Source organism: Tinamus guttatus, unplaced genomic scaffold (genome assembly GCF_059628265.1).
Source record: "Tinamus guttatus ecotype Peru unplaced genomic scaffold, ASM5962826v1 Tinamus_guttatus_pri_ptg000085l, whole genome shotgun sequence".
NCBI lineage: Eukaryota > Metazoa > Chordata > Aves > Tinamiformes > Tinamidae > Tinamus > Tinamus guttatus.
In genome coordinates this window covers 1-53099 of record NW_028288619.1, presented here as the reverse complement: position 1 = coordinate 53099, position 53099 = coordinate 1, and the positions used below count along the sequence as shown (strand labels likewise).

The window sequence follows — 53099 nt, the reverse complement described above, 5'->3', positions numbered from 1 at the left end:
CTTGGTTGACAGATAACCATTTTTGGTAAGCCGATAAGAGGGCTACCATATATTTGTTGTTAAATTGGAGAGAAAATTGTGTGTGAACCTACTAGCTGAAATGTTACCACTATAAAATGTAAGCACCTGTGAGTTAAACTTGGGATTCCCATTCCAAAAAGGTATTTTTGGAGCAATTAAGCAATGGCTTAAAGGAACTGCAGCTTCCTATCGTTTATACCACAGCTTAAGAAATTGTGTCCCTTGCACAACCATAAGCTTTGCAATGTTCCCTGATCCTTATAAGTGTTCCTAACAGCATCGGGGGCAGCAAGGGGAGTTTATCCAGGAATAAATGAAATATATTGCTGCCTTCTGGGAAGGACAGGTTGACTTGAAACGTTGATCAGTGGGATAGCAGTGTAATGTGCTTGCTGTCACGGGGTGAGTGAGCCCTGGAGTTCCTTGTTCAGCTTCTGATGGGAAGTACAAGGATGGGTGGGAGCTTCACTACCTTCTCATCGGTGGCTGGTTGCCACAGCGTCAGCAGGCTTAGAAAGAAGGTTTCTGACATTGTCACCTCCCTCATGCCATTCCCAGGATTTGGGATTACTTGAGCACCAAAACAACAGGAGAGCCTCTATCAAGCTTGAGGCTATGAAGTGATGACCACGGACATAGTTTCTGTAGCTTTTTTTCACGAATATTGCATTTGGTCTCAGGCAAAAAAGAAATGATGGTGCAACTGAAAGCACGTGCTGAAAACTGCAAGCCTTTTAGTTGCTTTGGCTGAGAAGCCGGTGAGCCACTAGCCAAGTTAGCATGCTCAGAGATTTCCAAGGCTGATGGAGGGTACTGAGAATAATTTTTGTCATGAAAACTATTCATTAACAAATATTAGAGAACAGCCAAGATGAAGAAATGATTGATAAATCTGGGATGTACAATGTGTGTTAAATAATAGCAGTGAAGAGAGCGAGTCAGACAATAAACGAGTGATAGATGAAGCACTAAAATTTAATCGTCATAAAATCATGACAGATTTTGAGGAAGATAGGAAGGGGTGAAAAGAAAGTGACAAGATTGGAAATGAAATGACTACAGGGTGAAAGGCATGGTTTAAAATTGCCCTAATATAAAAATGGAATAATAGGAAAAAGATTATTGTAGGGCTGGAGAAAAAGATAAAGATGTCTGTATCCTCCATTCAGCATTGGCAATTTGGGCAAATCAGCTTCAAAGTGCAGGGACAGAGTGATTCAAAGTCACAATGTGTCTGACGATTGGAGCCTAGTATCGGGCGTTTCTGTGGGACCCTGCCACTGCACATTTCTCCCTTTAGGCTCCCGGGCTTTCCAGCCTCGCTTCCCTTCCTCTCCGTGCACAGGGCAACCCTTGGCCTTCCTTGGCACATGTGGTGCCCGCAGGGGTGGACGTGTCTTGCCCAAGCGGCCGAGGACAGCAGGCACCAAGACCCGTCTTTCGCTTTCCTTCACGGCCTACAAGAGTTGACTGGCTTCGGTGGTGGCCTTTGCTCTTTGCTCTGCTACCTTTGCATGCTGGAGATCCCCATCGGGGTTGGGGAGCGCACGGGCTGGCAGGTGGGGAGGGAGTTCCCCCTGGGACAGGGAAACCCTGCGGCCACATCAGCCCTGTGCGAGGGCAAATGAGCCTTCCTGAGGGACGTGGCTAACGAGTCGGGTTTTAAGGATAAAAACTGATACCAGTTTTAAGGATATAAATTAATGCTGTGTATGCTTAAACTCGGTTGGTGATAGCTGAAATATGCTTTTTATTACAGGCAGTGAGGACATACTGATGGAGGGCATTTAACTTTGGATAAACATCATTTCTTTAGGTAAGCATTTGCCTGCAGTCATCTCACTGCATAGGGCATGTAAATGCAGTGCTTCAGAAAATCACATAGCTTAATTTGAAGCAGAAACTGTCATTTCAATTCGATACTTTTGGAAATGAAATTTAAGCAAGCATTCGGTCGCCCTGCCAAAGTTTTCATAGTCAAAACATCAAAACACCCCCCAACATCAAGCTTGGCTTGCAGCAAAGTGAGCTTGTGCATCCTCCTTTAGATGAGGGGGAGAGAGATGGAGCGCTCTACACATATTTTAGGTAATTTAGGGTATTTTCTAACAACTATAGTTCAATTTTAAAAATAGATTACAAGCTTGGTTCATAAAAATAACTGAAAGTTGCATGTCATACCTGCTTGTGTTCAGTAAGAAAATTAATCACATTAAAATGCCAGTGAGTACATCAGGTGCAGTCAGAGAGCTGACTCAAATTCTAAACAGCTATCAGTGGCACGCTGAAATAGGCGTGATGTTACTTGATATTTCTTAATTATTAAAAGGTACTTTACAATATTCTGACCGTAGGGAAAGGAGCAAAGGACACATGCAAAGAAAAAGCAGAAAAACTTGTGATTCTGGGTAAACTTTAAAGAATAAAACATTGAGTGTTATCAGAGTTACATTAGCACTATGCAAATACATAGGATGATTAGTACAGAAGTAGTTTTTCCCTCTGGCATGGCTGATGTTGAAATAATGTATACAGTTCTCATCTACCTTTACTGAAATAAATAAATAAATGGAAGGGGTTACCAAAAGGAAGAAACTTCTCTGAGATATAGTGCTCAAATCTATGCACATTATCCAAACACCAATAATTATAATTGAGTACTATAAGATTATGCCAGGCTCCCTAACCAAGAAATCAGGTGCCATAGCACTTTACAGTGCTTACATAGGGAAGCTGAACAAAGCCAAGCTGGAAATGAGAGCATTTTTGATAGTGAATGTATGAGAGCACTGATTCAAGCTAAAATGGAAGAAGGCTCCAAGTAGTCTCTGTGGCCAGTGTCCCTCAGAAAGCTGCTCCACTTGCACTGTATGGAGTTTCCTAATTGTTTTCTGTAACCTGAACTTAATACTAGTTGTGTCTAAAATGAAATTAGTTATGTCTAAAATTAGTCATGTCTAAAATACTACAGCTGTCTGAAAAAGACAGCTACAAGATGTGAATATAGCTCATTACTCGGCCACTTCTTACTGCTGTGCTATGTATATATGTGGATTTACATCTAATCTCTACTAACCTGAATGAAATCAAACCTGCACAGATGGATTCTCAAATTTCATTCTCCACTTGTGGATGTTTTGGTTTTGGATTTAATAATAAATGTTTAGTTTCATGTCTTAAGGTGCATAAAATATTTTTCAGCCATAATAGTATTTCTTTCAAAATCTGTCAGATAATGGAACTCAACATAGTTGGAGATGAAACTGAAATTGATTTCTGACAATCTTAAACTCTGAATTTTTAAGGCTATTTGGGTGTTTTTGAGCACTAGCAAGCTCATTACAACAGCCTTCTCCATAATTCTGCAATCCTGAGAATTTTTTTTGAGTGTGATGCAGAAAAATGGTACGTATGCTGAACTTTCAATTGTTACACTATTTTTATCAACATACAAGTGGAACCTCTATTCCTGTAAATGTAGTCTTAGCTCTCATACGTAGTGCCAAAAAGTCTCTCTGCCTTCCATTTAAACCACCTGAAGATCTGGGAGAGCAGCAATGCTCTTAGCTCTGACTCTAATGATGTTCCTTTTCAAGATTGCTTTCTTTCTGTCAATTCTAACTAAGCTACAGTGAGGAGGTTCGGGTTTCTTCTCTTTTTTTTTGCTTTTTGCTATTGCTTTTTATGTAATTACTAAATCCCAGGCTGCTGCCATCTACACATGAATCTAAAGTTCTGGCAAGGGTGAAGGACTGGTATAATTAATTTCTGAGTTATCTGTGCTCTAATTGTAAATGTAGTCTCTAGTGTGTGTCACTGAATCCAGGACTGAAGCGCCAGCTGCTGCAGATCAAGTTCAATCTACACTCTGGTCAGCTGCAAGGTGAGTGCAGGGCATGGCTGCTTCTCCTCCTGCAGCTCAATTTCTTTGCTCTTTTTCTTTCTTTTTTTTTTCCTTTAAATTCCCACTGCTGGCTCTGCAAGGAAGACGACACATTAAGGATGTGCGTGCATAGACAGAAAATGAAATGACAAGAGGAATGAATAAAGATACTGCAATGCCCTTATCTATGCTTGGAGTTGGTGCACCTGGAGCGTTCCTCTTCTCATTAGGAAAGAAAGCTGCTTTCCTTCCCTTACCACTTTGCCTGTGTTGCTATAGAATAATCAGTAATTCTGTTTTCACTCAATCTATTTATTTTCTAATACTTATAAGAACCTAGAGAAAAATGCTACACTTATTTTACTTGTTTTTGTCTGTGTTTTTTTTCCTCTGCTGTGTTTGGCATTTAAAATCATAAAATCTTTCTATAAAAGACCAAGTACAGGATATGTGTGGGAAGTGCGGTAGTGACTATTTGAAGCTTCCCTTTTTAGAGGGAATTTGGAATGCTAAATCATTTTTAAGGCTAAAACGTAAAAAAAAGCCAGAGTCATTCTGATTTTTCAGCAGCAGAGAAATCACGAGGAGCAAGGAGATTCCAGGGTTTTCACTGGGCTTATGAGCTTTTCTCCTCATGATGATGAATAAACTTAAAAGGGAAAAACTATTATTTTTCTTTCATTTCGAAGATGATATGATCCATAGCTCTCAGGACTGCTGCTGCGGAGAGACTGCCCTGCCTGCGGTCCCAACTCTGCCTTGACAGAAAGTAAGGAGGAGATGGAAAAATAGTTGATCCCAATGATGCCCTGCCTTGTGCGTGACATTCAAGCCTGAGAAAAGAAAAAAAAACATATAATATATATTAAAAATATTCAAGGAAGAAAGTGATGCAAAAAGTGCCAGAGCACTCCAGCAAGGATTGAAAATATGAAGTGAAGGAGGGCAGTTGTTGCACTTGGTGGTGGCTGTGAAGCTGATGAAGGGATTAAAGCACCTGGCGAGCAAGGAGAGGCTGAGGGAGCTGCAGGAACCCCCCGCGCAACCTCGGAACACCCATCCTTAAGGCGAGGGCGGCCGCTCCACGCTGGGCGCCCCTCAACGGCTCGCGGGCGGCCGTTACGCGCCGCCCTCCCCTCGAGGCGGCCGCGGGGGCACGCGGCGGCCGCCGCTCCCGCCCGCGGCGCCCATTGGCCCGGCCGCGTCACGTGGCCCCGCGGCGCCGCCCGGGCCGGGCTGCCCCCCTGTTGCCGCTGCTGATTCATTGGCTGGGACGGCGCAGCGGCAGGTGCGGCGGTTGGGGCGGTTGCGCGTCCGTTATTCCAACCGTTCCTGCCCCTCGCGCGCTGGGCGGCGCCGCGGCGGCCCCCGGATCCGCGGAGGCAACTGTTGCCTCCGCGGATCCGGGGTCCGCCGCGGCGCCGCTGGGAGTGATCAGAGCTGCGCCTTCCCTCTGTAATTTTTATTTTATTTAGTTTCAGGCTTTAGGTTTCGAGAGCCTGTCGATGCGCCTCGGGGAGCGTTTCCTCGGCGGGAAGGTACGTCGCCTTTCTGAAGCGGGAACCGGGCTGTTGCCTCTAATGTTGCTTAAATCCACGGGTCGCAAATCGAAGCAGAGCGATCAGCTCCGGGAAGTGGGTAGTTTTGCTAGGAAAGCATTAGAATTGATGTTGTCCCTACTCCCCCCAGTCCATTTTTTTTAAGCTCTAATTGGTGAATATTTGAATGACTGCTACATAAACTAAAATGTTTGTGAGAAATGTGAAAACTTTCTTTTTTATAGGAGGAAATCTCTTTTTATAATTTCAGAGGGAAAGAAGGGCTTTTCCCTCTGCGGCACCTTCCATTCACTTGCCTTTTCCCAGTCCTGCCAGCTTCTCTTTTCCCTCTGTGCTTTTCTGTGCTCTTGTCTTGACTTCCATACTTTTTATTTTTCTTTCTCCACTCTAACAATCTCTCTCCTCCCTGCTCAGGGTGCTGGTGTCTGTTGTAAACAGCTGACATTATAGAGAAGGTTCTTGCTTTGCCTCTCCATCTTTCTGCTGGAGAGGGCCAGCCTTGGTGGCCAGACTACAAACCTTTCTTCCAAACCACATCCATTCCCTTGCCTCTGTCTTTCCCATCCTCACCTACCTGGTTAGTGTTTAAATGTTGCTGATAATGGGAGGAACAGGACCGTAGTGGGAAAAGTACCTCAGCAAGACCCATCCTAGGTTGTTTGGTGCATTAAGGCACTCTGTTTTCCGGTTGTTTTTGTGCATATGCTGCGTTGTTTCAGCTTCCCGTTCCCTCTGTTCCTTTCTGTTACTCTCCCTTGAGCTCCTTGGAGATTGTATACAGGGAGATAGATGCAGATTTGCGTAACTGTTATGGAAATCAATAGCTGTTTCAGTTTCTTCTCTGAGGTGATCAGGTAATTGCCTCAAATGCTTCTTGTTTTTCATGTCTGTTTGTGATTTTCTATTCAGATTCCTAATCAGAGAGTAAAGAAGAAATTTTCACTACAGGAGTAAATGCTTGGAGAGGTGCCAGGGATGTTGTAACTCTGTTGACAGTCTGGCTCTGTTTTTGCCTAAAGTAGTTCTGGGTGTGCTGATCACCAGTGCAAAAAAAAAAAAAAAAAAAAAAAAGTGTACAAAATCAAGCTTTTGCCAGAAAATACCTATTTGCAAAAGCATCCTCCACTGTCAGAAATTTCATAAAATGATGTTGCACTTTGCCTGTTCTTTTGCCATTAGCCTATTAGTGGTAGAAAATGTTTTAAGAGGATAATCTTACAGCTTGGGCAACAATTTAAATCCAGTTTCTGGTCTTTGGGCCAACAGTATAAGCTATTATCAGCAAAATTTTATTACAACGAAATGAAGACTGTATTCTGCAGGCTCACCGCTGTGTGCTTTGGCATTTGCAGCAGTAACCAGCCTGAGTTGGGTGGGTCAGTAAGAGCATGGAGTGGGGGAATCTTTTCTTCTTTCCTATTCAGAACAGGATGTTGGACTGATAGACTTCCAGATTAGCAAGGATTCCAGAACATCTCTGTTACAATGCTGAGTTTTCTGGAAATAGATCTGATAAAAGAAACAATAAGTAAAAAGAAATGAAGGCCACTTTACCAAGCCACAATGCCAATTTGCAATTCTGAAAATTCAGGGAAATAATGTATCTGTTTTTGGGTTGCGCTCTCTGTGGGTATTTTTTATAATGTATCAACCAGATAACTATTTATTCTGAAAGGCTAACATTGGGCTGAAGGGAAGGCAAATGTTTCTATTGGAAAGTGTGCACTGGTGTTATATGGCGTAATCTCAGATGAACTGGGGTGGTGACAGTGCCAAACATGCACATTTGAGAGGAAGATGACTTTTTAGTGGGATGGACTCAGCTGTACCCAGAGTAGCTTTGCTGTGTCTGTCAGTGCACAGACCTCCAGAAGTAGTTGAATAGCAGTAAAATGCTGTGGTGGGTCTGAGAAATGATTGTTCAAATAATTTTCCCTCTTCAGAGGGAGCTACTCAGATGTAGTTTTATTTACTTTGTCTTCAGAAAAATACTTTTTTTCTGAAAAAGAAATTTAGTCTTGTTTTCTACTGTGACTATAACAACCTGTCATGCTTCAACAACTTGTGTCCAGCATCTCTGGACAATTTTGTAGAGACATGAATGTCAAAATGGAATGTTTTCTGAGCTCAGCTGAAACTCAACTTTGTAAAGTGGGGCCTAAGAATAGGTGATGTAATTTTCTCTTACTTGCAGGAGATAAATAGAATTATTGCTGATATTTCCTAATTATTTGTAGATAATACTGTCTTAGGGCAGTATGCCTGGCTGAGAATGTTAAGGCCTTTAGTACTGGAGCTATTTATGTCAATGTAAAGCTATCTGGGAGCATGTCCTCTGTGGGAATGGAACTTCACATGGGACCTTTTTCTTAACTGTCAGCGAAAGACTGAAACTTCTGAGAGTGTAAGGAATTCATTGCTCATGTGAAGTCACAAAGGATTTTTTCCGATGATATCATGTGTCCTCAGATTGTGGCTTTGCAGATATGTGTAGCTGTCTGCAGGAAGTGAACTCGTAGTACAGCATCATTTCATACCTGTTTCTGTATAACCACTGGAGAGTCCCAAGGAGCTAAAACCACTAAACAGGTGCTAGCATTTACATATATCATCGCTACCGCTTTGTTGGCAAACTGAATGGTTTTTGATTTATTTGTTGCAGTGTACTTTGGAGTTGGTGCATGAATGAAATACAAACAGCAGCTAGATAATTAGCCTGAAAATGTACATAATGCTATCTATACCTCCCTTTACATAGCAGCAAAGCAGCACAAATAAGCCATTTTCCTAAGAATTTATACACATAGTGTATGAACTGTTTGCTATTGGAGTCTAGTTTACCTCAGAGCTTGTAGGGATAATAACCTCAGAGCTGCAGGGATAATAAAGTGTATGCCATGTGATACATAACACAGTAGGATCAGGCTTATGTGCTTGTATCTTCATCATTTCTTGTCTTGAGTTGCTACAATAAGCAGTGACTAAAACAGCATTTTTACTGTTGTTATAAATGTGATGAATCCAACATCATTCTTGCTGTTTTAGTGCAATAGTACATGCAGAAGCTGCTGGTAGTAAGCTAAGTAAGTTAACATTGGTACTCTCTTCTCTCTCCAAGAAAAACCCAAGGTTTTGGGCACTCAAATGGATGTGCAGGATTGATTTGTTAAGTGTACCATCGATTTCCAATTACCTTGCTGTGTTTCCTGATAAATTTCTCTTGTTTTGTATTGCTTTTTCCTCTTTCATTGCAGGAGGGAAGATCGTGTGTTCCCTAATGTGCACCCTAATCCTGTACATCTAAGATCTTAAGGATTAGCAAGAAGTGAGGTCCACCTGGTTATTTCCTGCAGATCCCTTTCTTATCAATGTTTGGGAGCGGCAGAGCTTGGTTGGAGCCATAGCCGTATGGTATGGCTGTAGAAAGCCAAGAACTGCATTACTTTTCAGCTCCTGCAGGACAGACTGTGCTTGCTTTCCTCCTTGACTTTCCTTCTAACCTGCCTTCATAGTCCTTGGGAAGGACCCCCCAAAAAAATAGGAATGCAGTGGTGGTGATGACTGGTTCCCTACCCCACAGCCACACGGAATATAGTTGCTGTCATGGGTACTCAGAGGAGCAGCCTAATTTGTTAACTTTGCCTTGCAAGCAATTTGTGGGTTGTTTGCACTGCCTGCCAGTGGAGTTGGTGCATCAGACTGCACTGCTAAGTGTTTTTTTGTTTTTTTTTTTTTTTTTTTTTTAGGCCAGGACTTTTTATTTTTTGAAATGTTGCTCCTTAGTGTTTCTGCCTGACTTTGGGGACCTTCATGGTTTGCAGGGGGGCAGAGGTGCTTATTCTGTGAAGTCTGTTAAGTGTCAATAAGCACAATGGGCATATGTGGAAAACAAATGTACTTCATCATTTTAAAATTTAAAACGTTACTTGTGTCTGCAGTAGTACTGGTAGTTTCTGTTGTTCCAGAAACAAACAAAATATTGACCAGTCCACATGGATTTGTTCTTGCACATGCAGGTCAGGTCCAGAGGCGGCCATCAAGGCTACCTACAAGGCTAGTTCCAGATGGACACAACATCAGGTTTGCTTTGGTGGTCATGGTGGCAGTGTGAGCCATCAAGTTGTGCACCAGCTACAGTGTGTGCCCCGTTTTACTCTTAGAGTGAGCCAGTGTCAGCCAATTTGCAAGGTAAGTGGTAGTGAGCGTTTTACTGACATGTTGGTGATAGGCGGGTGATGCAAGTAGCCCAACTGCAGCAGTGTCTGATGCTCTTGTGCTGCGGCTCAGAGTTGTGGCTTTTGTGCCACAACCAGCAGTGACACTAGCTTGCTCAGGTGCCATTAACAGGCAAGCCATGACCTTCCAAACTTTCACACAGGTTATAAACAAGTTAGTCATGGACTTAGATGTGGGTCCTACACTCACATGAGGGCTGCTGCCTGTAACTGGCAGTAACAAACTAGCTTGGAAGGTGCCTTTGCTGTCACTGCTGGAGTTGCAGTCTTGTCTCCCCCGTGAGTGTCTGGGTACAACATCTGTCTGTCAACATCATTTAGTGTGCAGAGAGGCCAGGCTGGTCCTCCGAAAGAAGGTAATGGGCATCTGACTGTTTTAGTTAACAGGACACTAACCTGTCCGAATTATCTTGGTGTGCAGTGTTGGGTACAGCCCTTTTTTGAGGGGGGGTTGTTGTTGTTCTGTTTTTCTTTTTTTGGCTGATAACGTGAAGCTTGTCGTAAGCTCCCTTGCTCAGAGTGAGGAAAGGCTGTCTGCATCTATACACATCAAAGTCAGCAGAGGGACTTTCATGTTTGCCTTAATCCCCAGCCCTTGCAAAAAACACCCAACAAGGCCAATTACAGCAGCTCCCTGTGGTTCCTCAGAGCTGTGGATGAATCACTGTTGTCCAGTCACTGCCTGTGTCCCCTTGGGGAATTCCTGCCTGGCAGCTCCCAGGTGATACTTGAGAGTCCTTCCCTGACCTGCTGCAGTCTGGTGGGTGCCCAGGGCCAGGCTGCTGGGCAGCCAGTGTGCCAGCTCATCCCACTTTGCTCTTCCTGGAAAGATGCAAGGTCTCTGAATTCTCTGACTCCATTGCTTGTTATATTAAGATACTAACTTCTGCTCGTGTATGAGATAGAAGAAGGAACATTTTTTGGGCTTTTCATATTCTGTTTTTTTTTTTTTCCCCACCTGCAGATTCCTGTTCAGCTTTTCTTGTAGTACTAAAACAAAGTGAGGAAGTGACAATGAACCCTGGTGAAGCCATATAATAATATTTAAATAGAAGATTCATCTAGAAGTCCATTTAAAAAATAAAAGCGCCTCCAAAAGAGGAATGTGCTAATTAAATTGGATAAGAAACAAACTATCAAGACAACGTTGAGGAGAAGGAGAAATAGATTCTGGGAACCTCATACAGTCCCATGTGGTCTGTGAGGGCTCAGTCACAAAAGTGAAACAAAATCTTGTAATATATTGTTTTAACAAGTGGCAGAGCTCCTGAGCTGGGAGAAAACCAAGATGAGGAAAGCTTAATAAAAGATGATCTTTCCCCTTTCATGAAAAAAGGAAACAAAAAGTTTGAGTCACTGAAAAAGCCAAGGAGAAAAGTGCTTAACATTAGGCTTATCTTTTTCAATTGTTTTCCTTAGCAGATGGAAGTAGAAAATAGGAAACATTCTCAGTCATGAACTGGATTATCCATTATAGTCCCAAAGCTTATCTTGTCTTCTCCCCTTTTGTGCTAGTTAGTCTTAGGAATTTGAAAGTGCTTATGCTCCGCAGGTGAATTCATTTTCCTTGCTTTGTGCCTGATTCATGTTCTTTATGCATTGCCTTCCTAGTACTCGAACAATGTACTGTATTTGCATGGCCCTATTAAATCTAATTACCTCTAGCTAAAACTTCAGTCCTTCTTGTTTTGAGTGAAATAACCGTTTAGAGCCTTTCTGTTCAGGAAGCTTTATTTGTCTTTGACTTTGTGCACTGAGAAGTTTCTTGTCCCCAGAATAACTAATTGTGATAGTTTTATGAACTGCATGAAGTCTTCAACCTGCTGGATTTTAATCAAATGTGAATTTACTCAAAACTCGTTTTACTTTTAGAAAAACATTGCACAGTTTCTTAGGGAATGCTATTTTGTCAGGCGTTGCAAGCTAGGTGGTTTTGGCCAGTCGTTCACCATTAAGGAGGTGATGAAGGAAGGGAAGTGATTATCTTATCTGATAGGGTAACGATATTTTTTTAAAGGAATGGGTGAGAGAGCCTTTGTAAGAGCGAGTGAGTGGCTCTTCCTTGGAAAGTTGAAGAAGGGTTCAAGAAACGTGTAGATGGGGCTCTTGGGGATGTGGTTTAGCAGATGTGGTGATGGGTTGACAGTTGGGCTTGATGATCTTAAAGGTCTGTTCCAACCATAATGATTCTGTAATTTTAAGAGTGAATCCCATAAATAGGGAAGGAGTCTGTGCAAAATCAGAAGATGTGCTTATATTTACTATTCATACATTTTGTATCCTCAGGTATATATTCTGGTTCAAGATGTCTGCCCCGAGGTTTGTTTCTAACAGGACCTCCCAACAGGCCTTGTCTAACTCCGATTACACTTGGGAGTATGAGTACTATGAGTATGGACCAGTGTCGTTTGAAGGCCTCAAGGCTCATAAATGTAAGTTTAGTAGAGACAGTATTTTAGCTGAGCTTTCTCATTTTAAAGTTTAGTCTATTCATTTGTAACTGTGAATGTTCCATAGAAATCTCTGCTAATTTTGTGAATTCATAGCTATTATAATTTTTATTCTTTTTTTTAAGAGTATTGTAATTTGTTTTTTATTCTGTTTTTTTATTAACTGTTTTTTTCCTATGCATAGGAACACTTTTTTGTTTTCTTTTTGGGAGGGGGGAATAGGGCAGGACTTGGTAGAGATTTATACATATTAAAGAATCTTGGACTGTTACGAGCTGTTTCTAGCAGCAAATGCCACCCCTGCTGCCTCTGGTGACTACTTTGTACAATCCATGCTGCTCTGTCAAGAAGTTCTTGTAAAAGTTAAGAGCTATGATGAGATGGTGAGCAGGGTTACTGCCCTTTTTTCTTTTTTGTGATTTTTTTTTTCTCTTGATAGAAAATGTATCAAAAGTTTTAGAAGACTTTAAAACACAACCAGGAATTTCTTTTTCAGGAGAAACTTTTGTAAATAGGTCATGCTTCAGAGGAGAAGCCTGCTCAATTCAGTGTCCTATTGATACTGGATCTGTTAAACTACTGTACAAGTAAAAAATGCAGGAGAAGGACCAGAGATGAAAAATAAGATTCACACTGGGGAAGAGGAGCCAACCTAGTGCATTCAGTAGCCTGGAAAGGCCGAGTTCCTTTGGCCCTGTACAAGAGTCAGGAGGTAGTTGCAGGGAGGTTATGGAGGTTGAAAGAAAGTTGTAGTCCTTAACATTTTTAAAAGGCAAGACTAGAACAGGAATTACTTTTTGTGCAATGAGCTGTACTTTACCACTCCAAATTCTGATTACTGCCTGTATTTTTAGAAATGGTAGGCACTTGAAAAAAAGTGGCACAGCTGTTATGTTCCTAATCTATATTCCATTCTTGCACTTAATCAGAGACCAAACGGGATTACAAAGGTTACTGATTACAAAGTTGAGCTGTGCTGCTACGTACACTACTTTTTAGCTCCATGTGTCAAAGGGTGATGGGAGAAGACAAGGCCTAAATCACAGTTAACTGGATTGGAGAAAGTCTTGTGGCAAAGCAGCTCTTGGATTGCCTGTGGAGTGCCTGTTACACTGGGCACAGCAGCTCAGCATCACTGACTGCTTGTGCCCATCCTGGAGCAGAAAGGGTCTCTGGTGTTGCATTGTCTGTGCTCTCAGGATAGAGAGTAATATAATAAAGGTGTGAGGCAAGATGAATTTTGCAAGAAAAAGCTGGATGCCACGTTGGGATGAATGCTGATTTAATTAACTGTAACTATGTAGAGAATCCTAGTAGTTAAACACATACAAAAGAATTCAGAAGCTGAAAAACGGTTATGCAAATTGATCTCTGAGTAAAAATTTTGAGAAAACAATATGCAAAAATACACATTAAGGAAAAAAGGGGAGGACAAGGTGCCAGTGCCACAATGTTTCCTCTAATATACAACTTAAATAGAAAAGTTTGGATAATTTGCACTTAAAGGGGTGAGACCTGAATGAAACGCTGAGGAGACCTCTGGCTGCTGTTTTAGTCCTAAAGAAACGCTGAGGATGCTAGCGAGGCAGCTGGAAGTGCGTCAGCAGCTGCAATAAAGGCAAAGCAGACACAGCTTTAGGCCAAGTGAATGTAAGAGCCCTTTCTGAAGGGGAAATAAAACAGTCCAAATCGCAGCTCTGTGGTGGGTTTGTTATTCATGAGTTCTGCAAGAATATTTAATGCCAGCAGATGCTATTTCATGAGAATCAGGAGTTTATCAGACAGTCTTGATTCTTCCTCACTGGTGAGTTAACGAGTTTTGCTGAAAGATGTAACCTGATCGATACAATGTATGTGCATATTTTACATGCTTTAAAACACCTCACTTGATGAGTAGCACAGCTGTAAATCTTGAAGCATGGTAGGCTAATTGAGAGATAAAGTGGTAAATTGTTTAATGATTTTGCTTTTGTTTTGAGTATATTGCTTCCAAGGTAGAAAATAGCAGGTAATGCAAACTGTGTAATGATAAAAAAAGATCTCATGTGTATTAATAAAGCTAAATGCAGGATGCATCTTGAAACAGTGAGTACAGGCTATGCTTATAGACTAAAACATTGTGTTTTTGGAAGACAGTGACTCTGAAAAGAATTTAGAGTTCATAAGGCACAGAATTATACGCACAGCTAATTGCCCCTGTACGTTAACTTTGGTTAAATGGGAGAGTAATGAGTGTTGTTGTCAGGTGATTTTTTTTTTTTGTTTTTTCTCCTGTACCCATCATAGAGAGCTGTACTCAAATGCCTTCCCCCCTTTTCTTATAAAACGATGTTGAGAGGTGGGATAGAGAGAGAGAAAAAAAAAAACCTTGCAGTGAGGGACCTGAAACTTAACCTCTTTAGCTCACCGGAAAAGGGATTAAGGAGCGACTTGATTGTGATAAAGTGTTTTCACAGGGAGAAAATGTCAAGGTGCAGCAGGCACTTCGACTTCACAGAGAAAAAGCAAATGGTTTGATTTCCAGTTTTCAGCTGTGCCTTTAACATGGAAGATACTTCACAGTGGGAGTGTGATTAACCATTGGTGCTGAGGACCAGGCAGGAAAGCTGATTCCTTGTTTTAGTCCTACACAAAACTGAGTATCCAACATACTGGCTAAAGTCTTGCCACTGAGGGTCAGAGAGATGATCAAGTAGCTTTAAAGCTCATAGGGGTCTTTGAGGATCAGGAGTGGCTGTGTAATGAGAGGTTGGGAGTGTGAGGTAGACTGGATACCTGTCCTGACCCAGACTTCCTTCTTGCTTGTCTCATATATAACTTTTTGAAATTCTACAGTGCAATTTTTGAGTATTTGCATTAACAAAAAATAAATGACTAAATCAGCTATATAGCAACAAGGGGATATTCTACCATCTCAGTTGTGCCCAAGCAATATTTGGAGATAGGTCAGTTGAAACAAAGGTAGCTGCTCTCATTTTATTAATGAAGAGAATCCTCCCCTCCTTCAGCTAGTTTCTGGTTTATCCATGCATCTGTAAAATTAGGAATTCCTTCAATAGCAGCAGCTGCTTAAAACCAGTTGAGGATAAATCTGATTATTCTTACTCTTTGCCATCTCTGTGTTTTTCATGAATAAGAAACAGTCTTTATGAATTTGTAGTTATGCTTCACGTGGAAGAGAAATTCCTGCAAGTATGTGTGAAATATTGATCAGTTTGTTCACTCTTTTTTTTTCCCCAGATTCCATTGTGATTGGATTTTGGGTTGGTCTTGCAGTTTTTGTCATCTTCATGTTCTTTGTCCTGACCCTGCTGACAAAAACAGGAGCACCGCATCAAGAGTGAGTCTGAAAACTCTGCCTTAACAAATCCAGCCTGTAGAGTGGAGTGTGTATTCTTCATCAGCCCCCAAGCAAGTGGTGACAGTGTTGATACTGTGCACAGCGTAATATTTTCTTGTTCTCCACTGTTCTTATGAATGAGTGGCAAGTGTCTTTATTTCAAATAATCTGTGTTCCAAGATCTTCCAGGAGAGCAGTTTTGTCAAGGGTGTCTTAATGTGTTCCCCATTCCACAAACTGTCAGCAGTGCTGCAGAAAAAGCAAGGGCTGGCTAGTCTGTGCATGTCTTCATGCTAGAGGAAGGTGGTAGCTAGATCACCAAGCACAAATGGCTTTAGATTGCTCTTTCTTCAAATAAATGGGGTAATTCTGGGTTCATCTTTTGGTGGAATAGAACAGAGAAACATGGATGTTGGCAAAGTAGATACACAAATTCAGAAATTTAGGTAAGGAGGCTGCAGTCTCAAAAGTTTTGGCAGTTCTGGCATGTTTGTGTGTTCAAGACCAAAATGTAGATAGTGACAGTAGTGAGAAAGTCTTCCCTTAACCCTGTAGTTTCCCTAGTGCCTCTGAGATTCTGCTGAGAAATTCCTGTTAGTGCTGAAGTCCATAACAGCTCCACACTTGATTAATGCCAGAGCCTACTGAGAATCATAGAACAAACCTTTTTCTACTGCTGTCTGGCTGATAAGCATGTGCAGGCCATGCCTTGCCTCACCCTTGTATCTGGAAGTCTGGGCATTATGCTATTGGCGTCAGGGCCCAGCATGGCCCAGGGGCAGCATGCAGGCTGTCAGGGACTCCTCTGAGACAGTTTGAACCCACTTCTCCCCTCAGGCTCACATTTCACAAACCAGAAGTGTAAAGATCCTCTCTGGGAGATGAGATTGCTCACAGGCAGACAGCAGTGATGAGAAGCTGATGTGGAGGGCAGTTTGTGCTTGTCGCTTCCTAAAGCAGCTTGCCTACCTCTGCACATAAACTGTCTGAAATAGCATGTAATAGCACATCCCTGGAAGCATAGCCTTATTAAGGTGAGATCTACATATGTCACGAGTCCTTTCCTTGCTTCTAAAATTTTGCTTCTGTGGAAAGAGAGGCAAACGAGTCTGGCTTCCCAGAATTGATTTGCTGAATCATTTTATGGATGGTATTTTTGCATGCCTTACATATTATCATATAGTAACTAGACCCTGCTCCCAAGTATATTTAGAGCCTAGAGTGCTGCCTGTCATGGAAATCTTGCTGGTGGTCTGTGTATCTGTGAGTGTATCCCATGTGAATAACGAATGAGGGGGAAGAGATGATGAAGTGAAATATGTGACTGCATACTATGTGTAAAGGGTTTGTGAAGCCTTTGCCTTTGGCTATGCAAGTCCACCAAATGAGGCTCATCTGACCTCCTGTGACTTTGATATTGACCTTGCTTTAAACAGGGCATTGGACTAGAGACCTTCAGAAATTCCTTTCAAACTAAATCCAATATGATTTTTGTTCAGACTTGTTGTTGATATTTATTTTAAATTTCCTTTACAGCTTTGGGAACTGTGTGCTTGAATGTGTGCAGAGTTGGCACATTCAATGCATTTGAGCACTGTTTTTTGATAACCCACTGGTCACAGTACTGGAAACAGTATATTCCTGGATGTTCTGTAAAGGCAGTGAAAACCAGTGTCGTCTCAATTTTGATAAATACTTAAGCAACTCGAGAAGAGCAATACTTACCTGTAAGGCTGTGGGTTTAGTTTGCCTGTATCTTTTCTGTCTCTGTCCCTGACTGGATTCTTCATGACTCATGCTTTCATTAGTGCTGCAACCCCATTAGAAACAGATGTTCATGTTCCCTAAGGCTTGGGAGAAAGCCAGCCTGACTGGCAGACACATTTTTGATTTCAGTGAGCCAATTAGGCTGCTCTTGAAGGTCCCATTAATGTGAGAGGTAAATGTAACTGGATTCAGTTGGATGGATCCAAAGTACTCAGATTTTTCTGGTATTACCCTTTTCTCAGTATAAAGGGGTCTGATGGCATGTCTCTTTCTAAAATCGTACGAGATGTACAATGCTGAGCTCTGTACACCCTCACTGTAGAAGGAAGGAGTCAGGTTGTGGATGGGCAGAGGTAGAATTTCCATCAGTTACGGAAATAATACCCGTTGCACTTTCTCCTTTCTGCTTTTGCATATTAGTGTGTGTAGAACATTATCTTAGCAATCAAAAATATTGTTTCCTTTTTGCTGTATTTAATCTTGAAAATGATTTTGGTCCTTCACTCAGAAGACAGGATGCCAGTTTTGTCTGTGCCTTTAAAAATGGCCTGAAGAAAACCATATTTGCAACCTGTGAGTCTATTCATGTCATCTATCTGTACACAATATTGTCCAATGTAATTATAAAGCTTCTTAAAGCTATTGAGACAGGTTAAATAAGTAGGTGTAGTCATGGCAAAATGACCATTTTTAAAATTTTATTTCCTTTAATTAAATCGTTAAGTACACTGGAGTGATATCCACTTAGGAAAACTGGCGATTCATTCAAACAAGAGCTTTTGCTACAGAGATGTGTTTGTTTACTGTTACTTACTCACAAGGTTTCTCAGCTTCAAGAGTAGAATTTCTGGATTAATACTAAGATCTTCTCTAGATGTCCAGATTCCCTTTTATGATGTCAAACCCTGCAGGATTTGGAGGGTTGTCTGCTCATTCCCTTTTAGGTTGGCCTCCGTGCTCAAGATCACCCAAGGGAGCACTGATAGGAGGAGTATTTGATCTCTAGAAGAAACAAAATGGTCTGTACCCCCACAATGCACTCAAGTCCTGTGGGCAGAGTCCAGAGCCTGATACGGACTGCAGGGGAATTGAACCCAAGACTATAGTCTGGAAAACTCTGGCAGAAGGAAGGCCTCTTGTTGGGACTGCTTTTCTTGTTTTATGGGTGTTATGAAAAGATACAAATTGAGGTCATTCTTTCTAGACTTTTAATGATTGCTTTTTTTTTTTTCCTATGCTCGTTCACCAGCTCCCCTGTCTGTGCCACAACATTGTATAGACAGATTTGCAAAACCATATATGTAGCTTGCACTGAGTGAGGCTTTCTGTTGCATTAGAAATACATAAATATGTAAGATTACTGCAGTATTAGTCCATCTTTTTGTTGTCTTGTGCTGTACATACAGTAGACTATTAGCTACCTGTCTGTGTTTCATGAATTTAAATGCTGTGTTTCTACATGCTGCAATTTGAAATGCACAAGCTGAATGTTGGCTGCGTTCCACCCTTTTTAACTGCAGGACTCTTAACATTATTAGCATTTGACAAAGTTAGAGGACTGTTAGGTTTTGAAGATGGTATGTCAGTAACAGAGCTGATTTTGTGACGATATAATCCTTCTATAATGTAATGAAAGTCAGTTAGCATTTGAAAAGCAGACATCATTATAATTAGAGATGGGCTGAATGACTGGAATGGTTTGTATTCTGTGAACACAGCTGTTAGGGATTGATTCCTTGCAGGCCCAGGAGTTGCTACCATTTCAGATGCATTTAAAAGGCAGTGGAGGCATTCTGAGATAAGTAGTGAAAAATCTGACACACTTTCAGAATAGAATGGTTTTGTTAAGAGTAAGTAGCTCATACAATTTAAATTGCAACATGTAGTAAATGACTCTTGAGCCAGATACTAGACTTCTGAAGGCACGTATAATAGCTGCATTCAACTCACTGCAGTCTGTGTAGGAGTTACGTTACTCCGTCACCACAAAGTTACGCCATCACCACAAAGCCAGCCTGGCAAAGATGCATTAGCGTCCATACAACTTGGAGCTGGTTCTCCTCTCACCCTTTTCGCCATGGCAAATTATCACAACAAATTCAGATTTATAGTAGTTTCATCACAAAGTCTAAAATAGCATAGGCTTTTCAAGCCTATTGTAGATAAAGTGTTGATTTTCTTCCTGATTATGATGCTTGATAAAACTTTATTTGCTGTGAATGCCAATAATTCTATTTTGATTCCTACTTTTTCTTTTTTTCCCTCCCTAGCAATGCAGAACCTTCTGAAAAAAGATTCCGCATGAATAGCTTTGTGGCAGATTTTGGAAGACCTCTAGAATCGGAGAGAGTATTTTCTCGTCAAATAGCTGAAGAATCTCGGTCGCTTTTCCATTTCTGCATTAATGAAGTGGAACATTTGGACAAAGGAAAGCCAAGTCACAGAGGGATGAGCCTGGAGAGTAATATTCACTTCCAGGAAGTGCCTAGGAGCAGTGGAAGACTTGAGGAGGACCTAAATTGTCTTACAAAATTTAACATTCCTAATTTCGTGAATACTGAGCAGAACTCTTCACTAGGTGAGGATGATCTTCTCATCTCAGAGCCACCTATCATTTTAGAAAGCAAATCTGTCATGCAATCTTCCCATCGGATCCTTGACTGAGGTAAAAATTGAAGGTAAAAATTCCCATTAATTAGGGGTTGAAAGCCCTTCTCGGCCTTTTGGCTCTTCTAAGAGAAGCTATTCAGACCTGTGTCCATGTATCATGCTTCTTATTGTGAATGCTGGCTGTGCTGACAGAACTGTTTAGACCAGAAATAAAATACTGAATGCTTTACTCTGGCATCTGCAGTCCCAGTCCCTTTCTCAGCATTGTTTTTGCTTCCTGTTTTTTATTTTTAAATGACTGCTCATATCCAGCTTTATAGTCCCATAATGTTTTGTGGCAACTGTAAAAGCTGGAGCCTGGCTTTGGGAGGGATGTGAAAACTCTCCTTGGCCAAGAAAAGTGTAAACTCAAATCAAGACTGAAGCAAGGAATAAACAGGCAGCCCTTAGGGGCCTTCTGCACTTTCTGCTGCCCCCACCAAGGATGACTGAACCCATGAGCAGCATGGTGTTACCTGCCTGGCATTAGTCTCTACTTCTGATTCCTAACTCTGTTTAGAGTTTACAAAGCACCCGAAGGGACTGCTTTGCATATTAAATTGTTCAGCTAGTGTTTGCAAAATGCTCCCACCATCTGCTGCTGAATAAAAGGAAAATTGGGGCCTGCAGATACAGTGTTTCAGCTTGATGTTCTGACAGTTGCACAGCGATGACCTGGAATTCATGTTCTGCACAAACACCAACTTGATTTTATTGTCTCTGTGAGCATCTGATTTGCTAAGTACAGGATTCCATAGCAAAGTCATGGAAAATCAGATGGAAGTTCTTATTTTTTTGCCCATAGAATACTGCCTTCAAATTGTCAGGGTATGGTAGGCTGGCATTTTGCTCTGCTTCTAGGCTGGGCCTTTTTAGCTCTGAAAAGTACCATTTTTTGAGCAGTGGTGCAGAGAAGAGTGAGGAGGCCAGTGAGGTGGTTTGAGGGCCAGCTCCAAAAATGTATTTGAGCTGCGCTCACTCCATCATCTCTTTGTGCTCAGTTGGGACGGCACTGCAAGCACAGCTATTCTAGGGAGAGCTTGTTAAGGAAATGAATAAGTGGGGATTTTTTTTTGTTTTGGGTTTTTTTTTGTTGGTTTGTTTTGTGTATATTTTTAAGATGAAAGTTCTGAAGTATAGCCAGTACTGGAAAGTACTGTTCAGCTTTCTGCTCAGCCATGGAGCTGATGCACAAGTGGCTTTAGAGAACAAGCATATGGGATGCAGAAGAAACAGGTTCAAAGCCTTTGCTGGGTTGCAGGGTGTGCTACAGGAAGCTCCTAGCTCAAATCAAACTAGTGGATTCAGGATACTCTGCCTAATCTGGTTTTCTTGAAAGTAATCTGCTTTGTGGACATAACATGGCCTGTGGTAGAAAGAAAATAGTGGCCTGTGCTTTAGACCTTTGATGAATTTTTCCTTCTCTTTCATTCAGCAGCTGAATTGGGGGAGTAGCATACAGGAGGAAAGAAAGAATGCCTCCTCACTGGTTTTAATCTCCTGTGCCTACATGATAAATCACTTGCACCTACCTTTTCTGTTTTCAAGCATAATTTCTTGCAGCACTTCCCTGTATTTACAGTAATGAGATTACTGTTAAAGGAAAGCAGAGGCTATTTAAAAAAGAGGAAATAATTGCTGAAAGTGCTCTTCTCAGGGGAAGGCTGAAGGGACGCCTCATACACCACAATGTCTGGCTCTGTCATCCTTCCTAAAGTACAGAAAAGGTCCCTCTTTTACAGTAAATGGTTAACAGTGAGCAGAAAGGCTGTAGCTTTTCTCTCCCCTGATGAATCCCTGCCCCTTTCTTTAGCACTTTCTTATTCTGTGCTTTGGCTTTGGTAGATCTTGCTGTGCCACTTGCTCCCTTGAGCACTGTGCTGAGCTCCTGGTACTCGCAAAACTGTGGAGTCCAGAGGCCGCACGGCGCTGGGCTCATCTCCCTGCAGGCAAAGTCCCTGTCCTGTGCCTCCCTGGGGTGTTCTCCAGTGAAGTCAGAAAGTCTGCAGCCTCCCATTTGTGACATTCAGCACTTCATAGTGCTTTCAATCCCAAATATTTAGAATACAGTTTTGGAATAGACCTGGCCTTTCATTATGGCCTGTGTGTGTAGGGAACTCATGTTGCCAGAAAATTCTGAAACCCTAGTGCAGTTGGCCCTGTCTGTGCAGAAATATTCCCTGCTGCTTCCAGCAGGTCGTTTGTATTTGCTCAATTTCACAAATATACAAGTGTTCAAGTCTTCTGAGCAAGGCAGCTGCTCCTAGGGAGGGCGCTCAAACAAATATTAGCTACCTCATGATTAAGCTTCTGTTTGAATTGCAGATTGTGGATGATGCTTTTCTTCCCAACAAGCTCTGTTACCTCTGCTAAATGCAGCTCCTACAGGCAACTTCTGTGCATGTGATCTGTGTTCACATTTGATCTGCATTTGATCTTTTTTTTTTTTTTTTTTCCCCCCTGGCCCTTTGCCAGGGTTAAGAACAGAAATACTGCTTAAAAAATCTTGTGCCAGAACAGCACCTCTTCTCTTAGAAAGATGTCTCTTGCTATCAGGCAATGAAGCGTCTCACTTTTAAACCATTCTTCCCTCTATTATAACCAAAAGCTTTGTTGTTAACCTCATCTTGGGGGCTTTGCTTTAGGTGCATAACTGCTGCTTTGGGGGAGACAGGAAAAGCAGTAATGCAAATGAAGGCTGATCACACTTACTGGCTAGATAAAATCATCAAGGCATAACACAAACTTAAACAAACACTTTCAAACTGTATTTTTAGTGTTCTTCTGAAGCATGGGCTGGGGCTGTGAAGGTACCTCCATGTTTAATACCTGCTTTTTTTCCCTGATGCAGCTTAAGTTTCCTTTCTCACTTTGTCTTTACAAATTTGTTTAAGCTGCTTCCCCACAGGTCCCCACACCTGTAACAGCAATACAGCCTAATTCAGAGGTTGCTCTGTGTCTGCTTTAGAACAGTAGTTAAAGGCAAAACAGAAAACTTTCTGCAGTTTTCAGGAGCAGTCTTTGCAAAGCTTCTCACCTATTAGCTTGCATAAAGAACAGAAGCTCAGCAGCTTTGTCTTACAGGGGTGGTGCTTTGTGTGACCTTGGAGAAGCTACTAAAGTAGTAAGAAGCCACCAAGAGGCAAAGTAATGAAAAGTGTTTTGACTGAGGTAATCATGTAAACATAATACTCAGAATTTATGCTGTTTATACCTCATCCTTGAGAATGAAATTATTGATAAGAGGTTGGGCTGTTTGCCCCTTCTTGAGGGGCCTTTCTCAAAATTCACTAATTTTAAATATATCACCAGTGATAGATATAATGCATTTAATACATAGCACAGCTGTTGCTGTTATGTATGTAACTTCAGGGGAAGCACGCCTGCTTCAGACTGCCCCATGTTCCTGTGTTCTGCATCTAGGACACCTATGTGTAGTGTGTTCCTTAACAGAAACAACCTGGGAGGTTCTGTTTTCCAGTTCCAGTTTTCAAATATTGAATTTATTATATATTACTTTTTATGTGAGCAAGTTTTTTCTGTGTACTTTAAAAAAGTCTGTAGCAAGAACCAAGAAAGAGAATATTTAAACCATAAATTCTCTTAAAAGGTGGGGATGTGGTCAATGAGATTAAAATTTAAAGCACTGGGTATTTGTCATGCTAGTTAAGTATTCATGTATTGGAGCTGTAGAACTTGACGTGCTTTAATGGAGGCATTTTGCTACAGCATGGTTAAAAAGGGAACACAAAAGCCATATGCCTGGGCCCCGGCAAAGGAAGAGTTTAATAAATGAGCTCTTCCTCCTTCCTCATGCAGCCCTGAGCCTGAAAGAGGCACTCACGAGAGGTTGAAGCTTTACTCTTGCTAGCCTGTTACCTGTACACAAGACTAATGGTTGCACTTCAAAGTTACCCCAGGAACTTTCTGAAATCTGTCCAAGAGTCAGTCTGACCCCTCTGTACCATCCCTTCTTCCCTACAAAATCTGAGCAGCACTGGTGCTCCAGGTACACAAAGCAGAATTCCTTCTTTTCCAAGCCAGTTAAATGGTAGATTTAATGGCAAGCTTCAGAATGTAAATACACTATCAAATAAAGCTTTCCTCCGTGCTAACCTGTTAACTTTGTTACATGAATAATCTGGAAAAGCATTTCAGCAATGTGGGAAGGAAGAGCACTGCAGGAAGCAGCTGGTGGTGCTGTGCACCACCCCTGTTCTCCTCTCTGGAGGCAAGGACCACCTCTCAAATCTAGGGCAACAATTTCCTGCACTTGAGAGTTGCTGGATGTCCTAAAAGTATCAAGTAGGATGGATCAAGCTCCTTGCATTCTTAATGCTGATGATGCGGTTTGTTTTAAACAAATGACTTCCAGCTCCCCAGCAAGGCTGTGTTCCAAAGGAATCAATGTTTTAAGGTTCTTCTCTATCCATTCACAATAATGCCTTCTGGAAATATATAATGAAATAGTATGGCAGGGCAAAAGGAAAGAAAAAAAACCTGTGGCTTTATAATGAAATTCAGCTGTATACAAGTGTGTCCAAGTGTACATTTTAAGAGGGATCTTCAGAAGAACCACCCTGAAATCCTTAGTTGAACAGAGTAAAAACAGGTGAGCTGTTGTGTTACCTTCTGCTCTGCTCCAGGGCACTTTGCCCTTTTTGTACCTTTAAGACTACTTTAGAGGACTGATAATACCCTTCTTTAGCTGTTAGCCTTTAACATTGTCCTGTTATTTCAGCTGCTCCAAACAACAACTACTCCAGCATTGGGTAAAGTAGCTTTGGGAAAAAAAATGCTTCAGTAAATGTACAACTACAAATGTGAGAAATAGTATGGAGCGAATAAACGAAATATGCAGGCATGAAGACACACTAAGGATTTGTGCATGCTCAAGAGTTCAGAAATGACAGTTTCCAGCACATGAAAATGCTCCCACTAGGGCTAGATGCTGCCCTGGCCTTCCTGAGGACGCACCAAGTCAGAGTGGCTCGAAACACCCACTTCTGGTTCCATCCTTTATTAAAATGATGCGCATACTGCAAACTGTACAGGAAATAAATAAGTTGAAATGATGCAATTTTACTTTGCCATTTGCAAAACAGTCCCAAATCTTCATAATGAAAATGGAGCACACTCCCTCCTAGCTGATGCTTCATATACAAAGCATTTACATACTTTATAAATATAGACTTCATTATTTGTGAACAAAATCATCCCTATTAAGAATAGGGGAAATAAAATAACAAGTAACCAAGCTTCTACTGAACCCAAATTTCCCATTCTTATTATATATCCTATTCATAGTTGCACGTGTTCTCTCCCCCTTCCTCCCCGGCCAGTCCCTGCAGCTGGCCTCTACCTGCCTAGAGGGCTGAATGTGGTGGGTTTTGTTCCTGGTGCATGCGCAGCCACATGTGTACAGACCAGCAAGCTACAGTGCATTTTCATCACAGAAGGAAGAGCTCATGCCCTGTGAAATTAAGAATACTGGTAACAGTATTTCTATTAAAAATATTAGCTAAACCAGCTCATATTATTTAAATCTTTCATAAGGGAACTGATACAACATGAAGCTATATAAAAAAAGATTAGTCAGGCATGTTCTGCCGTATTTGAAAAGCATAACATGGAATTTTTCAGTAGTAATTGAGTCGCTGGAGTAACTTCAATCATTGTAATAGTTTAAAAAAAATACTTTTGTGCAGAACTTCATTACCAGCAAAATAAAATACGTACAATCCGAGTGGGGCATTAACCAACGCGAATCTTCCTCTCGCCAAACACAGTTTCGATTTCAGATGAAATCAGCATGGAACTCCACTTCCAAGTCCTACATTGGAGACTTGCAATAATGTTTTCCAGAGCAGCTTCGTACACTGAAATTCTGCTTCTCTAAATGCAGTCACGTCCTCCAGCAGCCGTCTGTGAGGCCGGCCCCGCCAGAGCCGGGCGCTGGGATCACCACCCCCTGGCGCTGCAGCTCCCGGAGCACGTCCAGCATGGAGTCCAGCTGCGCGCGGAAGGCCTCCAGGTCGCGGTTCTTGCGCTGCGCCAGCCTGCGCCAGCGCTCGGCTTCCCGGCCCTGCCGGGCGTCCCCCGGGGGCTGCCGGGCCAGTCGCGCCGCCTGCAAAGCGCAAGCACCGCCGTCAGCTGCAGGGGGACGCGGCGGCCGCCTCCTGCTGCCTCCAGCCCAACACAGCCCCCGCGCACGGACAAACCACGGCATCACACGGAATGCCCACAGCCCAGTGCTGGTGCTAAAGGGGGGACAATTTGATTGGCTCCAAATTGGGGAAAAAAAAAAAAACAACCCACAAATGTTTTGATAGTAGCTATAAATCCCATTAAATACTTGCAGTAATGACAGCGGAGTAGAATTCATTACTGACTAAAGAGCCTCAGGAGATTTGGACTTACTTATTCTCTCTGAAGCAGCACTGAGAAGGTTAAATCTGTGAGCAAGGCTGAGCGTGAAGAAGAGCCCTCTGCATGCAAAACAAGCCTCCGAATTTGCTCTTAAATGTGTTAATTAAAAGAATACTCTGCAGCAGAAACAAGCCCCATCTGAACTGAATGTTCATGTGCAAGAGGTCCTGTGCTATTACTGTGCTTTTAAAAACCACAAAAATGGTCAGAAAATTGTGGCACATATCCTGGAGCTATTACTTATTCTAAATTATTCTCTTCATTATCAGTAATTTGGAGGACTTGTTCAGTGCCCCACTGCATATTTGCTGCCATTAAGGTGCCAAACTGGAACACACAAAACCTCAAGCTTAACACGTAACATGGCTACTATAACTCCAGAAAGATGCAATTACTTAGGAGTAATTCTGCTGCTTAGAATAATAGAACAGTCCCTTTTTTTTAAATAAAAAAAAATACTTTACAAAACATCTTGGGAAACCCAGGTCAGGCCTGGATTTCAGGGGAGTTAGCTTGCAGGCCAGGCAGCAGCACTTTACAGAAACATTGAAGAAGTCACCGTTCTTACTCCACACACTTTATGCCCTTTTTTTTTTTTTTTGGGGGGGGGGTATGAAACAATTAAACGTTTGATATAAAAAGCTAATTTCTCTAGCAAAGTAAAACCTCCTACCAACAATAATAATTCTGTGAAGAAAAATGAACTTCCTTGACATACAAAGACTGCAGAAGAAGCTCCACAAACTGAAAATTGCTACAGTTTCAATCATCTTCTAATCTCGCTGTGCTTTTTTGACTTCATCAAATAAATCAGAAATTAAAGCACTGATGGAAGACACTGAAATATTTAAGTGATTAAAGTGCTGAGAAAGCCTCCATGGAACATAAAACTGTCTCTAGATGATACAACATCAGAGAGAAATCTCCAGGATGTTTCGTGATGAAAGCAGTAGCAGAAGATGCAAGAATTAATGCAAAATTGTTCTGCCCATTCAAGTGATACAACTGCCACATACGTGAGGCTATGTCAAAATCTAACTCTCAAACAACTATCAGAAAATCTCCTTATCCTGCTGCTTGAAGCAGGGCCTCCTTGGGAGCAGGCTGAGGGCAGCTACAAGGAGCAGCCACCTGAGCGCAAGTCTCATGCAGCTGGTCTTGGTAACTACAGGTAACTACACCGATTCGCACCCGAGAGCACCGCAACAGGAGCTCATCAAAAGGTGGCTTCACCAGAAAACACCTCTGTCCCCTTGAGTGTGAGCTGAATAAACCTGGAAGTGCTGCAGAGACCTCAGCTGAGCCGGCACCTCCTCCTGGGGAGGCTGAGGCCGCGCGCCCCCCTTTACCTTCTGAAGCTCTTGCTCTCTTTCTGCTCGCCTGCTCTCCATGTGCTTGATTTTCTGCTCTAGGCACAAGAAGTGCTTCATTTCAGGACTCTGCCTCTCCTTAGCCTCTCTCAACTCTTCTGAAAGCTTTGCCACCTAAAAAGTGAGATAAAACACATATTGCTAAACACGTGATTAAACTCCTTTAGTCTAATAATCTGCAGGTCAAATCAATTTACCCAGTAAACTGTAATTTCACAATCCTTCAGAAATTCTTATACAGTTCACTAATTTATTCTTATTCTTTGCATGTTTCAAATAAGCTAAATAAAGAAATATCAAGTTAAGTCTTTTTTTGCCCAGTATCTTAATGTGTATACGTAAATGACATGGAAAGCTCTGAAATTCTCAGTCCTTTGCCACAACCCTTAGTTCTCAAAGCTGATCACTGCTAACCCTGTTCAGGTGTTTGGGCAGCCTTGGCTCCTTGCTGCTGAGTTTAAGCAGCTGAAAGCGCAGAGTCCTCCTAAGAGGCTCTCGCTTTTACTCAGCAACGGCTCGCGGGTGACTTGCCTGTATCTCTGCTTTAACACTTCTTCTGAAGCACGGAGGCCTCGTTGTGTCGTTTCTGCCTCTGCTTCTGCAGCAGCTCGGAGCCCATGGGCAGTAGCTGCAGGTGCCCGGGCCCTAACGCTTCCAGTTTTGTAGGCTCAGTGACAAGGGCTCCCCGCTGCCCTGCGGGCAGCACCAGCGGGCAGGAGCGCAGCGCCGGGCGGGCGCCGCCACGGAACGCTTGTTCAATACAAGATCCTCCTCCTCCCCTGACAAACCCTGACTTGTGTATCAGGATTTTCCACAACAGAGTTGGAATTCTGCGTCAATAAATATTGAATGAGCTTACTGAGATTCAGATTAAATGACATTAGGTACTGAATGCACACTGATGCTTCTTTCATTTGTTCCAAAGGAGGGCACTAAGCAAGACTAAACATATTAAGTACTCATTTGTTTGCAGAAAATAAGAATTCATTTTAGCAATACTTGTGGTTAACCATTATACTATAAAAATAAAGTTAAATTAGCAATATTCATACATCAAGGAGTTGTATTGTCCTCCTGAGCAGCAAGCAATAAAAATAATATTGGCAGCACCTCAGGAATGAAGAAAAATGAAAAAGCATAAAAAAATCAAAAAGCTTGAGATAAAGTCTCAGGAAATTTTGGCAATATTAACCCCAAAATGAAAACATGAGCAAGTGTAATTTTTAGATTATCAAAAGAACAAATAGAAAATAGATACCTGTTTCAAAACAACAGAAGTAAATTTCAGAACTCTGCGAATTCAACTTCTCTTCATGAAAGACCAACTTTCACATAACCAAGAATACACTCACCCAGATCAGGTTTGCGGTAATGAAGGATGAAGAAAAGGAAGCCTTTGTTCTGATTCTAGATGTATAATTAACAATGAATTAAAGTACCCTTTTAATAAGGTCCTGGGGGCTGTTTCTTACCCACAACTCTCAAAGAGACTGTCAGTATTTGATTTAACCTTCTGATCAGTTTTCACACAGATGTCAGATGATTTCATGGAAATCAAAGGAAATCAAAGTATAATCTCCTATGACCTGTGTCGCTTTCCTGTTCACATTAGAAAAATATATTTCATTTTCATACTCAACTCATCTAGAAACCAACAAATATCCCGTTCTTTAGACTTGTTTTACTATATAATATTTGAAAATGTAGAAGGACAAAAACAAAGAGGGTTTCTATCAGTATAAGGTACCCCCAAACCAAATTCAGATATACCTCTTTTTGTAGGAGTTCCTCTCGCATTTGTGAAACTAGAAGGGCTTCCTGCTGTCTCTGTTGCTCACCGATTTGCTCTTGGAGATGTTTTATTAATACCTGCAAGATTAAAGATTCTTCATTAACACAAATACCTACGATGTCATCTGAAAACCTATTCAAGAAAATTACACCCTAAAACGTAAGTAATGCTGTAAGAGTGCTGGTATGAGCTATGTATATTGAGTGCACAGTCACTTGACGTGTCCGACAGCAGACAGGCACACAACACCTGCCTTCACCTGCGGGTCACCTTCCTCAGGTAAAGCCGAAGAATCCGAATCCAGCAGCTCTCACTGCTTTCTACCACCACAGGGCGGCACAAGCTCGATGGTCAAACAGCACGCCCTCCTGCCACGGGAGTCAAAGCAGCCCCGCAGCTAGCAGCTTTTAAGGGCGGCTGCGTAACACGCGCGCTTCGCGGCGCGGCACCTCTTGCGTGGAGATCCTGCCGTGCAGCTCGGCCACCCGCGCCGCGCACGGCGCCGGCCGCCGCAGCAGCCGCTCCACCTCGCGCTCGTGCGCGGCCTTCAGCGACGCGACGTACTCCGCCGTCTCCTCCTGCAGCCTGCCAGCGGGAGAGGAAAACAACAGGCATAACGCGGGTACGGGCAGCTCTTCGAGACGGCGAGAAGCCCCTCGCCTGAGCGCGTGCTAACGGCGCGGAAAGCTTGGTGACCGCCGCCTGCAGGACGAGCCCGTCGTTAACAAACGGGGCGGCAGGAGGGCCGGCCTCGGCACGGGCCGTGCGCCGCACGGCGAGGCGGCCGCCACGCGGGCGCCTCCGCAGGCTCTCCCTGCGGAGACGGGGAAAAGAGGCGCTTCCCAAATCACAGCCCAGCAGTTAGACTTAAGGCATCTCTTTTAGGATAAAATGTGTTACAGATGACCATTTCCTCTGCTTTGAGTGAAAGGGGAGCTAGACAGACTAGGTGAAACAAAGTTTCTGCTTGGCCAGGTAAATCCCAGGAAAGAGGGTCCCAGGTTGCAAGCAGGTACAGATAACAAACGCTAGCACTGCACAACACATGAGATGCTTTTACTCAGAACTGTGACATTTTGGAGCATTGATAAACAGGATGAACACAAGCCTGCCTGGCAGAAGAACCGTGACAGCACACTGTGCTGGAAAAGCAGAGAGCAAAACATGAAGTTTACGGAGACCATCAGCCATAAATAAGCTACGTTGACACGACTGGTATGTTAACATGTCTCACTGCAATCCTGTCTCAGCCAGTACTCCACTGAGGTTTTTAAAAGAACACATCAAACATTTACCTTCTTATATTATTTTCGGAATAAGCCAGTGTTGCTTGAGACTTTATCCTCTGCTGGTTCATTTCCAGAGACAGTCTCTCCAGGTCGTCTTTCAGCTGTTTATTTTCCTGCAGAACTTCCGAGATATCGGCATCGGGAGAGCCCCGTGGCCGGCACACGCTGCCACCACGGAATGCTCCTGCCGAGGGCTCGCTCCTGCTGGGACTCCTCGCGCCTCCTGCTAAGCTATTCTGCTTCAAGTTCTCTGTAGGGTTTTCCTTATTAGCGGCTTTATTTCTGAAATTATCGTCAGACAGCATCACCATCCTTTCTTTCTGAAGTTTCTCTACAGTTTTTGTGAGGTTTTGTATTTCTCTGTTCTTGGTGATCAGTTCTTGATTTAGTTTTAACAATCTCTCTTTTGTATTAACTTGTTTCACTTGAGAATCTGTTGACTGCATGTCTTTGTTTTCCTTTTTACTTCCAAGTGTTAGCTGTGAATTTTGACTTTTAAGATTTTCAATTTCGGCCTGGAGGTTTTTAACAGTGACCAGATGGATCTCCTTTAGGTTTTGAAGTTCCTGTTCAAGCTCTGTAGAACTGGCTTTATCGCTGCTCAGTTTTGGTGATTCACTCATGAATTTATAGGCAAGTAGTTGCTCGAGCTCTACAAGCCTTTGCTCGTACTGCACCTGGGAGAGGGGAGCAGAAAGCACTTTCCTCAGCCACACGCTCCGTGCTACCTTTTTATATTATTTTCTAAAGGTACTGCATGGTTCTGCAACACAGGGTACGTATCAGCATTACTAGCAACACTACGCTCAATTAGTTCAGAAATTAATGCATTTTAGCCAATAAACTACAGCACATAAATCAGCTGTAAAAACAGCATTACTCAACACATTTACTACAAACTCATCCTGCTCTCACAATGAAAACAGTAGCTATGAGAATGAAAATTAAATTAGCATGGAACCCTCCATTTCATTTTTATATAATTTAGTCCTGTTCAGATGGTAAGAAGTTGGAGATCCAAATTAATATCTCACTTTGCTGCCAAAAGAAATATCAAAATAAATCTTTATCTTTGTTTAAAAATCCATTCTGCATCACCCATAAGTCAGCTTGCAATTATTACTGTCACATACTTTGAAAGTTACACTTCATATTTTTTACATCATCAATAAATTTAACAGGACAGCTTGCTGTTGTGGTCATTTCCCCCTCCTTTCTGAAAACAGAAGTGTGAATTCAGAAAGACAGAGTCTTTCTCCCAAGAAAGCTGGGGAAAAGCTGATAGGATTTTACCTCTTGTAAGCCTGGAGAGCCTCTGGCAGGTCTGAGAAGTTACCCACATGGGAAGAAAGAGCAACAACTGACCAAGGTTTTCCTCTCCTTTTCCCTAAGAGCCTATGCAGTTCACCTTGCCATAAAGTAAAATGCCAAATTTAAATGCTTCTTAACACAAATTTTAAGACTTGCTATCAAATAATTTATGGATAATAGAACGATTAGACATTCTTTGTAGAAAAGAAAAAGTTTATACGATTTTTGAAACAACAGCCTTTGATACAACAAGGAATGGAGCAAGCTGCTTTTCTCTCTCACAGGATGAAACCCACGTGTCCTATCTGTAAGGATATTTTAATGCCTTTGGCATTAAACGTCCTCTCGGTCTCAAGCCTCTAAACTAAGAATTTTGGCGCTATTTGTGTTTCAGAGGCAGCAAACCATTAATATTCTGGTCACAAATTTTTCTGAGCATTTTTTCTTTGAATATGGTCTTTGCCTTCAATTTTCACCCCTGGTCTGTTTTAAACTCCACTAACCTCAGAGCATCTCTTGTGGCTACTGAATACAACTGCAGTTTTTACCTTTATTTTGTGAAATTGTTGTTCCATAGCACGGAGACTCTTTTTAGCTTCATCATCTTTATTCTCCAGTTCTGTTTCTAACTTTTTTATTCTTCTCTCCAAAAAATCAATTGTGTTTGTTTTAGCTGAAAGATCGTTGCTTTTCTCAGCAGCAGCCGCAGCATAAATCAAAGCAGGCAAAGAATTTGGATACCTTCTTTTTAGAATCCCTTCCATTTCTTTGATCTATCAAAAAGAAAATTAAGTTAGAAGTCAAAAGAGAAAATCCAGATGAAAAGCAAACTGAAGAGCAGCCACAGAATGCTAACAAGGGTAACCCACCTAAAAACTGGGTGAAGACTGGGCACCAGAGATGCACATTTTAGGGCTTTTCAATATAGTGTTTTTTCACATTGCTTGCATTTACATTCTAAAAAGAGAACTTTAAGATCAAGTTTTTAAACTACATGTACATATACAGAAGAGAGTGGTAAGACTAATGAGTGTTTTGGAAAGGATCTTATAAAAGTAAGATTGATTAAGCTCAGCCTTTTCAACATTAAATAAGCAGGACTTGCTATCTCTTACTGCCTTTTCCAACATCTTCTATTTAAACAGAGTATGGTTCTATTTTATAATCAGATGGATCTTTTATTTACCTTTTTTTTAAAAAAAAAAAAAGTATTAACAATATTAAAGGTCAAGACTTAAAACATATACTGTTTCCTGAAATTAAATTCACACTTCCACATTCCACTCAAATTTTCAACTATGTTACAGAGATTTCATAATGTTATTGAAATTATTCCAACATCAGATTACTGTATGTTATTTTATTGTGTTCATTAATTTAAAGGAGATATTAATAAACATTTCATTAGAACATCGAGTTATTTATGAAGTACATTAGTAAATGTTGAGAGAGGTTAAGGCATGGGGAGTAACTGCTCACTTGTCGCTCAAGATCCTGAATTCTTTTAGCATCTGCTGCTCTGTCCCTCAGACGTTTCTTCTGCTGCACACACTGATCTCCAGCTTCAGTTCTGAGCTTCTCGACCTATCCAGTTTATGAGAAAATAAACTATAATTTATATTCAGAGATACTTTCTTCTAATACAAAGATACAAAAGTTTCAAATCAACATAGTATAATGGAAGCACCTACAACTTAAGAACTGATAACAGTATTTTTTAAACAATTTCTAATTTTTCTTCAGATTCCTAGCTACACCTTAATATCGAAGAAGCTGAACCAAGCCACAGGCAGAGAACTTCAACTCAGGGGCACTCTTGTTGGAAAGAGAGTAAATCTCGTGCTCCTTTTTCCCACCCTCCCAAAACACGGGTTTGGTTAATATGAAATAATGTAATGGACATTTGTCTTGCTTGAACACAGCATCAGGTAAGGAAACAGTTTTGAGTTATGCAGGGCTATGCTCCATGATGAAAGAACAAAAGAAGGACAATATGTTGTGCCTAAATAAATGCTGACTCAGGATCAGGGGAAGAAGCTGGATATTTGTAGTTTCTGCTCTCCCATAAAACTTGGCCATGAAGACTCAAAGCTTCAATCTGAACTTGGGCTTGCTACATGTATCAGCCACTGCTGCCACTGTACAGGCCCATTACAGGTTGTAAAACCACAAATATTCCTATCCTGGCTTCTCTCTGAGCGATGCTGGATTGGAAATGTGCCCACAGCAAAACTTGGGGGCCAGCACAGAGGTTTTGACTCTTCTGCTGCTTTCTATGATAGTACAGCTCTTCACACCATTTTCAAATATTGGCCTGTCCTGAGGAGGAAAAAAAAAAAAAGTGCAGCAAAACTATTCTCTCTAAAAGCCAATGACCTATTGCTGAGATTTGAATGGGCACCTATCATACGGGGGTACAAGCTTGATGCAGTGGCCTTTAATGGACCTCCTCTCCCTGGCTTCTCTTTCAGAAGCACCTCCTTGAATCTGATCTCACCCATAACAAGCCATTAAGCAGCCTCCCAGACCAGTGATACTTAATTGCTAGGAATATTCTTTATTTCTGGGAACTTTAAGTCAATTCTACTAACAGGCAATTCAAATCTCAGATCTATTCAGGAATAATTCACTGGTTTCACTTGCTTTTTTATGTTATTTCTTTTTAGCTCCCTTCTCTTGTAAACAATCCTGTCTGAGGAGCTTAGAGCTGCTACTTGAGAGAGGAAACGTTGCCTGCGCTAAATGGGGGAAAGAGAAGGGCAGGAGGGGTCTTCTGAATTCTTCATGTAAAAATGGATTTGCTCTTTGAGGGCAACAAATTTGCAAGTCTTAAGGAAATGACATTGTAGCTGTTTCCAGAAGCATCATCGAAACACCAGCATAAGGAAACTGGTCCTAGGCAGGAGGCACTGGCAATTCTGATTGCAAAGGCATCGAGCGCTCATTTTGAATATAGAGCCAGGCACGTTTGATTGGAAGTTATGAATTCACATGTGTATTCTTAAAAAAGCTGGAAGCACTGTGAAGCACAAAGTTCCAATTCTTAAAACTAGAAAGCTCCTATTTCTTAAAAACAAACAAACAAATTAAACACTTGATATTATCACCTCTAGCTTTAGTTTCTCAATTTCTTCTTTCGCATCTTTAAGACGGGCTGCATCTTTATCCAAAAGATCCTGATTTTCTGCATACCATTGAAGTCTTCTTTTTAAATGAGCAATTTCCTGCTTGTATGAGTCTTCCATAATTTTCAATTCATATGATTTCTCACCTACAAGACACCTCAGTGAATACTACTGAATAATTTTTAGAAACAATTAGTCAACACTATCCTTTTGGGGTACTTTCCATACATTTTTCGCCTTCACAATTGGTAAAATTTTAAGACCAGAGCAAAACCAGATTTTTTATGTAAGTGTATTTCAAAAAAACTCTCTCCCCCTCATATGCAATAGTGTTTCACAATCTACCACAGAAAGTATTTAAAGCAGGATCTCAGATGAACCCATCCTTGGTCAAGTTATAGCAAACAAATCCTCAGTAAGCATGTGGACAGCAGAACACACGTATTACATGTATTAGCCACACTTCTGTTTGGGATCAAGCTTTTGAGAAGACACAGGGTGGAAATTAACTTTCAGCACTGTGATGTCTGATATTGGAAGATGAAGGAGTCCAATTTGGGGTTGCCCTCTCATTAGAAGGCTAAAGTCAAATGGGAAAGAGTTCAGAGGAAAAAAAAAAAATCAAGAGTTGCACAGCATAAGTTATACGTAAAACTAGTCAAAATTGTGGTAAGCAGATCTAAAGAGGAAGACAATGTTCACATTAAGTCCTTCCATATGAACACAGTTGTCTTATTCCAGTTGGCATGAAAAACAGATTATTTATATGAACAAAGTCAGTAACCAAGAGTTTGGCTAGTTACCATAAAATGTTTTCTAATAGATTTGCCAACGAAATACTCTGCTATCTCTTTCACTGTATGTTTTTGAGAGGTTTAGACAGCACCTGGAAGTAGTCTAGATATATTTGATTCTGAGTCATATTTTAATAGCATATTTTAATTAAAGAAATATATATGAAGCACAATTATTAGCAAAATAAGGATCCTTTACCTGATGTGGAAGCAATCTGCACTTTTGCTAGATCTCTCTCTTTCTTTGCTTGTCCCAAGTCTACTTCAAGAGCCTGTTTTTCTTGTTTAAGCCGTTTTATCTCTTCATGTAATTTAGTTTCTTCCTTCTTAATTTTAGAGAAAGTTTTAAGGCAACAAAAAATACACACATTATTTTCATACAAAAAATGAACATACTTTTTCTCCATACAGAGACTGACTCACACTTGTTGTGTCAAACTACGGTAGCAATTAGATTTCTAGGCTTGGTATTATTCTCAGTTCTGGCTACAGTACGACACAGGAAAACCGAAGTCAGACACAGGGAAACCTGCCACCTCTTGTAGGTAAAGACTCTCTTAGAAGTGTAAAACATTCCAGACCTCTCCTTGGAAAAGGTCACTGAAGAAGTTTTATTTTCAATACTAAAGAATACAACTTCAATGTCCTATCTTTTCACAAAGCCACAAGCTAGATTAAAATGAAGCTCTCCTTCCAAACCTTTACATCTCTCTAGGACTATACAAAACAACAAAGTCTCAAAAGAGCTGTTGTCTTAAAGCTTTTTGCCTGCTTCTACACCCACCACAATTTACTGCCTTGCCACCAAATGAGGAGGTTTTGCTGTTAGGAGCAGGTGGTATTTGGTGGGGAGCAGGGATCCCTTCAGGACCTGGCTCAGCAGCTGGGGAGTTACAACCCCCCCAGGCCGCCCCTTCCTGCGGGCTCCCACCAGCTACTTCCGAACCGCCAAGGGACACGGAGGAGCTTCCAGTGCGTCTGTGATTACTTCCCTTTGACCAGGCATTTGCGATAATTAATTGTGGAAAATGGTTAACACTGGAAAAATATCAGCATGCTCCACCACTTTATTTACTTATGTTATTGCTCCACTGTAGGATGGTCATGCACTGTTTGCATGAGCAGGTTAAGTGTGTGTGGGGCGTGGAGCTACCTGTGCTGCTCGGAGCTCTGAAATCAGCTCTGTGAAACTCTGATTTCTGGCTGGTTCAGGAACCTGCATCACCCGTGGCTGGATATTAGTCATATTCACCTTTTCTCTAAAAAACAACCAAAAAAAGACAAGAGCAAAAAGTTACACGGTGTGGCAATTTAGCGTATTACAGTTGTTTATTAAAAACAGAACAAAACAAAAAACAACCGAACTCCAACATCAGCACAACTCGCCTAGGACTTCTCACAAGCAGACACCAACAAATTAGGAACAGAGCAGCTGTTCAGCTCGTTAGAAAGCAAACCTTACGAGACCTAGAGCTCTCCCAAATATCCCTTTGTCCTTCAGTGTAGTGACCTCCGTATCTACCACATCATTTCCAACGATATCAAAACATTTTGACACTTGAGCAGAACTGTAATATCAGAATGGCTACAATATATGTCCTATACATTCTTGTAAGAATAGAAGGGATATTTATATTTTAGCACTGGAATAATCTGACTATGGAGAACAGCCTTTCCCCAGGTCTGTAAGATCAAAAGAGAGAGTATGAATTAAATGTCTGTAATCAACAAAATCAAATCTCACAGAAGGGTCGAGGTTAGAAGGGACCTCTAGAGACCATCCAGTCCAACCTCTGGCAGACTGCGGCAACTCTCTAGAAACAAAATAAGCCGTGACTGAAAGATAGAGACACTTTAGATTAGATGCTTAAATAAGCCTACCTTAGAGCTATTAATTCAGACATTAAACACTGATTCTCCTTAAACATTTGTTCCTCATTTTTCTTGTTTTGAATTTGTAGCTCTTTCATTTGTTTGTATAACTTTTCATTTTCCTAAGATGAGACAAAGAAAGTTCATAAATTATTCTTTCACCCATTCAAAAATCACTCTCTGTTTGCCTTCTGAAACCCTGCAGCAGTGAAAGCAAATAACAGTTTTATTACCACATTTCTAAAATAGGTATCTACTTTCATTAGCTTTTTTCCTCAAGTATTATGTAGTGGCCTCTGCAATCTAGGCTGAGTGCTCCATGGGTACTAAGATTAACTAACAACAGGAAGAAGTTATTTCTTAAGTGATTAAGTTATTTCTTTCCCTGCAAAGCTACCTAGCCATATGGTTAGAGCACATACAGGATGGGTGCAGACAGAGCACAGCTTGGCTTGCCCACCTGCCACTCCTGGGGGCAAAAAGTGTCACCGATCTGGGAGCTCCACAGCCCTCAACCAGCAAGATTTTGTGTCTCTGCTACTAAAAGTTGCTCAGCACTAGCCCGAAAAGCTGGTTAAACTGACCAGCAGCAAGTACTTCCAAGGGTCATTTAAGCCTGCAACATCTATTTATGTTTTCAACTAAAGAGAAATACGTGAGGCACCTTGATATGGTTCCTTGTCTTTCACATAACAGGAGCAGTTCATTGCATCTCAAATACAGAATCCTCCAGAATTATAATCCTGCTAAAAATTACTGTATTTTTCTACTACATTTTAGAAAAAAAAAAAGTATCTTCATGTTTCCATGAGGTGAGAGGTCACCTTATTTTTACAGTTTAGGACAATCATGTGCAGTTGGGGAAATAAATATTTTTAATGTGCAATATATTTTGTGCCCTTCATACAGAAAACTTCTTCCACCCCGTAGATACCAAGATAACTGTTTCAAACAGAAAAGTAGTAACCACTGACAAAGTTGGGTTCTGAAACACACAACTAGCACACAGCACTCCATGCTGGGCAGCATACCTGTTGATAACCTTGAATAATGACCTCTTGATCTTCAATTTCTTTTTTAATTTGTGTCAGTTTTTCTTCAGTGACAGGAACTGTTGCTGTACCATGGATCCATCTGTTTCCTTTAGCTAGCTCTTCCATGCTTCTTAACTTTAAGAAATACATACACAATTAACAGGAAAGTTTTGTTACCAACACAGAATCCTTCCCAAGATTTTACTTTAAGCTCAGAGTATGTTATAAATAAATCAATGTACATTAAGGCATGAGCCAATAATAATATTGGCTCTTTATTCTGCTTTCATGATAAATAGGAACGATATAGGCAAGCTGGGAAAAATTAACAATGGAACTAGACTTCCTTTTTTTCCTAAAGTATTTAGGCAGAGAGGTAGAGGGGAATAATCCTGTGAATACTATTTTGCTATATAGCCAAAATGCAACATAGAAAAATGCAGCAAAATAACAAACTCTATGTAGAGAATTTCTCAGTAACAAGCTGTATCACTTAATCTGGTATTTTTTTTTAATTAAAAAGATTTATTAATATAAAATGTTAAATCTTTGCAAAAAGCTTGCTGCAGAACTGCCAAAACAGCTAAACAAGAGAACCTGGGATAACAAGATTTTAACAGGATTTCTGTAGGAAAAAAAAAAAAAATCACATCTTATGAGGAATAACTCCACTAGTCAGCACACACACACAAGCCAGCAACAGATGTATAAAAATGCATTTTCTCCTCATTTGCAGTTAACTGAAAACAACATGACTGAATGTTCGCGCTGCCCCTGTTCTACAGCAGCAGGAGAGGAGATGGGATCGAGCACCTTGCTCTGGAGGAGGTAATTCTCTTGCCCCAGCTGGGAGAGCTCCCTGTCGTGCTGCGCTTGCAGCCGCAGCAGCGCGGCCTGCGCGTCCTGCTCGGCGCGCGCCGCGCGGCGGCCGAGCTGCTCCATGGCCCCGCGCGCCGCGCGCAGCTCCTCCTCGGCAGCCTCCGCTCGGCGCCACAGACGCAGCTCTCGCTCGCAGCCTCCGGCAGCGGGAAAGGGCCAGTCCTGCTGAAGAGGAAAGCAGGGCAGCGTCACACCGAGCTTACAGGGGGCTTTTGTTTGACCGGCTTGTCTGACTCTTCGTAATGTGCTTGAGGGGGAAAAAAATACACTACCAAACCAACACCAAACAAAACCACCCTCAACATTTTCACGATTTTCTCTAATGATCTACTTTCCCATTTCCTAAACACGTATGGGGGAATAAAACCCCCAAGCACACAGGAAATAAAGCACTCTGGGAGCCAACAGCCACTAAACAGCTACCAGGGTTAATCTACTATGCATTTTGCCCACTGAAAAGAGCAATGATCAAGGGATTCATTAAATAAATGGTTTTCTATTTATACTAAGGCAGAAAGAAAAGCCGTGACTAGAAATTCAGTCAGCTGAGAAAACACACAAGTTTTTTTTTTTTTTTTAAACGTTCAATGCAACAGAAGCACAAAACCAAACAGAACTACTAGTTAACATTCTTGACAGAATACTTATACTTACCAGTTTCATTTAAAATTATATCCCCCTCCAGCGAGATAATAAGTTTTAAGAAGTTAAACATAAGAGAACTAGCCAAGCAACTGAAAGCAGTACATTTATACTGGCACATGTAAAAGCAAAAATCAGTATTTCACTAGATTTTGTATTCAATATTTCAGCATTTGCCAATCTTGTGATTATTACATAATTATTAAAAGAATATGACAAAACAGGCTTGCAAATCAAGCTATAGGGACTACAACTAGCAGCAACACTAACTTACTCACATGCTGATACTGGCTGTGGGAGTCCACGACCTGCTGCACACCATCACCAACAGCCGAGTCGTCAGGTGTAACTTGGTTAACCCCCTCCTTCAAAGCTGCTTCCTTGGGCACAGACCTGATAATCCTTGTAGCAAATAAGCCTTCCTCATTCAGACATGAAGAAAAATAGAACAAAATTACATTCAGCGCTTTGCTCTTTATAATGTTCTTTAAAATATATTCTCCTGACCCACCCCTGTGTTCCCTTGAGCATGTAGCTAGAAAACAGACCAGGACTTTGAAATAAATTCAGAAACCTGAGAGCAACGAGGCATCATGAAACATGTGAATAGCTGGATAATAAATTCTTCATGAAACAAGATTAATTTGGCCAGCTATCTGGCCAGCTATCTAAGTATACACAGATACACATATTCCAAGCCCTGCTGAAGATCAGACACAGCAATTTATGAAGGGGACTTTGGAATGGAGATGGCATACGAAGAGATGGAACACCTGCTTGGGGCAGCTATGCCTCCTTGGGGCAGCAAGCAGCAACCTGAGCAGGTTTTTAAAAAACAAAAAAGAAACAACAAGGAAAAACCCAAACAGGGAAGTTCACCCTAGAGAGCAACTAACGTATATGTTAACTGTTTATAGTTTAGTTTTCTCATATAAGGATACTGAAATAGAAACAATGAGATGGTGATTTTGTTTTTCCCCATGAGTCCATTTGAAGAGAGAATTACCTTTAGGTCCTGCTTTATCTGCTGGGCTTTTGGCTTTCAGGCTGGACTTCTTGAAAGTTTCTTTCAGTGTTTTCTTTTCGCTAGATGGGGAAGGCTGTTTGGAAAGTGAAGCTGACTTCCCATATCCCGAACTCCTAACCAATCCACGAGGACTGTGCAATGGCTTCTTTTTATGTAGGGGTGTTGTACTTCTGATGCTCTTGTACGTTTGTTTAGTTGTCACTGATCTCAGTCCTTCGCCCTTCGAGGACGGAGACTGCAGTGCCTGTAACAGAGCATACTTTTTAGAAACCAGACTTCAGTTTTTGGTGTGGCCTTTGCTTGGAAAGGGTAACCTTCGCTTCTACAACAGAACACAGAGCCAGTTACTAGGGTAACACAACAATAAGAGCAGAAAAAAAAAATGAGAGTATTTTGGAAAGTGTGCCTAATATAAACCAACACGAACCACTTGTTCAGATGCCCTGGGGAGTCTGGGCCCTTCCCTTGATCGCTGCAGCCTATCCTCTCTATCCTTGCCAATTCCATCAGGGTCTATCCTTGGCATGGGGGGGCTCTCCAGCCTGCACCTCTGCACATTCACACGAGGGAAGGCCCCTGGGATGGGGATGCTGGAGCTGGGCACACAGGGCTGCAGCAGACTCCAATGCACTGGGCTGGAAAGCCCCAAATTCCACTAAGAGCAGCAAAGGTAACTTGAGCGTTTCAAGAAAAATACAAGCTGCTTCTTGACTCCTAAGCGTACGACAGTAATCTTCAAGTTACAGGTGATTCAAAAATCAATATTTAAGAGCTGTTTGATATGACCTGGTTATTTTTGCTGACCATCTGTGAAAGCAGAGAGTCGTGTGCCATCTTTTCCTTCACTGAGCCAGGCTGTGTTTCATCCATCTCGGCTTCCTTCTCCGTCTCCCCACGAAGGTCACCCTCATTCACAGCTCTCCGAGGAGAGAGGCTCTCTTCTCTGCTGAACTTTTCGAGCAAGTTTGTCTCCCAAACTGTGCTACTCTCATGCTCCTTGAATGGCTCGTGGCCCATGAGCTCCTTTGCTGGGCTGCCCGTCAGTTCCACAGGGCTACGACAGAAAGGAATAAAGTCACATAAAACAAAACTCTTGTGTTTTGCACTTCCGTTGCTTCAGAAAAATAGGGCGATTTTCCCCTTAGGTATGATCGGTAGAGACTGCTTGAATCTGAATGAGATTCTAGCTACTTTTAAGAATAATACTCCACCTGATCCAGTTAAAAAGCAAAAAAGACTAGGCTAAAGATACACTCCCATAAAGCAGGAGCAACTGCTTTTGTGGTACTGAACAAAACCAAGCACAGAATTAACGCTAGTGAAACAACGAATGGGAACTTCTGCTGGGTGCAACCACACATTCAACTCCCAAAGCTCATCTGCAGAGCATAACCTGTTCCCAACAGCTCCACGACCTGCATGCCATGCTCTGGACACAACAGCAAAGCAGGACTTAAGTTATTACAATCCTTAAAATACATATTCTGAGATAAGTACCTTCCAGGCTCCAAATTGAAACCTCTGGCATCATAGGAATCTCCTTTAATAGGTTTCATCAATTCTTCAACAGTTGGTAAATCTAGTAAATGCAGAACAATAAGTTAAAAACCTTATAAAATGCACTTGCAAAAGGCTAGTATTAAAAATATTTAATAAATAGAATAACCAAGATCACTCATTTTCATCTTTCTCATTCTACATCTTTATATGATAAATGTCTTCCTTCTAACCACCCTGAGGCTGTTATTGCTGAAACAGGCTCTCACTTTACATGTTTAGATACCATTTAAAAATTTTTCATTTAATACAGAGGGTGTCATCAGTGTAGAGAGTATGAATGATTAGCTCATTTTAATTTCAAGGATTTTTTGTTTGATACCCATATCATCATTACACACCCCCAGCTTATAAAAGCTATATGTTTGAAGTGAGAAAGCCAGATCACAGCACGCTCCCGATTCTGTCCTGCAGCTCCTTAGTAACATAACCAGAAGTATTACAGCTCTTTTTAACCTAGACAGAAGAAAATGGGAAAACAGCTTGGAAATCACAGCTTTGTCTTGCTCTGTGACATTCACCTGACTCAGTAGTTGATACATGTCTGGAGCAGATGTCATTGCTCTGTGAAGCACCTGGCACCACGCACGGTGCCGCTGCCCCTGGAGCTCCGTGCGCTTTGTGCTCCTCGGCGTCTCCCCAGGACTGCTGCACGTGACGGTACGCCTCGTGCAACGCCTCCACGTCGCTGCTGGCTTGCCCATAGGAAGGGCCTGCAAGGTAAAAAGAGAACAAAAGAAAAAAAACCAAATGCAGGCTCACAAGGGACACTACAGAATTTTCTCTTCTGGAAAGTGACCCGCCAGAGCCCACATAGCAGTTTCTAGCTTTGTCTATTATCAGGTAAGAACAGCATTTTCAGTTCTGAGAACAACAACAACAAAATCCTGATTACTGCCACAAAATTAAGCAGCTGTCTTACTAAGCAGCACGTGCTACTGTACCTTAAATAGCCTCATCTCCAGTTGGCATGCATTTGTTTACAAGTACATTCTCATTAATAAACTAAGAGCATATGAGTCTACTACTTTAACAGATGCCGTCAGAGTCACGTTCTGGATGTAAACAGGGAACATTCTCAAACTGATCTTCATACAACCATTTATTTTATAACTGTGTTCAAAGCAAAGTTCTAGATATGGTCAATAACACAGGGAAACCACACTGAAGTCACCAACAGGCTGCGATGGCAAAAGCAACTTTACAGTAAATTTCTAGCGACCCACAGAAGTACCAGTTCTCCCCAAAATATTTCCTTCTCAAGATTTGTTACTAAAAAGTAAATGCTTTATGCTCACTGACAATCTAAAACAACCTTATTTCCATGTTGCTAATACTCCAGAGCCATCATTAAAAAAATGACAACTTTACCTGTTTCATTCAATGCAATTCCAGTAACTTCTTGAGGCAGACACTGTTCACCCACATCTGATGTTTCAGCTACATCTGATGTTTCAGCAGCCTTCTGAACTTCTGTAGTTGAATCTTGTGAGTCAAGTAATACTATTAAATGCAAGACAGACATTAAAATTCTCTCATTTATATTTTATCTACAGTTGAAGTAGGAGTTTATCAAACCTTATCTTAATTCTCTAATCATGAAAATAAAAATAGATACATTATTCTGGTGGCATTAATGGCAGTAAGTCCATCTGCAAGCATCAACATCTGAGTACTGACTGGATGTAACAAAACAAAACACTACATTGATGTAGTGTGAAGTGCTGACATACTGATATATTTTTAATCATTTCAGTCCAATGGACTTTCAGTAGAACACACTGAAATCAGCTAAAAAAAGGTAATAAGGTCAGATAAGAATGTTTCAATAAGGTACAATTAGTGTTCTCCTACTAGTTGATGTCCATACTTACCTTTAGCCAGCATGCCAGTATTTGCTTCCTGAAGAAGAAAAAAGTAGTATTAATTTTCGAACTTCCTTGAAAAAAAACTTCAAAAAAACCCTCAAACTTCAAACGTTGGTCCAAAACCTAAGAATCAATGCAGCTTCTAGCGCTCTAAGAACCTGCACTTCTCTCAAAATCTGCCTGTGATGCCAACGGGTCCTCGACACTCTCTACTCTGGCACCTCCAGTCACCCAGAGGCGCCCACCCCTGCACCCCAGCCCAAGCTGGCCTGTGCTACCTGCCCCAAAGCACCCTCAGAACAAACACAGGGTCTCCTGACCAACTGCTTCTCCCCACAGATCTGCTCCCAGCAGCCTGTACCACTTGCTGGTATAGAGAGCACCTCACCAGCCCCAAAGTGAGAGACCAATCACCCCCATCCCCAGGCTCCAATGGGAGATCCTTTTTCTGGGCTGCCCTCTCCAGTTCTTTATGCAAAGAATGAGTAAACAGGCAGCTCTGTGAAGAACTTAGACCTTTCAAATATAAGATCACTGAAAAATATAGGCGCTTAATAGAACAATGTAGTCCCAGAAAAGTTGTACCTATTTACATTTAAATCTACTCCTGATTTCATGTTCTGATTTACCTGATTTTCTTCAGTTTTAAAGGCAGGATTAACATCTGTCTCCTCTTCAAAATCTTCACTGTAGCTGCCTGACAAGAAAAATACAGCATCAGATAGAGTGAACATTAAAAGAAGAGAAAGCAGTCAAAGGCAAAAGCTATAGCATCCTGTACTCCAGTCCCTCCACTAAAAACAGCTGCTGTTGCTACTACTCCTTTCACAAAGGTGACAACAAAAAAATGTTTCGAGATTGTGACATACAAAAAACCACAGTAAAAGTCATACACGACATCTCCAAATTCAAATGAAATTTGCCTTACAGACATTTATGCTGCATTTCCAAGCCCTCAAGGCCTCCTTGTGTTTGTGGCTGTTGTTCTGTCACTCTCAGTTTGGGAGGAAACAACGCAGTTGCCCCAGCACCAGATGAGCAGCAGCTCTACATGTCTCTCGACCACTCTAGCAGTTTTTAGGCACTGAATCTGCAGCTTTTGCACTATTTCAGCATTCACTTTGGAGTGAAGAGTTTGCTGAGAGTGCTCACAAAGGAAAGAAAACTCTGTGTGTTGAAATCACTCTTAACGTTTGGTGTTTTTTCAGTATTTTAACTCTGTAATCTTGCTTATTTTTGTTCAGTTCTCATGCCTTCTTCAGTTTCTGGGGGACAGCTTTTTTGCTGTTTGTCTTTCAGACAAGAGCCAACAGTTAAAATTCCCTCCACACAAAACACAACCCCCACCTCCAAAACCCAATCTTCTGTCTGCACAGCAGCTCCACAGCCTTCACATAAAAACAGACCAAGTCTGATAGAAGAATTGCAGATAAATGTAGATAAATGCAGATAAATCATTATGGGGGGGGGGAATCACATTAGCATTCAAGTATGGTTTCATCCTCAAGAGTCAAGGTGATTTGGGATAAGTCAACTTTAGATACTACTCAGAACAGAAAATTTCAGAAAAATTAGGGATGCTGTACTGTTAGAAGCTGAATCCCAGAAAGAGTCACGTTTCCAGACTAGTTCCAAAGGCAACCTTGAGAAGAGAATAATGTATGACACTGTGGTGGGATTTCCTCTTTCCATCGAATTACACCCCACTATGGTGCATCCCCCATGCCCTGGTTTGAAATTTTCTGAAGAGCCTGCACTTTTACTGGAGCACTATTTCTCAGCGTTCATTTGCGTTATTCAGTTTAATAAAGTTCTTCCAATTCTCAGCATGCACATGGTAAAAAGAATTTTCAAGAATTTTCAAATGTATGATTTAGAAAGTAGTATTACCAGATTTCTCTTCATGCGCAGATTCCTCTTCTCCTTTTTCATTTTTTTCATTTCTGAGAAGTAAAATTAAAACGTTACTGTCCCCTCCTGGCAGCAAATAAATATTTTTAGCCAATAAAATGTTGGTATTTCTTACAATCAGCAATAAAATTAAAAGCCTGAATTTTTCTATCATATCAAATCATATATAAAAAAGAAAGCAAGTGTCAGCAGTGATAAAAAAAAAAAAACTCATGTTTTTACAACTGTCCACAGTTAAAATTGTCAAAGCAATTCCTAAAGTCACCCCCTTTCTCGTCTTCAAATGCCCAACTCACACATGCCCATTAATAAGAGCCTGTAACTTTCCTTCTCTCTAAATTACCGTAGTACAAATGGTGCTAGTATTACAGAATCATTGGAATCCAGCTCTTTATTTAATCTTGAGTAGTCAATAGTAGATGATGCTTCTTGCTCAAGCTTGGCAAAGAACTCTTCTTTCTCTTCTTGCTCTTCCAAGGTATCCAGGCCAGCTCCCAGTATACTTTGATTAGGCCCCGAAGCGACAATTGAATCTAAATTTGAAAACACAGAACAAACTCATCGTAACTGCACAGTGCATCTACACAGAACAGCCGTAACAACATAACAAGCACTGCTAGATACAGCTCATAATACCTGGCTGGTATTAAACACCAGCAGCACGCAGCTGAAGCCATCAGTTCACCTGACAGACCTGAACACCCCTGACGTGCAGTGTAGGACTGTAATGAAAGAGGCTGGTGGGGAGAACCAGCCTCGCTGCGGCCAGCCCCACGGCACGGCTGCTCCCAGCTCTCACCGTGTGTCTCCAGGCTGTCCCTGCCTGCACACACCGACACGCCGCCGCCGCTCGGGAAGGTCCCCTCTTCTGCGTGCGCATCCTCCTTGGCTTCCCCCGCGGGCTGGCCGCTCCTCGGGAGCCTGGCAAAGCTCCCGCCGCTCCCCAGCATTCCTAGGAAACAGCCGCTGCGTTGCCGACTGCGCCTCGCGGCGGTCGCAACACGAGAGCAAGACTGATGGTCCTGCAAGAGGGCTGAGACACCCCAGCACCACACAAACAGCTTTTACATGACAATCTACAGGTCACACACAGCCAGTTATTTGGTTTCTCCTGCGAGACATTCAGAACCACCTTAAATACAGTATTTTAAATTACTTTGTTACATACCTTTTCTTTACATCCTTCATACTTGCTCACAAGCCTGAAGTTCACCATGGGGCAAACATAACATTTGGGAAAATTGACTTGAAGACAGTCACACACAGAAACCTTGCACAGAAATTAATATTTCTTATCTGAATGCAAATGAAATACTCTTAAAGAAAGAGTAACCAAAATTACAAATATACAACCTCAGCTCTTCCAAACTGCAGTGTGCAATTTCTTCCTCATAGCAAGAGTTCAATGTCACCTTAAATAACTCTGTGTATGGATTCTCCTCAGGCAGACCACCGCCTTCCTTTAAGAAACAACAACACCAAGTCCCTTCTGCTTGCCCCTGAAACGCACACTTTTAAGCCTGGATTCTTTAGAGGGGCTGTTCGGGAGAATTGCTGGAAAAAAAGCTCTCATGCAGTTAACCATAGACTGGCATAGAATAATTTAGTAGCTCTCAGACGGGAGTACAAACGTTTGTCTTCTCCACTTGCTCTCTGCCCAAGGGATGTTTAGATTGAAACTGTGCAAAACACACCAGGAGGAGGAAAAGCACTGACAAAGGCATCAGCCCTACTGACTCCTGAGGGGTTTTACTGGGGTATTTGTTACTTATGAAAACAAGTTCTTGAAGCAGCAGTCTCCTTAAACTCCAAAGATGTCACTGCCCCTATCTTGATATTGCCAATCCTTGCAGCATTTTGCAAGGCTCAGCATACATGGCATTCTTCCTTAAGGTCCTGAGCCTTCAAACCAAATACAATAAGAACCTGATTTCATTTAGAAAGGTATTTCCAAACATCACAATTGCAGAGGAAAGTTTAAGAATGTGAATACAAAAGAACTCAAACATTAAGATGTGATGACAAGTATCTATTAAAAACCTTCCTAACTGAGCAATTTTCTTTTTGTAATTCTATGAAAGACACAGTAAATTTGTTACCCTCAGAATTGTCTGGACTGTCAGAAGTGAGGCTTCCTTCTTCTTTGTTTAAATATGCATCTTTCTTGTCCATATGAAATTTCTCCAACATTTTGAATTTGGACAAAGCCTTGCTGCGAGAGGCACTGGAAGAAGGTTTGGAGGGAACTACTTTTAAGTGTACACAAAATATTTGAGTGTTTATATACAGTGGACAGGGAATAAAGAGAAAAATAACATGTGAGAATACAAATGACCACTTCTGAAAAAGTAATACAATCCAATTCCTTGAAAATTGAATTATCTACAATTTTGTAGATTAATAATTAAAAATTAAAATAATTATAAAATTATTCTCAAAAATGAAAAATATTTTTAAAGATAAGTTACTACTTATTCTATAAATACACTGTTCAAATACATTGCTCTAGGAGCTCAAAGTATTATCTGAGGACAAAGAAAACTAACACTGATACAACTGCTCCTACAATTCTGTACTAGGAATTTTCAAAGAAAGCATCTAGGTCGGTTCCAAAAAAAAGCAGAAAAAACACAGATACGAAAGATGCAAATTATTGTGTCTCTATCACTGTTATTTACAAGACTGCCTATCGCTTCTTAAACTCTTAATAGGGCTTGCTTAATTGCCACTGAAGTCAAACACAGTCTGTTCACACTATTGGAATTTAATTGCCGATGACAATTACCTCTGCTGAAAATGTCTTTCTCACAGGACCTAGGTGGCATTCACAGAATACGCTGTACATATAGTAGGCAACAGCTGCACTGCAGGAGGCATCTCACTGTTCAAGCTTTAAAGTCAGGGGAATAACAACTCTTCTAAATTGACTGATTCAGAGACCTCTTAGTGACAGAATTTATGAATTTGCCTTGACACGGGAAGGAGCAAAGTGTGTCCAGAGCATCTTGCCACGGCTGGTTGCTATCTAGAAACAGGACGATGGGGAGAAGTGACCAGGGGCTACTGCAGCTCAGGAATACACAAGGTGACTAAGGAAGCTGTAAACATGTGGCAGACGGCAGCTGAAGGACAGAAAGAGAAGAGGTACGAAATGCTTCCCGACCCAATACACATGGGCTTTATTCCTAGACCAACATCCAAGTCCTCCACTGAGGCACTGCTCATCTGGGAGCTTTCTATTCTGCCACATTTAGTGGGAAACCAAAAAAGTTGCCTTTCATTAAAAATAATGCAAACGCCAGATTACCATTTTTTAAATATTAATTTAAAAGGTAATTTCCAAATTCCTCCTATTGCTCATATTCCAAATGTTAAGCCGCACTTGAGAAATAAGCACAAAAACTGAGCCTATCTCCCAGACCGAGATGCTTTATAATTATCCTGGGTGAACGAAGCTTATGAGAACAGCAAAGCACAGACCCCTAGAAAGCCAACACATGGGAAATGGTGTATGGGCTAGGGAGTCATCAACGCTGCGCTACCGACCAAGAGCCAAATACTTCTTTGTCACAGCTCTCCAAAATATTGTGGGATCTGCTTGGATTTGAAGCCAAAGCCACATTTAACCTAGTATCTACTAGGTTAATCACTGAGGTTACTAACATTTAAATAAAATAATCACACTTCATTAATTATGAATTATTCCCTGAGTCTTCTCTTCAGATAACTTTAGGAAAAAAAAAAAAAAGAAAAAAGCCCCAGCTACAAGGTTGAGTCTAAAGTTGCATTAACCAAAATCATCTTGCAGATTAGATAGAACAACCGAATCTGTCACTATGACAAATACTTCACTGTTTCTATTCCAGAGGCAGGATGCACAGAGCAAGGTACTGCTGAGCAGAGGGAGCAGAATCACAACAGTATAAAGTATCCAGAACGCTTAGTGTGACTGGAGACTTTGAGCTTACACAAATAGATCAAAAAACATTAATACTTCTCGAGTTTGAAATAGAGACAACTAAATAAATTATTATACAGAAAACCTCTTACAACAGTACAGGGCTTTCTTTAGATTTTAACAATCTTCCCCTCTACTGGCATTGGCTGGCATTTAATACAGTCTATCCTCCTGCATCACTACAGCCAACGATGTTAGAACAAAAGCTGACATGGCAAATGAAGTAAGTGACAAATGAAGTAAGTGGCAGCTTGTTTTTATAAGAACACTAGGGCTAAATGAACTAAGTAAAAAGGATTTTCTAACTAAGTAAAAAGTAAACACAGCAATACCACCACACCGACATTAAATAAATTGACCTAAACATATTTAACCAAATACCAGATTGGAAATCTGAATGGGGAATCTCTTGTTCATTATTTCCAACTATTTCAGCATGGCTTCCCATCATTTTCTTCTTTTTTCCCAGTTTAACAAATCTGCTTTGAAAATCTTGAAGAGGAAAAAAAAAAAAACAGCAAGAGCAGACAAGCAAGAAAAACAGGACGAGAATTCTTACCATCTTTTTTTCTGAAAAAAAAAAAAAAAAGGCAAGTAGAAACAATATTAGTTGGAGGTCAGTTTCTAACCTATCAAATATGGAAGACACTACTTCAAATCATGATGTAAACATCCTAATGTAAACCCGGAGAAACAAGAGTTCAAATGTGTCTAGAAACACAAGTTTAACTATTTTATAATGTGCTTTATTTTTCTCATCCAAATAGACAGAAATATCCTATGCTTCTTACCATGAATCTACAAAACTAGTGAAAACTGTCTCTTTATATAAATCTCATCTTCTGCAGTGAGATGCATTGGCAGTAAGAATCAGATAACAAATGTATAGTATGCATTTAGTCTTCCACTTGTCTGTCTAACGTCATTGAAGAAAGCACGAAACAGATGCTTAAGGAGGTCAAAATAAGAATTTCAAATGGCAACAGCTTACCAGTACAGTACTTTGTTCAGACTAACTAGCCAGAATATGGACTATATTAATACAACAATTCAAGTAGTATCTCCGTGCAGCGCCACCCAAATGCATCAGCACACGTGCATCTACTGTGGGTGGAGGTGGGCCTTGGACAGCGACATGACCTTGATTCGTGATGACAGAACACTTTGAAAATAATTCTGTCAGCTGGGAGCTTGTGGCACTAAAAGATCAACCTTGTGGATCTGCTGCAGAGGGAGCTTCTGAGGCCTTAGTAACAACTGTCTGCAACTGCCCTCAAGGGTCAGCCTTAGACAGACAAAGGGTCTGCACAGGATTTTCAAGAACACTGCTTTTAAACTTTCTAGAAATTACGTTTATTTCCATATTTGTTATCAGCACAACAGTATTTATTTTTTTCAGCAGAACATATTTAATCTTATCAAAAGCTACAAAAGCAGTTTTTTTTTTTAATTGATCCCTACTCTACTTATATTGCAATGATATTCTGCCTTCATCCACTAATAAGACATTGCAGTAACATACTGTGCAACATATATATGCTGAAGAATTAGACGTGGTAAAAACATATTTTACAAATTACTTACAGGCATGTAAAGCAGGGAGACACTTACAGAGAGACAGGAAAAAATGACAGTTCCAGGGGTATAGCTGCACTGAATTACTTCAGTTGTCTAACCTGTCTTTCTAAAATATGGGAGGTGTACCTACATGAACTAAAATCACAGCGTGGTTTGCAATGTGCAAACATTCATACCAACCCTCGCTTACATGCGGGGATCCATCATTCTCAATTACAGACACACAAAATTATCCACTTTAATAACCACAGAGGAAAATTCGGTTTACACAGAAGAGGCCACGTCGGACTCTGCAAGTGGCTCTCTGACTCTAAGCGAACTCTGTGACCACTACGTTTTAGTTAGCAAAATGGCATTCCTCATACTACTTGTTGCCTCTATGCTATGTAATTCTTAATCTATCACTAGACAAGTTAATGCAAGTGGTCATTGCTGCCACTTACGCGTGTCCAGTGTGACAAATACAGCCCTTTCCTCAGAGGATCAAGCAATCCCAAGCTATGCTCCCACCAAGGAGTCCTCTTTGTCTGCTAAGGAAGCACCTGGAAAGCCCTCTGGGAAAGCTTAGTGGCCTCTCTGCTCTGCATTTGCAAAGTGTTGGGGTAGGATATGGCTCACTGCATGTGTCACACAAGTGGGGAAGTCTTTGCACGCACCAGACATGATCAGAGGAGTAGGTGAAATAAAACTAATTCTTATTATCCATTTGGAGGCTTAAAAATAAATAAAGTGTTGGAACTGGTTTGGAAAGGAACAACC

The 53099-nt window shown here is 41.3% G+C and overlaps 2 protein-coding genes and 1 long non-coding RNA gene across 3 annotated transcripts; 2 read left to right on the top strand and 1 right to left on the bottom strand.

Moving 5' to 3' along the window:
• Nucleotides 1-5347: 5347 nt before the first annotated feature.
• Nucleotides 5348-9554, top strand: LOC148595586 (uncharacterized). Its single transcript, XR_015913121.1, has 2 exons — nucleotides 5348-5442; nucleotides 9480-9554. It is a non-coding gene; the product is annotated as an uncharacterized LOC148595586 (long non-coding RNA).
• A 2434-nt stretch (nucleotides 9555-11988) lies between these two features.
• Nucleotides 11989-20094, top strand: LOC148595585 (melanocortin-2 receptor accessory protein 2-like). Its single transcript, XM_088520285.1, has 3 exons — nucleotides 11989-12130; nucleotides 15389-15488; nucleotides 19526-20094. The coding sequence occupies exons 1-3, from the start codon at nucleotides 12004-12006 to the stop codon at nucleotides 19917-19919; spliced, it is 621 nt and encodes a 206-aa protein (XP_088376411.1). The 5' UTR covers nucleotides 11989-12003; the 3' UTR covers nucleotides 19920-20094.
• A 5655-nt stretch (nucleotides 20095-25749) lies between these two features.
• Nucleotides 25750-48020, bottom strand: LOC104579873 (centrosomal protein of 162 kDa). Its single transcript, XM_088520309.1, has 25 exons — nucleotides 47973-48020; nucleotides 47604-47826; nucleotides 47148-47361; nucleotides 46784-46836; nucleotides 45523-45590; nucleotides 44900-44927; nucleotides 44397-44528; nucleotides 43547-43738; nucleotides 42966-43047; nucleotides 42255-42522; nucleotides 41448-41712; nucleotides 40720-40859; nucleotides 39734-39961; nucleotides 38918-39055; nucleotides 37896-38008; nucleotides 37168-37273; nucleotides 36214-36340; nucleotides 35203-35366; nucleotides 33575-33679; nucleotides 32644-32868; nucleotides 30791-31461; nucleotides 29945-30080; nucleotides 29474-29572; nucleotides 27683-27817; nucleotides 25750-26031 (listed from the first exon to the last, which is right to left on the bottom strand). Exons 1-25 carry the CDS (start codon nucleotides 48018-48020, stop codon nucleotides 25810-25812), a joined length of 4182 nt encoding a protein of 1393 aa, XP_088376435.1. The 3' UTR covers nucleotides 25750-25809.
• Between the last annotated feature and the right edge of the window lie 5079 nt (nucleotides 48021-53099).

What these genes read in the sequence shown, in the direction of transcription:
- LOC148595585 (XM_088520285.1), top strand. Translation starts at nt 12,004, where the DNA reads ATGTCTGCCCCGAGGTTTGTTTCTAACAGGACCTCCCAACAGGCCTTG. An exon ending in AGGCCTCAAGGCTCATAAAT is followed by an intron (nt 12,131 to 15,388) that starts GTAAGTTTAGTA and finishes TTTTTTCCCCAG; the next exon opens with ATTCCATTGTGATTGGATTT. An exon ending in ACAGGAGCACCGCATCAAGA is followed by an intron (nt 15,489 to 19,525) that starts GTGAGTCTGAAA and finishes TTCCCTCCCTAG; the next exon opens with CAATGCAGAACCTTCTGAAA.
- LOC104579873 (XM_088520309.1), bottom strand. Translation starts at nt 48,020, where the DNA reads ATGGTGAACTTCAGGCTTGTGAGCAAGTATGAAGGATGTAAAGAAAAG. An exon ending in TCTGAATTAATAGCTCTAAG is followed by an intron (nt 37,274 to 37,895) that starts GTAGGCTTATTT and finishes GTTGTTTTTTAG; the next exon opens with AGAAAAGGTGAATATGACTA. An exon ending in CAGAGCTCCGAGCAGCACAG is followed by an intron (nt 36,341 to 37,167) that starts GTAGCTCCACGC and finishes TCTAAAATTAAG; the next exon opens with AAGGAAGAAACTAAATTACA.